We start from the raw sequence: 72,089 nt of genomic DNA on the forward strand, positions 1-72,089 counted from the left end.
GCTCGTGGAGCACCTGGGAGGGTTTTCAAATTGCTCTGGCAAATATGAGAGAAAGTACAAAGCCCTCTCTTGCACTGAACTTGAGTAACAGGCAGGAGAAAACTGGACAAGTCCTGTGAGAGCAAAGTCATGCACCCAGCCATTAACAGAGGCACAGTGACAGTGATCTTATTAGCTACCGACCTTTTGGAGCAGAGCATTCCCTGGAGATGCAAAGCAGGCAGTCTCTGCCCTTTGCTCCTCTAACAAGGCCCGGCTGTGCCCAGGGAGGGCAGTGCAAGTGCCGGTCAGCAGCGGCAGTCGCTGTGTGGTCCTCCCCAGGTCTCACCTCTACCTCTTCGAAGCCCTTGCTCCAGGGGCCAGTGACAGTCCCAGCCATTAATTCTGGAGCATGGCAGATTTCAGAGCAGGATGTTGTGATGGTATTTCTGCTGCTTTCCAAATATCCAATTCACTCTGAGCTTTTACAGTCTAAAGTGCAGTAATTGCCTCAGGTTAAGATGCTCACAGCTAATTGCCCCTGAGCCATGCACCTTTTCCATACTCTTTTTATAGGCAAGAACTTCCTACACCCTCCTTTTCTGCCAGTGAGACCAAGAATATATTCCTCAAAGAGGAACCAATACAGAGGTGCTGGTCCTGTTACAGTCATAATGATTATAAGTTATGTTACGGGGGGGGGGGGGGGGGGAAGAGGTCCATTAATTATCCATATCTGAAAATACACACAGGCAAATAGGTCACACATTGATTTCAGTTATTTGATTAGGAATCAAATTAATTCATGAATTCCTGTTAATCTAAAGAAATATTTTAAATGTGTTTCAATCAATGACTTGTGGACAGTTTACACAGAAACTGCTGACACTAGATGATTCTGCCACCTGGAAGAAAGGACAGAGACAGTGACCTTTACCTAATTATTTAAATTACTTTGAAGTATGTGAAAGTAAATGGTAAGAAATTCTATTATAATCAAAAGTGTTCTGCTTCCCTCTATTCATTCAATATTCAACTTCAGCACCAAACAATTAATATTCTCCTTCTGAATTAGAGGCTTTTTAATAATGCATGAAATTATTCCTTGGGGTTCACTGAAAACTCATCGCATGTACAATGGTTTTCTTCAACACTCGTTTACACAAAGCAGCACGTTGACTACCCAGGCAGCACCTGGCCAACACCCTTTACATCATTACAAATGAAAATCTCTCACTTAATGGCCAATAGTTACAGCGTGATCTTAATTCAGTGGTCAGTGCATATCAGTCTGGAGCCTCTTCATTCAGTGAAATCAAGATGGCTCTTACAAGCATTGGATACATGTTTGGAAAATTAATTCCTTATTGCAAATAATATGTCCACTTAAAATGCTCCCTCTTTCCTTTTATAAAGGAATGAGGTGTGATGGGATAGGTGACCGCGTGGTGCAATCATGCATATGCACCAAGTGCCCCTGGGTTGCACTGTTACCCTGTTGTCTGACCCCAGCTCCATACACAGAAACCTCTTCTCAAGCTATACAAAAATTATTGTTGAATAACATAAAGCCTCTTCAAGTGCCTATGACATTACTGCAGTTAAGAAAACTCCTGTGAATACATATAAAGCATTAAAAATGATTTTATTTTCCACAATTATGCTTAAGACTAAAGTTTCAACTGGTTATGAACCCTGGATAAGTGGGCTCCTGGCAGAATATCCCTGAATCATTTTTGCTGTATCTCAGCATTTTTGACACACACTAATACTGTTAGCAAGTGAATTTTTCAATTTTTGGACATGATTGTCATTCCTGTCTCAGGCCTGGAGGTGGCCGTGACAAAACGCTGTGAGATACTTTAGCTAATTGTTTCCTCTTGCCAGTGAATATGGAAATGTTGGTCCCACAATTATTATTAAAGGAGATCATCAAGCCAAGACAACACGTGTCTGCTTGTGTTTTTTTTTTTTCCCTTGTCCTATTTTCAGGAGGAAACCTGACTATATAATTTATTTTTGCCTCCTCTAGATTACACAGTAACAAAACATCCTCTGCTATTTTCTGAATGGGACTTTCTATTCAGGAAATAAAGCCTTTGCAAAGACAGAACAGATAAATAATACTCAGACTCTTGAATTCTGCTGTATGAAGCCAGAAGTGATTTGCGACCTTTCTATTCAGCTCAGAGATGGCACTGTTACAGCAGCACAATGCAATCAGCAGGGAGCCCAGGGCTAGAAGACTGCAACAGTTAAACTGCAACAGTTCGGAGACACTGATTTCTGCAGCACAGACGAACTCTGGAGCTTCCTTTGGTGCAGGTCCCTGAGACAGGGACAAGGATCAGCTGTAAAGGTTTGTCACCTGCCAGTGCTCTCCAAAGCTGTCTGGGAGGAGCTGCTTGGGAGATGGGGAGCTGTGTGATAGGGGAACTTCCTAGTTATTGAAGGAGCCATAGTGCCTTGAGAGATGCAGGACTGGCAGCCTGCAAGTACTGTCCTTGTGTGCATATAGGGGTCTCAGGACCTAACATATGCGTGACAGCCTAGGAGCCTACAGTTCTACTTTGTTTCTGAAATATTTTAGCTGGAAGTGTTACATAGAAATATTGCCATCTTTGCGGATGCACTAGAGTTGGCAATAAGGGAAAGTTATAGCTGCACCTTTCCTTGGATTTCTCGAAAGGCAGACAGCAAAGCTATTTATATCCCAGCTCTAAGCCTGCCTATACACATTTTCAGAATCTTTCAAATTTCATTCCAGCTTTGAGCTACCCTTTAATTTCTTTTCGTTCTTTTATCCTCATGGGATTTCTCAGATTTACTGGATTGCCATGGATATTTGCTTTTGCTCAGTTGTAATTACAGCCTTTCCTATATTTTTAGTATAGGTGGCTCTCTACTGTATGTCAGCCAAGATAAAAAGGAGCAACTAAATTGTTTATAAGCCACATTGTGGCGATGTGAAGTTAGGGTGAATTTTAGGTTTAACAGCAGTGCCAGACCAAAATATTAACCTTATAACCTAATATTAGCTGTACCACCTTGCACTGAAGATCTGGGAAAGATGAGCAATTCTTAGTTCCGAAGGAATATTCTCTATTAAAGTGAAAACATATGGAAACTTACATAGAAGAGATTAAGGTTTTAAATGTATAATCTTCAACTAGCCTTTTCTTGGGTTTCAGAAAGTTACACACAAGCTTCTGGACAGACATTACCATACTTGTTATAATACCATTACTTTACAGTAAGAATATTAAATCAGAAACCTTTCCATTTTTACATTTGTTGTTTACTTCTTGATGAGCTTTTGATTCTTCTCCAGGATTCCCAAGGCTCAGGCACACTTTGAATACCAAAATCTTTTCAGAAACACCATGTGATGTTTCACTTTTCTTGGTAAGTTTTGAGGACAAGGCTGGCTGCATGTTGTGAAATAGGAAGGTTAAAGCTGCCCAGGTTTGGAGGAACAGGGTATTTAAGGGAGAGGAGGACCAAGAAAAACGTGAAAAATTGAGTCACTTATTTTTTCTCATTCTCCTCTAAGAAAAATGAGACCTAGAGACTACAATTAATCTTTAAGTCTACCCTGATTTCTCTGCCTATCATTTATTGAAAAGAGAACCTTGTCTTCTATTAATAAAAGTGAAGGACTATATTCTTAGAAAACTAGTCTATAATTTGTGTCACTGTGATACTTGGACCGATTTTTGTTGTTGATAGCATTCATTAGTTGGGAATATGTATGAGCATTTGTTTAAAACAAACACACACCTGTCTTATCACAAAATGAAATCATGCCCACAGTTCACTTTTTTTATGCCTTGTAGCTTTTATGCTTTGCTTTCTTCTCCCTCAAATGAATCATGTGTGACAAAGATGTTACTATCCCAGAGATAACAAGTTTCTGCAAGTTTTGTGAAAATGGACAGCCAAGAAGAGAAGAGACTTGTTAACGCCTCCACTAGGGAAAGAGTACAGCAGAAACAGTGCTTCTTGGGGATCAGAAAGCCCAAATGAGAGGCTTTCAAACACCCAAATGCGGAGACAAACAGCATTCACTATTGGAGTGAATATTGACCAGCAGTCACTATTGGAGTTTATATTAGAGAACTCACTCCTCAGGCATGGGTGGGTTTTTTTTGCTGGATAGTGTCTCTGATGTCTAAGGAGGCGATGAAATCATGCTAAAGCTTTGGTTAAATTCTGCTAAGAGGAAAATACTTGCTCTGCCTGGGTCAGCCTGGCCTGGAGCCTTCCCTGTACAGCAATCAATAGCTCACTTGATGGAAAGTTCCTTAACACTGACTTTCCTCACATTCCTATTGCCCAGGGCTGTCTTGTTAGCATAACTATAACATCCATCACCATTAGAGAGAGGGAGCATCCACTTCTGAACTTCAGAAAAGAAATTACAAGTTTTCAAAATGGAGCAATCTGTCCAGGGCTCCCCTCTGCCCCTCACTGCTGCCTGGAAAGGCTGCTCGAAACTCTGCCCATCTGCACAGCCAAGAGCCCAGCTGATGCATTTTCAGAACGTACCTGAGCAGATAGCATTGAGTTGCAATCAAAAATGTTCCCCTTTATAGGGTGTTTCACTGCTAGCAGTCACAGGAAGTTATTCCACGTACCTCAGGTTTAAATTCCATAAGCAGTGTAAGAGACAAGTGTCTGCAAAGACAAAGGACTGGGAGGAGCTCAGTCTCCAACTGATTTGCAGAGGGATAGGATAACCTTCGAGTCCTGTTCTTGTCTCTGGTGGTGCTTCTCCTTTGGGAGGAGAGTATTGCAGGGCATTTCTCCATTACACTACCTGCAAATGACTTACAAGGGCTGCCCCTTCCTCAATGTAAACAGGGAAGGGCATGTTTCTGCTTCTCTGGACACCCTGGGTTATTCCTCACACTCATATCTGGCAAGGAAGACGGCCTGGGGTAAAATGTCAGAAACAGAGGATCAGAGGCCAAAAAGTGAAAGAATTTGATACACTTGCCCTAGGGAGCAAGTGCACTTGACTTTTTAATTTCTACCTTATATCAATCTTAGTGCAAAAAGAGCTTGCAAACCAGTTTTAGCTTTTATTAGGTTTGACAGCATTAGGCAGTCAAGTTTCATAGCTGATTTCAGATTCCAAGGGATGTTTTAATTCCTGAGAAACAAAGGCACATCACCTATCATGAGGAGCAGGGGACATGTCAAATAGCCCAATTTTCCTCGGTACCAGAAAGTCATAGTAATATCCAGGACTTTTCTCCTGTGGCAGGCTCAGAGGTGTCTGAAGAGATACTTACTGCCCTTTGTTCTTTAGCTACTCTTACACTCAGAAGCTTTGAATAGCATCTGCTTTCTCTGACAGGATACTGTTTACTCATTACCCAAAACAGAGACACAGTTGCATGTTGCTCACGTGAGGTTAAGTAAGCAAAGAACAAGGAAGCAAAGATCAGTAACCTTGCCAATGCTCGTAACACATCCCTGCTCTTTCATAAAATTTCTACTCTGGAGAACTGCCAGAGTATTGAAAGGAAACCAGTAGACATGCAAAGAGCGAGAGGAAAAAAGGCAATTAACACAAAGCTCATTAATTATATTGGCTTTCTATGAGGAGAATCACTCTCTGCCTCAGCAGACATACTGGCAGAATACGTACCAAGAAAAACAGCAAATTTGACCTCACGTTTCAACCCCACCCCAGGATATGGATGACTGTCTCCAGCAGAATGAAGTAGCTGGTTTTCCTTTAAAAAGCCAAGTTCCTCATAAAATCCCAGAAAATAAGGGGTGGAAGTGACCTCAGAAATATCTCGTCCAACCCCTCACTGCAGGGCAGGGTCAGCTCTCCGGCACCACGCCTGGGAGAAGTTCAGGAAGACCCCAGTGATGAAGGAGGGTCTGCAGTCCCCCAGGCAGAGGATCTCAGCACTTAGCTCTGCTCAGCCATGAAATTCTTGCCATAACAGAATTGCACTTTGCAGTACCTCAAACTCCTTATTTCAATATCTGGGAATTTCATGCCTCAGCAGAAGCTTCTATAAGCTAGAACCGACTTGTGGCTATAACTGCTTACAACCAGACATCTGCTGAAGCACCATACTGAGTCTGGGTTCAAATGAATTCCTACATCTCCACTCTTCAGTCTCTACTCACTGCCAACAGTGACCTCGAAGTACACACTGTAGTGTATGACATTTTGATGGAATATAAAGCCTACTGGTCAAGTAGCACAAATTAAATTCATTTAATTCATGGATTTTAATTTACTTCCTACAGAGTGATTTTTTGCATCCCAGCAAGTTAATGCCAAAGTCAATAATGACTGTCATCATCATTTCAACCTTTCGGTTCAGTTTCCTGAATCCCATCTGTAAATCAAATCGGTTTTTGCCATAAAATGCATGTGCTGGTTATTTGATTAGCTCCCTATAAAGGCACTGTTATTCCCTGCCACAAAAGTAATTGCAACTATAACTTGTTAAACCAAAGCTTGACTTTATGAGCCCCTGTGCTAGAGGCTGCGCAACTTTCTGCTGCCTTCCTACCCATCACTGCGGCTTAGCTCCAACCTGGAAGTTGTGCCTCAGTACATCAGGCCAGCAGGTCATTACAGTGCTCTTGACCAAGCACCTGAGGACATCCATCCCCCATGGTCATCACTGTTTAGGGCTACTCCTTGTTGGTTTATGAGCTACTGTAACTTGTAAGCTCTGCACATTTCTACTAGAAAGCAGATCTTCAGGCGCAAGGTTGTGGGTGCTGAACACACCCTTCAGAGAGAGCGCATGCCAGGGAGGGAGCCGAGGTGTTCTAGCAGCACCTTTGTCCTCTCAGCCTGGTTTTCTTTGCTCTCTCCATGATGAGTGCCACCCAGCCAGGCCCCAAATGCAAAGCTGCACCCACATGCGGTTCACCCCAGTCCTGGCTGGGTTCCAGCATGGGCTCAAGCCAAGGAGCAGTCTTGTTGACATAAATGATGATCTAGAAAAAATGAAGGGTATTCAAAGGAATTATGGTTTTCAAATGATAAGTAAAGCTAACAAAGACATTGCTGGTGATTTTCCTGCAAATGATAAGTACAGCTGTCAGTCAGTGAAATAAAACCCGATTTTATTCCTTTTTTGAAGTGTTCAACATGTCTTCCCCATTGAGACATTCTGGCTAAAGAAGCACAGTAGGAATCCTTCATTTTGAGTCGTCCTGACTGAGTTCAGTCTTCTGATATCTCTAGGTCTCGTAGCAAATATAAATTATATTCAAAGTCTGTACACTTTGTTCTCTGGTACAGTCAAAGACACATTTGCTGGCATGGAAACCTCTTCTCTCTTCCTCTGCATTCTTTACCAGGCAGCACACCACTACTGTGTATCAATTCACAAAATGTTTCAGCACTTAAAATTGATTTCTGTTCAAGTTTCCTTAAAACCCAAGAAAGTACATTGCCAGGTTGTAATGGAGACATTTCAGATTTCCAGCTCTGGCTGCCAGTTGGTTTACAAGCCTTTGGAGCAGTTTAAATAGGATAGCAGCAAAGGAAATGTTCCTGTGTACCAAACCAGGATGATTTGCATGAAAAAGTGTGTATTAAAGGTTAATCAAGGCATCACTACAGCGATTTAATTTGTGGTTTAGTAATAATGTCTGTTGCTCTGTAAAATGTAACCTGCATTTTCTTATGGTAGATCCTTCTATTGATACAATACAGTAAATAAACAACATAACAGTCCCTTTTTTCCTATGTGGTAGAAAGTAGAAAAAGCAGCCATGAAACATTGGAGCACATTTATGTTACAGGGTAAGATCCTAGGTTCCTTGCCTTTGAACATCAGAATGGCTAATATTATATTCTTGAATTGCAAATAGGTAATAAGTTCATTAGTTTAGGAGCGTTGCACCTTTTCTGCTTTCCGATATAATACAAAGTACACAGCATACTTAAAAGCGCTACAATTGTAATTCAAAAGATGATAAATATCCTTTCCATGATTTTTTTTTTAATCTTATAAGGAATGTCTACAAATTGCAGCCCTTCGAATGCTGCTTCTTTTAGCATGCATTCACCTTGGTGAACCTTGCAGCTACATCTACAAAGATGAGAAACAGAACATCATAGTTTTTCACATTTCTTTTTGGCAGGTACAATGTTCTGCTTTAGGGAGATTCTTAAATAACTTCATCGCGTTGCTCATTTTCTGAGCTAGATGCATAAAAGCACAAACCACAAAACTCAGCTGCATTTAGCTAAAATGTTTTCTAAGGCTCTTGAACTTTTCAAGTAATCCAGGCCTGATTTACAGTTTCCTGTAAAAGTCAAGCAGCATTTCAAGGTTTCATGTGCATGTGTCACCAGTGAAATGATTCCATTTTGACTGCAGTTTGCTTCCTCTTTGTCACCTTTGAACTCTGATTATAAAAACATCCATTTGCGTTAACTAGTCCTATGTGATGAGAATCAAATGGAACATTCATCCAAATCTCTCTGCAGCTTTGTGTCTTTCGTTTTCAGATACCTTTTAATGTTCCTTAACTTATGGCATATGTATCACAATGCCCTTCTTCTGTGACCTCTCGATGTAAGACAGACAAGGCACCCACTCCATTAGTGAAAACCCTGAGCTCTTCTCACCCTTTCCCCAGGGGGCCAGATTTCCCCAGCATTTATTCAAACCAGGTTAACACTGCTGACTCCATTGGAACTGCTTCCAGATTGCACTGATCTTGTTTCCGATTCTGATCTTTGCAACATTTATTTGTAGATTTATGGGCTAATGTTTAAAGGAACAAAAAACAAAAAAAAAAAAAAAAAACAAAAAAAAAAACATTTTACCAAACTGCTGATGACAATTACATACCTCAAAATAGTGAGATTAATAATTGATTGATATCTCCCCATTTATCTCTCCCAATTGCATCCTAAACTTTATATCCCCTTCACAACATACCTAGCATCCTTCAAAACTGATCAGTGGAGGCTCTCGTTTTCCTTCACTTCGGTCCCAGTAGATGGCATAATAGATGTCTAGCTACCAAAATATTAACCTATTGTAATATAATACAAATCTGGATCAAGCTCATGGTCTTGTAAAGAATTGAAATGGTGTGGAAAAAAATCTTCCCAAAATATTTCTCCCTGAGAACTTCTGCCGACATTAGTATGGTTTTGTGATTTTTTTTTTAAATCAAAACTATTTTTTACAGTGAAACATCTCTAACAAACTCCAATTGTGAGCTGTTCTGCATTATAAACTGTGTTCTCTGCATCTGAATTCTGATATAAAATAGCTCCAGGTACAGTATTAAATTAAAAAAATAAATCATACTAATAAAGCTCTTAGTTCTAATGTTTTTTCCTAGCTTTGATACCTCCTAATACAGCATTCTGTAGCAAAACTATGTCCTGAAAGAAAATAAAATGTGTAATATACAGAAATCCCAATCTGCCTTATCACACACTTTCTTCTTCTTAATATAGAAGAAAATTACGGCTGTGTGACATATGCAAGGGGTTAAGGAACATAAACCAAGCAAAGCAATGTTTACGATAGGAAGCAAATAATGCAGGCTGCAGGCTACTCTATTTCTGCATTCATCTGAGCATCCCAATCACTTTAAGTAATAATTAATTACTTGTATTAGAAAATTACTTTTTTAAAATTGATAACTGGATGCTGAATAAATGGAGTGCATGTTAAGCATGCAATTATTTTACTTAGCTAGTTCCATTAAGTGGAAATAACTGTGTACATGTGTCCTCTTAGTGTGACATCTTCAGAATTCACTTGCTAAAATACTTGGTTTAAACAATCTATCCTTAGTTTTAAACACTCCTGGTGCCCTATTCAAAGCATTATCTTAGGATCCCAGTGTAAGAATTGGGAGTATTTCTTCTGGTGCCGCTCCAGCAGAAAGAGCTGGTTGGAGGAGAGGCACCGGCTGCCTGCTCTGCTCATCGACACCTAACCCAAGCTCAGGTGCTGGTAGAGTCTTCTGGCCAATTCATATTGCTCAAGGCCATCTGATGTCCTCATTTAAGCACATTTATATCATAAAACAGTATACTTTACCAACTGGTGTTTGACCAAGTAACTTGAGTTTTCACTAAAACACAGATTTCAGAGAGACTCCTAATCTTGATGACAAGACCCTGATTAAAAAAAAAAAAAAAAAAAAAAAAAAGTATTACTATCCTCAGCATGTCATTCCAGTAGCTAATCATGCACATGGATTAAAACATCCATCACATTTCTAAATGTTTGTTTGGGTTTGTTTGGTTTCAGGTTCCAGTCACTGGCTCTTCTCATCCCTTTCTCCTAGATTAAAGAGTGATGGTGGAGAAATAACTTTGGTAATAATATCCTGTCTCATCTTGCTGTATTAAATGGAAAGAGCCTTTGTAGAGGTATTTGTCCAACATCAAACTGATCCTGCAGTTCTTTCCTGTAACTGCTTCAGGTTTTGAACATCCTATTTACAACATGGACAACAGTATTGCAATGTGCAGCAGTCAAAATCTGCCTTTATTAGTACAGTTTTCACACTATAAGTCTCAATTTTCATTTATATCTAAATGTTTTGCCCTAATCTAATGCATCTATGATTTTCCACAGTGCCTTAGAAATCAATATTTGTGAAACCCTGAAAGTGCATACAACTATTAAGACTTGTCTTAATTTTTCCCCTCTTGATTGTAAACATACATTTCTATGTTATCATTTTTACCACCAATTTCCTCTCCTGGGGACAGTTCATCTTTGCTTATCCTAACAAAGAAGTCTAAAATTTTCCTTCTGCTGTTTCTTTACCACATTAGAAAATGCTCAGATTTTGCATTTAGAATAGAGATACCATTAATCATATTTTCTTAGTGAATGCAGATGATTCTCACGATATCGCACGGGAACTGAAATCCCTCCCAGTAAGTGTGTGTTTCCACACTGGAAGTACAGAACCTGGAATATTTTTCCCTGGCTGTTATGCAGGGACTACCTGCGCTACGGTTGCAAATGCTGAGCAACCATTAACGTCCAATTGTTTTATGACGTATAAATTGAGAAGCTTTAATAGACTCCTTAGAAAATTTGCAGTGAAAATTAATGTTTGGAAGCTTCTTACAGAGACTATCAGCAGTGTGTATGGGTTAATTAGTGAAGAGTCTGGCTGAGAGACACAGATGTCCCATCCCCAGTAGTTTTATTCCTCAGTGCAGGTTCAGTTACCTGCTGTACTAAAATCACACTAGTTATAAGCTTTCAGTTGGCATTCTCCACAACCACTGTGTACAAATTTGGCACCCTTTCAGTACGAAAAGCAGGGAGAGAAGAGGAACGAACACAGACAAGTGATTGCTGGAGTCAGCCTGGCTCTGCACTGGATTTTCCTAACAGCTCCAGGAATTCAAACACAGAGCAGGGAGCAACCAGACCCTCTTTGTTATCTGCAAATGCAATGAACCAAATTCTGTGGAAGGTCAGAGACACCTTAAAAATATCCTACAGAGTGTAATTAAAATTATTCTCTGGCTTTTACCCCGATATATCTAATCATCAGACCCCAAAGTTCAAAACAAACTATCCAAATCACGAAGACACGTTCTTAGTAAGTATATTAGCAGGAGCACATAATAGCTAGAGGGTAAATTTTGATGCAAGAGAGGAAGAAATTGTAAATGATGTTTTGGTAAGATCTTTTAAATCTTTCCTTCTTTTCAAAAAGTCCTTCCAGAGAGGCAGAAAATTGATTCTTGACACTAACTGGAAGCTGTCCTGGCATGTTACAGGAACTGTACAAATAGCTGCTGTATAAATATTCAACATATGCTTAAGAACAACAAGTAAGACTGCCAAAAGTATTAACAAATCTTGAGTGCAACAGTACACTGTGTGGTAAGATTAATGACCTGGGACACAATAATATCTTCCTGAGGAAGTGAAGAAGCACTGAAGTATGAATGCAAAGAATCGTAGCATTTGTATAAACCCTGCTCAGGTGTTAAATCATCCTGGGTCAAGGTTTCAGTAGTTTGCAAGCACCTACAGATGCAGATCCTCTATTTATTCCTCCTCCTTTCATCTTGGCAAGGTCAGACTTCAGTGAGCACTTCATTTAATATTTGCTGAACCATTCTTGAAATGATGGCAAAATACACAAACAAGCTCAACAGAAAATGCCCATCCAGAAGAAATTGTTGTAACTACTGTTTAGAACTTTATTCTAGTCTCCATAATATAATCCTTACATTCATGTTTTTCTAGATGAGAATGTTAAAACCACAAGCATATATACTGAATTTAGCTGTAAGTGTTTTTTAGTAAAGTTATTGTAACATTTATGCTAGGAGATGGCAACTCAGCAGCCATCTGTGAATGGCTAGAAGTAACTGTAGATCCAAATGTTTATGGCTCACACTATGTCTAATAATAATACGCACAAGCCCTTGTCATATCATACTTTACGACAAAGCAGCTGGACTCAGCAGCAAAACTCAAAAAATGGAATGATGTAACCAAAACCAAAGCAAGAGATGGGAACCTGGGCATTTTCAGTCCCAGCAGGTTGCTCTGTGAAACATGCCATACAAGATTCAAATGATGTATAGGAACCACATGCATCACAAATTATTCAGGGCATGCAGTAATTTAGTGTTGCTTATAACACATGGATTATTAATTCTTCTATAACACCACTTTTACAGTGGTCACAGCTTGATGCTCCCAAGCAATAACAACCAACATCAGGCAGATCCCATTGTAGACACAGTCTGTCCATACCAGCAGCCCAGGTAGAATACCGCTGCCAGCAGAACACTAACTCTTTAAAAAAAAAAAAAAGCTAAAACAAATCACTAAGTTACAAAATCATGAGAGACAGTGGTGCACATAACTAGATATAGCATATATCTATGTCTTTACTGATAGAAGAGAACCAGAAAGAATATAAATCCCTTCCCCAAAATTACCCAGAGGTCAGGATGAATGAAAGAGTTTTCTTATGTGCTTTACCCTGGAGCTATTTCTGTTCATCATCTTCAGCTGAAGTCACTCTGCATCTCTTAACTCCTTGGCCTTTCAACTTTTTGTGGAGAGGCTTGGGCCTATAAATAGTTACAGCCAAGTTAATAGTGTGGTTTTTCAGTGGCAGAAGGATCCCTTTGAAGGGCTGGTCCTGAAAACTGCCTTGTTCTAAATACTATCTCAATGAAGCCACACAACTAGGGACAGGTGAAATTAGAGCACTGATTTGTCCCCAGACACCTCAGTTCAGAGAAAAACTGATTTTACCACTCCCTAGCTAGCTCAACACTGAATAGTGAGCTGGTCAGTTGAAGACACATCCCATTATGAGATAACTGGTATAACAGGGAAGGTTGTACCTGGTGTTTTTATTGGCACAGGTTTAAGTAGGCAGCAGATACCCCTTGTATGTCAAGCCCTGGCTGTGCTGGCACAGCTGCTACCCAAAGCAGCTCGGCATTTCCAGCCTGGCATCCCCGGGTCCCCCCCAGCCAGGCCCACATCCCCCTCCAGGCTCTACTGCACATGAGATGTCCAGAGCAGCCTGAGCACATCCATTTGTGGGGAGGGAAATGTGGATTTAACAGGTATGTTACTACTTAAAAGGCATCAGAAGACAACTCCTGGGCTTCTCCAGCTGCCCATCCTAGTTATCTGCAGTGATTATGGCAGAGAGAAAGGCAGTCACCAAAAGCAATCAGGGTCCAACTCATTATGAGGCACCCATGCTGTAGGGACTACATGGAAAAATTTCCCCTTTATTTTCTGGCATATGCTCATGCTGTTCCTGTCAGCCTGTTTCTTTGGATTGAGATCTCTGTTTTCGTTCCATCACTGCTAGTGAAAATGGACGTGGAATAAAACCAGTAATCCAAATATTTCCCCAAATATCAAGAAAATTCAAATCTGGATTGAAACTTGCTACCTCAGGCCCTTTATTAAATGCAAATTATTCTCTTTAAAAGTAGTATACTGAAGACTGATCTCCAGACATACTACTGACTTCATCAAGCCTCCTGCTGAACAAAGCTATAAATATTACTATAAATATTCATGAAGTTCATGTAAATAACATCTCCCACAGTGCCGCTGCTGCTACACAGGTAGAGTGTGTAAGAAATTTATTTATTTATTTATTTTCTTAGGGAGGTGGTCCACTTCTCTATTACAGGGAAAGAAGAGAGCCATGAAGAAATACAAGGAGTACCTAAGAGTGAGGGAGAGGCTGAGTCACCAAGCAAGGCCAAAACCCTGGTGTGGTGAGAGCAACTTGGTCCTGTACAGCTTATATGGCTTAGTTTCCAGAAGCAAAAGATTGCCACCCTGCCCATAGCAGAAGCCTGGTTTGAATGCTCGTTCACATGACTAATATAACACCAGAAACCCCCTTGCAAGCAGTGAATGATTTATTTTGCAGTGGTACCTGTGCAGTATTACAAATTAGAAGATCTCCCCATGCAGGATGGTGCTGTCTCAGCAGAGGAAGGCTGTAGCCAAGCCAGCTGGGCCTGGCAGACTGCAGCATCAAATGAGCTGGTGTTCAATCCATGCAGTGCCATGCTGCCAGGGGGAGAGGATGAGGTGGCTCTTAGCTACTGCCTCAGCTCTGCCTAGAAATAGGTGAGACACCCTTGTCTCTTTGCCTCCCTACCAAAAACACCCCCACACACACACACGCCCCTTGAAAATAATTTTTGGTGCAAACAGATACAAAGTAGGGTAGATGGTCAAGAATTCCTTGCCCTTTCCAATCCAGCCAGTCCATCTTGTGTTGCCTATGAAAATGCCAAGGTCAGAGAGAGCAACAAATTTCTGCCCCAAGGTGTATTACCTCAGCTGCTCCATGCCAGGATGGTAATAGTGGGCAGCTGGCAGAGTCCCAGGGTTATCACATGAAATCGTACTGCGACTGCGGATCAAGGAAGTCATATAACTTAGTGACAAGAAACTTAATGCAGAGTCAAGGGTTGCCTGGAGGTTTTCCAGAACACTGAATTCAGCACAATTAAGACCTCTAAAAGGGAAGATACAGGCCAGACAGCTCTTACTCCATCTCCTATTCCTTGAGCAGACAACTGCTGCTGGGAAGTTTTTCATATCATCTTTCTGATCTGCTCCATAACAAAGGAACAAACTCCCACATGCCTCCAACCCAGATACAGCTCAAGAGGTCACTGAAGTCACACTGCACCTGCCAGAAGGAGTTTTGCCACATGGCTGAGGTAGTACCTGGTTTATTAATACTGTGATGTTTTGGTTTTTTTTTTTAATTATACGCTGTCCTCTTTTATAGGGCTCAGGATGAGAGAAAAAGCTCTCTCCAGGAAAGAAGAGGGAATTTGAGGAGAAAGCCTCATTAATAGCTCATGCTGATAAAACTGCTGAACCGCTCTCCCCAAGGGAGGGTAATGGCTACAAAAACTTCACTCTTCCTTGTTTTATTTTTCTATCAGAAAAGTTTGAAACTAAAAAGAAACCTTAACAGTAGGGGGAAGAATGTTTGGGGTGTTTTTTTTGTATAATGAGAAGTTTTGCTTTTTTTGTTCAGGCATAAATAAAAAAAAAGATGATTAAAAGTTGCCTTTCTTATTTACATTCCAGTTTTGCTCTGCAGGGCAGTGAGTCTTTAAATCCAGAGGTCTTCTGATCCTCCCCACACATATCAAGTTTCCTTAGAGATCAACAGGCAGAATGTACATCCATGACTTCCAAACATTGAACTATAACTCATTAGTGAGCCGCACTTTTTTTTTTTTTCCAATTTTCAAATTACCTTCTAAATATTCAGGAGCCTGACGTAGAATAGAACTTACCTACATGCCTCCTATTCAGAACACTGAGGTGTCTTATTTTGGGACTTTGGAAACACGTATATACACAGAAAAGAAATGAATAATTAGTATGATGATTGCCAAGAAATAAGAAGCTAGGCTCACGAATGATAGCTGAGATACACAATGAGCTGAAGTGTCAGCACAAGGCATAGAGAATGAGCAGCAGCAATCACAGTTCATTTGTATGGGCTCAGCTTTCCATAGCCTCTTGGTCAGGATTCTCCCACCGCAAGATGGACTGAGAAAACAGAGTCTGTCCAACTAGAAAATCTTTGGGTCCCATTTTTTTCACACAAGGAGAGGGGAAAAATTGCTTGACCCAGAACTGAGTTGTTACTCCTTGCATGGTGGAGATGCAGCTTGCAAGGAGAGTGCTCTGGTACAGTCACACTTGGCATGAGCTCCTAATCCCTGCAGGAATGTCACCTGCAGACAACTCTGCAGCTTCCTCTGTGTTCCTCCCCTTGCCCCTTTGGCTGTGGGGATCCTCAGCAAGAGGATAAACCTCTCTGCTCACAGCTCTTGTACAGGGGACTGGCACAGGATCAGAGGAGCTTGCGTTTTGTATGGCTTTTCTTCCACATTTTTTAATTTGTGGAGATGCTGCTTTTATTCTTGTCCTTGCTGTGAACAGGGGCATGGTTTCTCCTACCCCCTATGCTATGGTATGGTGTCATGACAGACTCTGCTCTTGCTATCTATTAGCAGAGTTTGAATTCATCTCTTTCCTGGAATTTAGAGAGAGTAAATGTAGGTGGCAGACAGGACTGATTTTTGAAACATCCATTTCTTCCTCTTAATCAGAGCTGCAAATGTAGCTGTGCTTGATTACAACTCAGACACCTTCGTGTCTGAGCAGCTGGAGCAGCAGTCAGTCTGGTGAATGCAATTTCTCCCCTCCTCTCTTCTGCTCAGCTCTATCTCCCGACAACCCTGTCAGACGAACCTGTCCTCACACTTTTGCAACAGCATGGGGGTACTTAGCTGGATGCTCTTGAGACCTCTTGCCAAAAGCTGCCAAACCCATTTTCTATCTCCCTAGGTGGATCCTGTGAGTGAAAAGTAGGCATTTCTTTCAGGGAGAGAGGCTCTGCGTTGTGTGAAAGATTGATGCTGTACCAGTATAGAAATGAAGATAAGTGATTCAAAGGAGAAGTAAAAAGATTTGAAAAAGCTAGAGTGAATCTGACTGCTAAATCATAACTAGCTGAAGTACAGGTATTTAAAGTGGCTTTAATTCAGAAAGCAAATTAAAGAAAAAAAATCTAGAAAGAGCACTAAAACACTATTGTAGGAGAATTACCTGAAAGTACTGATCACATTCATCCCAAGTTATAACAATTATAGATAGGAATAAAAGGAAATCAGACTCTTCAAGATATGTTGATCTGGTATAACCCTGAAAGAAAAGCATCAGGACAGAAATACGGCAGTGACAGAAAACTGCAGTGGTGTTAGTTCTGCACAGCTCTGTAGTTGGTAATTTATTCTAGTATAACATATATAAAATGGACTATGTAAAGGCTAAAAATATTGACTATAGGCATAATGCACCTATAACAAAATGACAATCAAATAACTGCATCAAAGAGAGCGTGAATAATTGCAGATTTAGATGGCAATACCTGACTAAAAGAATATACGTGTTTAGCACAATGGCATGACATAACACATCTGTAGGCACCCTACCCATGCTGTCCTCAGCTACAGATTTGCAACATAAACCAGAAAATATTTTGGTCCAGCTTCTCTTCTTACAATGCTTCCCTAACTTTCTTCGCATATCAAAGAATATGCCACATTTGATAACTGTTACTGGAATAGAATTGAGTATTTTTTAGCATAAAGCCACCAGTAACTGAGTGACTTGCTGGAGGCTTTCTTGGTTTTAGGGTTGTTGTGTTTTTTTTTTTTTTTTTTGTAACAAATATCTGTTCTGAAAAATAATTACTCCATGCCTATCTTTCATTGAAAATATCTAAACAGATAGTAGTGGTCTTGGCGTTCTAATAAGCATGTGACATTTCGCAGCTTAACAGTTATTCTTCCAAGGGAAGATGGTGAATTCAATTCATTTTTTACTGACCCATGAAGAGCCTCGCTAAAAAGGCAGTGTTGTCTTAAATTCATGGAATCATGAAAGATGGGGCAAGAAAGGATTTTAAGAGGATGTCTAGTCCATTCCTCTATCCCAAGACACAGTCAAGTCTACTACGTTATTTCTTGAAAGTCTTTCTTTAACATTCAGGTTAAGTGAGAAAAAGAAGAGTGAAAAAATTACCCAGGGAAAAATTAGAGACAAGACGACAGCAGTGAACACACAGGCTGTCAAAGAAAGAAGGGGAGACATACAGACAAGTAAATAATCCAAGGCCAAGTCTCACCAGTAGTAAATCAACCTTGAGACCATTGCCTCTACAAGGCTGTGGTATAGAAACCATGCAGTCCCCCTCATGGCTGATGCTTTTCTTGCCACCGTAAATACTAAGTCTACCAAAACTAAGTTGCTTTTGCTAAGAAGTTTGCAGCATGGCCAATATGCCAGGCAGTAGCGTGGCTGTTACTGGTACTATGTTAACAAGGGAGATTAAGTTTTGGAGGCATAACAACTTTTCTTTAAAAATCTTAAGTTGCATAGAATCATAGAATGGTTTGGATTAGGAAAGGACCTTCAAAGATCGTCTAGTCCAACCCTCCCACCATGGGCAGGGACATCATTCACTAGATCAGGTTGCTCAAAGCCCCGTCCAACCTGACTTTGAGCTGTTTCAGTGATGGGGCATCCACAATTTCTTTAGGCAACTTGTTTCATCTCAAAGTTCAGTTTAAGATATTAGCAAGGTTGTTTGCAGGGAGGAACCTCTAGTGGCAGAAAGATAGTAAAAATGCAGCCATGAACGAAACCCAGGTAAGAAGCTGAATAGACAGGGCTGTATTGCTTTATTAGGATTTAGCCAGTTGTGTGTACCTGCTGGTTCATCTGGCCCTCAGTGCTAAAGTTAAATCTCAGTGCAGTTCAGCACTTAAATACACAATTAGCTTTAAACATGTAACACTTCAAACATATTCACAAAAATCACACCTAGTTCCTGAACAAATCAGTCAAATGTACTATTCCTTTTAAATTTTCTATGTACAAAGAAATTGTAGCTATTAGCCCAGAGGGAATAATCCCAGTAAATCCATCAATCTGAATGTAAGAAAGAAGGATAAAACACCTTATATGAAAGGCACATCAGCAATATCACTCCTGAGTTGGACTGAAGAGCTTTCTCACTAATGTCAGTCCAAGACACTACTTCACACAATAGTCAGAGCCAGCATCCTTTTCAAGCGTTACTCAGTAAAAAAGTCAAAGAGCACAAAATAGCTAGGTGTAATGATGTCACCTTTACATGGGGGAAAGCATGGAGGCCTTCCCTTCTGAATGACTAGTATCCCTAAGCAGAAACTAAGGCATAAAGAAGAAACTCAGCAGTGAATTACATTTTAAGAACAGTTACGCAGGGTGCATATGAGCCTTCCAAGACAACAGGCTAACATGGGATGGCAAGCGATCAAACTGGCCTGTGTTCTGCTGAATTGCTTCTCCCTTTGCTGAACAGTGTGGGTAAGGCTTAAAATTGAATCATGAGGGTTTTCTGTTTATTATTGTCTTCATTGTTTTGGTTTGGTGGCTTTTGTTTTAGTTTTTTGGGGGGGCGGGAGGGGGAGGATGGTGGTGGTTGTTTAAGTGCTCAACATAGCATACACTTGTCTTTCTGTACTCAAGCAGAGAGTAATTTCTCTCCATGGCTCTACTGTGCTGTTCTTTAAAAGGCAGTTCCTTCCAACTTCTTTAAGCATTGGGCTCATTTCTTTCCTCTGCTTTCTGATGCAGGAAAATTTGTATTGGACAACATGTTCTTCCACCCAGGCAAATTCTCCTGGCTGTACCACTCTTTTGGCACCATTTTTTTTTAGGCCAGCAGAAGCCCAGAAGGACTCATTAGACAGATCCCCAGTGGTGCTCTTTGCTGTGTGCCCTGGTCCTCACGTGCACATCCTGCTTATGTGAGAGAGAGGATCCCTTCTTTGCTGGCAGGGAGCTTGTGGCAACATACTTCACTAAGTCCTGGGATTTACATCAAGGTGTGCTTATCTTGAGGCTGGTAATCACCTAAGGAACCAGCCAGCAAAGCACACATACCTCTCAGTGCAGGCATTATCACCGCAAAGTGCAGAACCTTCTTTCACATTGATCATTGGTTATATACAGGGTCCCACAGAAATCAGTAAGTACTCAGCAGTGTACCGACATAGAGTACGCACTCTGGGCTGTGCCTTTAGGTGTCTTGTTTTTATCTCATTCCACCAAAAAAAGCCAACCCAATTCATTCTTACCACCAGCAAGAGACTACATATTTGCAGTCTGTGATATTTTGCATGTTCAGTGCTAAAAATCTCCTGCTAGAGAAGAGAAAATACATAATAGGATTTAAGTGGTTTAATCTGTTTCAGAGAAGCTTTTATCTTTTATGGCTATGGAGACTGTCAGCAGGAGAAAACCAAGCTGGGAGGAGGCTTATAAATCAGTATATAAGCTCATGCAAGGAAGAGGAAGATACTTTGAAATGAAATAACAGGACATACTTCCTCATTCTCCTTCACACCCCAAAGGGGGTGCAAATGCAAAGCTATCTGCTTCATAATACCCACCTCTTCAGGGCGAGGTAGGCATTGCTGGTTACAACTGTCCCTGTGAAAGAGCCGCTAATGAAGCCTCCAAACACAGCACTGACTTTGCATCGTCACTAGGATGAAGACTTGCATCATTCCTTCAACAGAGTCTCTGCTTTCCTGAAACTGTGAATATATTATTTCAGGGGAGTAACATGGTCAGTTAGCTGTGAAGGGGAAGAATAAAGCTAAAGGAGCATTGCTGAGCATTTTGTGAAATACTCTGAACAGAACAGCTCATGCAATGTTTATGCAGCCAACACCAATTGGTTCAAAACTGATTTCTGACCAAAGTAGGTGTCAAACCTACACAATAAGGTGCCTGCAAACTTTATGATATCTCCTTTCCCCACCTCATTTAACCTTTTTTCTCTGCATCTTATCATGGAAAGAATAAAAAAGAGTAAGAAAGGCAAACTTTTCTGTCCCAGCCAGGTTCTTATTTTGTAAGGTTGGCAGGGGTGATACAGGTCAGAAAAACATAGCAATTCCCTTGGCAAAAAACGTTTGCACCAAATCTGATAAAGATATTGTTGGTATGAGAAGTCCAGCTTTCCAATCTGTACATTAACAGTCATCTTCTGGAAGTGTAGAGGACTTGCAGCTTTCACGGCTTTTACAAGAGACTGAGGGAGTTCAACAAATCACATTCACATCCTTGTCTTCAGGATTGGGGCTAAAATGATGTTACAACACAATTAATCTGATTGAAATTAATTATTACATCTGCCTGATAATGGTAGTGTTATTTTCCTAGCAAGTAGCAAGATCTTCTAGTCTGACTACTGTCCTCATTCATTCTTTAGTGTCATATACATCAGCAAATGGGACTTTTACCCAGAAAAACATACACCCGTGGAGGTGTATCAAACTCTACATGAATATTTTATTACAAATATACAAAGTAGTTCAAGGCAGGGTTTATAGTCCCAACTTGGTGCTTGAACTTTATGCCCCATTCTCCCCATGTACATATAAAAGTGTTTTCTTTTGTTAATTGTTTTAAGACATGTCTGAAAATAAAAATATATTACATAGTAAATACAGTTTCTGAATATAGGACATCTGCAACAGTACTTCCCTGCTCTTCCCTGACACATCATCTATTGCGTTGCCTTTCTGTGGAAAATCCACTTTTTCTTTCTCCAGGCTTTAGTTCTAGAATACATTGCTTCAGTGACTCATTTGTTGTTAACACTAAGTTTTATATGCTGCTAAGACAAAATTGTCAGTGTTAATACTGCACAGAAAAGAAGCTGTCATATCTTTCAAATGTCTGTACTAATTGTTTGCACACTTTAGTTCAAAGTACTAAGTCCACACTCTATATTTAGCTGAAAGATGTTGTATCATTTACTTTTCCTTATCTTGTCTTCTACTTCCTTTTCCCAGTACAAATTGCTAGGAGTAATGGTTCATTAGCATCATGTTAGTTAAAATTAAAGCTTGATCACCTGGATGTGCTCCTTTCTACAGAAACATACAGAGCTCAGCCTCTTACAAGACCAGAAAGAACACAATTTTAACACTGCAGAGAGAAATGGCAAATCTATTAATCTGTGATTTTGGAATGGTTATTTTTGAAATTTTGTACTGATTTCCATACATAAAATAATACACAGGACTGAAGGACATTCATCTTGGAGCAAAATTCTTCTTAGGTGACAGGTGGATTGCGAGTTTGGACTGCCAGTAATCCAATAATATTTGGAACTTAAAGGGATTTTATTCCTTTCAGGGTGATAGATTACAACAGACGGATGTACAGACACCAAAAATTAATTTTGCCAATGAAAACCTTGTTCCGCAAAGGGTCATTCCAGTACAGCACCCAGCAATTGGGGCTGGCCCATGATGTAAGGATGGATACATGGGAGCAATCCTTCCTTGTGGGTAGCAAAAGCAGCGCATTACTGTAGCCTCATATCTCTGCAGCATTTAACACCCGTTTTGGATAGATTAAAGGGTCCTGCTCCTTTCCTAATCCACCCGTGCTCTCTTATTTTCCTCCCTAAAAAGCTGCAAGCTCCAGGACAGAATCCAGTCCAGAATTTGGCTATTCTGTTGTTTCAAGCTATCCCCAGATCCTTAGGGTTCACGCGTGACCTGCCTGCATAACAAAGATTTCCTGATACCAGTGATCACCAGGCAACACTTCTTTCTATCCTACTATTGCACTGGCAGTCCTGGCCCTACACTTGAAGTGGAAATCCAGCCCACCTTCGCATACCCTGGAGGAACATACTGGGGAGCAGGGTACTTCTGAGCCCACCCGGCATTGTGGTTACCAGACTGCTGTCTCTTGGGCCATGGAATGTCTTGACATTAAGCAATTCCCCTGAATGCCAAATTAAAAGAAAAGCAAATGAAAAGTATTTATATGCAACACCCAAAAGTTTATGGAGATGAAGAGGACAAGTGAAACAAAACCACATCAGTCTCCTGTCCCAAAGGGTTTCATTTCCCACTCTATAACCAGTAAATAAGCTTCCCCAGTGAACATCTTTCTGGTGTTCAGCTGGGATATACATTTCTGTATACTCTGACTTCCATCAGTGTGAAACACCATGCCACAGGTAACTCACTCTCCTTTCATACTCTTTATTCAGTGTTTACAGAGGTTCTTGCTCCACTTCTGTACATACCCACTGTTCATCATGCCAAGCAGGAAGGGGAGGCTCGTCCCTCCTCACTCCTTTCTCCTTTGGAGATGTTGGTGCCTCTTAAGCTTGGTTCATACAGATGCTATTGCAATGAGAAGTGTAATGCTTGTCTGCACCCCAAATATACATTTAAGTCCTTGTGAAGCATGACTACCCTTCCCACCAAGTTGACAGTGTACCCAAGCAGTTTTTGGTTGACAAACACATATGCAGTTCATACAACCACACAAGTACATCCATGGAAATAGCACCAGGGGAAGCCGAGGGGTGAGTAGGTGCTGACGCCAGTTTAAGCATCACAGACACCGGCTGTGAAAGCACAACACTGAAATGAAGCCTCCTTGCATATCAAACCTTTATACTTCTTGTAGAAAAGAAGTTATCAAATACACTTTGCATGCATATATAGATGTAATTAATGCATGCAGCTCACTGTAGACCTTTGATTAAGAGCAGGCAAAACAGCAACCAATTAATTTGGATCAGAATGAGTGAACTAGCATTCCAATCTTGTTTTGAAGGGATACCTTGACACCAGTTTAATGGGACATTAATGAATTTCTTGTAGTCTTTACAGAGCAAAACTCCCAATGGTGTCTGTGGGAGCTGAGCTAAGCTGATTACTAGAGCAACCTTTCTCCTAAATGGGAAATCCATTACTATACAAGGGAAAGTACACAGCACAAAATCACAAGTCCAGTTGATTAACTTTTCAATTTATGCTAAATAAATTTCTTATCCATGATGTGTAAGATATTCTGCAAGGTGCTGAGAGGGCACCACTAAATTTCAAACTTGAATTCACCCATCTGACATAAGGAGATCATCTCATTTGACACTGATTAGTATGTAAAAGACTCCACAGTGCTGAGAATCAGACTATTGGAGAGTTCTACAATCTCAGCTTACTGTGCATTTTTCTTACAATTCAGGCCCGAGTCATTCTCTACAGATGACTTACCCTGCTTTGATCCACAGCTCACTGGTCTGGGGGAAATCTGCAAAGCCAGGGTGGTTGGCTGGGGCATAGAAGCAATGTCAAGGCAAACCATGCAGCCTTTTGTCAGCAAAAACTCACAAGAGCGTCAGAGCACTGAGTGGCCATAACAAGGTCACAAGACAGTGGCAAAGACGTAAGAGGAAATATTATCCTTCCAGTGCTGTTATTATCATTACCTTTTACTTTTTACAAGAAAATAGAACTCTGGCTCCTGTATTATACTTGCGAACACACAATGACACAGTGAGGAAAATCACTGCCCCAAAGATCTCCTAGTTTAAAATAAGGAAAGGGGAAGAAGGACACAAGTTCTCCAAAAAAGAACGTTGGGATCATTGGTAAGAGCAAGAGGTGGTTTCAGCACATGTACTGCTATGGAATTTATTTATACATATATATACACACTGAGCTTAAGCACAGTAATTATATGAATTACTATTCCTTCACATTTTCCTATTAAAATGAAATATGGAACTGAGATTGCTTTCAAGATGCCCTAGGTTGCTCCTTCTATGGCTAGAAACAGTGCAGTGGGAGAAAAGAGAAAGGTGCCTGACAGAAGGAGAAAAAGAAAGTGGGCACATGAAAATAAGTCCTTGTAGTAGGCTATAAGCCGCCTGCCCACACAATTTCCCAAACCAATCACACTCTTAAAACCCTGTTCTGTGCTCCTGGGGTTGAGATATTTAACCCCAACCTTTGGGTTTGGGTCAGAGTTTTGCTTCGGTTTATCATTTTGAGGTGGAAAATACCAGTAACTCAGCCAAATAAAAACTCTTGGTGTTCTTCCCTCTGGTGGGAATTGTGGTAATAAACAAAGATCATATTAATTGTTTTGGTATTTCTCTGCAATAGGTTTCTGCAAATTGACTTTTTTCTTCAGAAGAAAGCATCTCTTGCCCAGGTTATCACAAGACACAAATTTTGCTCTCGTGTTCTAATATGCCTAGGCACAGTCTGAATCACTGAGAATGTATTTTTACCACTGAAAATCTTTAGCAACTGTCAAAGCTTGTTTCAGTAAAATGTACTCACAAGGAGCTCAAACATTCAGCCTGTGAAACAAGCCTGAACTAATACAATATGTGTTGTATTTGTAAGGGTAAGAGGAACACAAACTGCGACAGTTTACTTCACAGTTTAGAAAATTAGGTTCTGTTTTATTCCATGGAGTAGCTGTTGCAGAAGCGGACGTATTTTAACTAGTGGAATAACCCAGTCTGAGGACGCGGCTCAGTTCCACGTTAGGAGCAGAGTTACGATCACCGACCTGCCTTTGCCTCAAACACATTATTACCTACACTAAAACAAGGCAGCACAAGCGAGACCCCAACCTTTGATAGCTGCCAGGCACTCCACACGCTGCACACCTCACCTTGCACCTCCTGAACAGGGAGGCCAAATTCTTTAAAGCTTCAATTCCACCCTATGCAGGCCCAGGGAATAATTGATTTTTTTTACTTTCAAGTGAAGGAACCAACTAGCTATGGCATAGAGATGCTAGATTGCTGGCTGGGGGACCACCACACAATAAGAAGAAAAATCAAGTTGCATGCTGTCACAGAGAAGCAAGCAGTGACTTATGGGCACAGATTTGCTATTAGGAAGTGAAGTCATCATGAATAGTTAAAAGTCCATGATAGTTATGATGCTTTGAATACAGTTTAAATAGCATTCTTCAACTCCTACATCTTAACCTGTCCTTTGTTTAACCAGCTAGAACACCACTGCAAATGCTTCGTTCTGCTACAGTGGTTTATGTTGTATAATTTGTTATCACTGTAAATGATTGCTCGGTTAGCATGTTACAACTGATAGCATAACGCTAAAGGAAGATTCTGAAGTCCTGCTAGATTATTGGTCTAGTGAGAAACGTTTACAAAACTGCAACTCATACATGTAAATTGGTATCATTATCTCTTTGCTGGGTAGATGCAAAATTTAATAATATCTCTATAATAGCTCTCTCAGATCTTGCTTATCACCACAGACAATTAAACACAAATATTCTATTATATTAAGGGATAAATGCCAGCAAGATATTCTGACAAAAAGTTTGTCTTTAGCTGATGAAATCTATTGTGTCCTTAGATTATTCTTATTATTCAGTTCATTGTATTTTCTTTTTTTTTTTACATGCATTTTTTTACTGCTTTTCATTGGCTCCCTCATAAATCAACATGGTTATATTGAATGATTTTGTACAGAGATAATAGAACAACTAATCCACTGAAAATATTCTGAAGCATTATCCTAAAAATGAATGCCTCACTTCGCATTACAAACTGCACCTCTCTCTTCCTCCAATTTTAGCCAAGATGTCAAAGCAACCTGCTAGGACAGATAAGAATTTGATAGCCCTGAATGCTGGCAGGAGGGAGCTGGAGGTGACAGCCTCCACTGCAGCACAGGTGAGGAGGACAAGCACATCCAGGGCATTTTTACGTCCACAGGACATATGGATATTTGTCACATATGTCTCCGGGCTGCAGGCAGCTAACACAGAGAGCCTTCAAGACAGGGAGCAGCTTTGCTCTCCAGGATGGGAGAAAACCAAAAATAATTCTTGAAGTCATCTTAGCCAACCCCTCCTGAGCTGCTCCAAGCACTAAGTGCCTTGTCTTCAGGAAGATGTATTGTAGGGTTAAAAACCAGAAGGGAAGACCTCCCATTTCTCATTCTCCTAGAATTATGAACATTAACTCTGAAATTACTTTTACTATGACGATGTGATGGGAGAGGAGGGACTGTATTATAAAAATATAAAATAGACTATGTCTATTACAGACAATTAATAATGTATACAGTGCTTGCAACGTTCATATAACTATAGATTTATAATTCTGCTTCAAAATGAGGAACAAGGATAACTTTAATTTTTATTACTAAGTGAAGAGAAATAAATTGGAGAGTTTTTCTCCAATATTCTTTTGGCTTGCTGAAATTTGAATTACACCAAAAGGGCAAATTTAAATAAAAATGCTTCTTGGGAATGAGGTATTTCAAAGTCCTGGATTTTTTTCTAGCCAGAGAGCAAAGATTATACATCCTTTCTGAGTTTTTCTTAGAGCTGTGTTGCCTGTCATTTGTAATGACTGGAAACTGCTGTGAACGACCTCTGGGGCAGCAGCAGCATGTATTTCCCAGGAATAGGTGGTAGCTGAAATAAGCTTATTTCCCCCCCAAAGAAGTATACATGCACTTTTCATGAGTGGGAACAGGAGCTGAGGTGTTATAGGACACTTTTTTCCTAAGAGTTTGTCCTGGTCCTTCTGAATTCCCTTTTGGCTGATCAATCTGTATTTTTTATAAAGAATATAAATGAAAGGTTAAAGCCTTAGAAGACACCCAGCTTTTCTCTAGCTAACTACAGCCATTTGGGGAGGTGGCCACACAGGTATGTGTTGCAATCCATTCAAAATTTGCACTAGAGAAGACAGGACTAAGCTGGGACAGAACAAAATCAGGGAAAAACAACTCATGCTCTGCCAGTCCTTCCTCCTCCACCTTCCCCTTCATCCATCTTTCTTTCTTCCTGCACCACCTCCTGCTTCATTAATCATTATTCCGCAAAGGAGATTCTCCTGCTCAGTGTGTCCAGAGCAAGCAGGATGAGAAATCTCTGTGACAGGCAGAGGTAGCAAGGTCACCTCCCTGCCTTCCAGCCCATCTGCCTCCGACAGCCCTGGCTACACTGAGGCATCACTGGTGCCAGTATAAGGTGAAAACACAACACCAGCAGGGACAATTTCAGGCCACTGAGCTAAGTTTTAATCATGTATCTCCCACTAATGTCAGAAGAAATTACATGGCTAAATCCCTGCAAGCTGTTTTGAATATCTGAAAGTTAATATTACAGTTATTGCTGGGGCAAAGAAATAGGACTGCCCACTGGCATACACAGTGACTAACAGAGACTGGCAGGACAGAAAAAAGGTTAGTGGCTGAAAAAACACATCCCACTCTGTTATTCCCCCCCTTGAAAGATAACGATGCTTTTGGCATGTGATACTTTACTGTCACCCCCAGTATGTAGGGGCCTGCATGCTGCACGTTGCTCCAGCCCTACTCCCCTCTAGGGAAGGACATGGATGCAGGATCGTTGCAAGGATTTCTGTACACAAGTACTTCATTGTCTCTGAAACATTTGGGCAGTGTGCTGCCAGGCTGAGTAACTGCCTTTAACAGCAGCCTTTGACTGGCTGAGCTAATTGCCAGTGACAGAAGCATTACCACATCTCTTAGTATTCACAGGAAGGGCTCAATACAGCATCCTTGTTCCCTCCATCACCCAAAATAGCTCCACTGGCTGGGTGAATTTCTAATGCACTTTTTGTCTGGGGCACTGGGCACCCCTCCATTTCTGGAGAGAGCAAGGAATGGAAGTGCTCCCACAGGCCCTGGCAGGTACAGCTGGCAGGCACTTACAGAGGTGGAATAGGAGGTGCCAGACTATCTTACAATTACCAATATTTTTCTTTCACTCCCAGATAGCAGTTCTAGGGTTGCTTTTGTGTTGTTGGGTTTGTTTGTTTGTTTGTTTGGGTTTTTTTGGTTTTGTTTTTTTTCCCCCTCTTCCACTACACTTTAGGAATCTGTGCCCTTCCACTTCTGAAACTGTCTGAGGTCAGTGCTGTGCTCCCATCACTGTCACTGCTGGGAGAGGCTCTAACATCCAGGAAACTTTGGAAAAGGAGACAGAGAGCAGACAGATGACTAGAAACTGCAGAGAGATGGCTTTCAAAGGCTTTGGATTTCAAAATGACCAAATGTCACTGGATCAAAATAAAGGAAGGTTTGCCTACCGAAGTATAATATATTACCAAAATTAATGAAGTGCCATATAGTTCCCAGAAGCACTGAGCATCTCACCCTCACACTTCACCTTCTGCGTGCTTCGTTCAACAGTTGCAGGTTTAATGTCACCATAGTTGGGGAAGTGCTTAACATGCGACCATCAGTAGAAAACCAGGTCACTCAGAGCCTCCCAGGAGGGTATTTTTGACCATTCAAGAGAAAAAGTTCCATGGGATAATACTACTTTTCATCTCTATAATAAACATTACCTTCATACAACGGTTTCTTTTAGCAACTGTGAGGCAGCTGAGACTATGCCAGTCAGACCACATCTGACAAAACTAGACACCGAGTATTTGGAAAACTTCAAGATTATTGTGGAATGAATTCATAGTGGCAGTCAACTGTTTTTGTATTAGCTCAGGATAGACTGGGAAAAAGGCAAGTAGAGAATTGGCAGGTATTAAAAGAGAAAGAAATCTAGATTCAAGATACATAATAAACAACTGAAACATCTTTGGTCAGTACGTTAGTATGTTTTCAAAAATTCTGTACTACTTATTACTAAATTAGAAGCCTCTGTAACATGAAAGCGAAGTGAACCATCTCTTCCATTTATAACAGAATTTATTGCATTTACTGAGAATGCCTACAATTCCATCACCCTCAGCATTTTAGCACTGAGCGTGATGATACTGGAGTCACTGCTTGAAATTCAGGTCTTGACACATTTTTATTTCTGACCACTATAAATCTGTGCTGGATCTTTCTGATATAACATGGAACTTTTATACCAGATACTACAATTTTCTTTACCTAGAAAGAAATTATGACTGTCCCTGAAAATATTACCACCATAGTGTGGCATATATTGACATAGAACTAGATAACAAGGACATGCTATCTTTTTCAGGAACCATGTTTATAAATCCAACCTGTAACGGGCTTCATCAATATGAAAGTTACACTTAGCTGCTGCCTCTGTATTTCAAAAGCAGCTTGCAAACAGAGACCTGTTTGCTATTGACTCTTAACTAAAACTACAGCAGACTCACCTAGAAGGGAACCGAATTCCTTTCCACTTAAAAGAAAAAAAACATTATTCAAAAAGCATTTAAATATGAAAATACATTGCCTTAAGGAAATTCAGACACAAAGATGATGATGTGCAGAGGAAGGGAAAAAAATAAGCTTAGAAAATCCAAGTAACTAATATTAATGGGCAGGAAAATGACATAAAAGTCTTGGAAGTACCTTCAATGAATTAGCTTTCATTTGCAAGTGATATACTTAACAAAACACTAGTAAACTGCAGAAACAGTGTAACATCTACTACATGGCTACCTCTAGGAAGAAACTACTTCTGGTCTCTGAGAAATGAGAAATCTAAGGAAGATATTAAATTGTTAATTATCCTCTGTGAGCAGGCAAGGAAGCCTAATGCTTCCAGGCTTCAGCTTCCACACATTTCTCATACTTATGGAAAACATTACCTTACTTTGCAAAGCCTATACTGCAGAAGAAAGTGGTTTAATACTGATATGATTTTTTTTGTTAAAGTCCCAGTTCTGCAATGGCTTAAGAATGAGCATAATTTTATGCCATGTAAGTGGACAACACATGCATCTTTATATATCATTGATATGAAAGTATTTGCAGGATCAAATCACAAGATAAAAATTAAACAAGCTGAACGTTTGTTTTCCTGCTCACAAGAACCAATGGACAAATCCACTAAAAGCAGGAACTCTCTCACTCGTTCCTTCACATCAATGCTAGCAATGATGTAAGTGGTTTTGCACATATGACAGAAGTGAGTTTGGCTCTAGATATGAATTTTAAAGTCTTCCTCAGGAAAATCAGTGATGGAGAAAACTGGAGCAGAGCTTTTCACACATTTTTAAATTGAGATAGAGGTGGTGAAGTTAACAATATTTACTTTATTGCTCTTTGTGCTGATTAGACCAAACAGAGAACAAGAACAAATCCATCACAGATAATGTTTTTCAACACTCACCACTGAAACCATTTAATTAATTGTTCTTTTGGGGTCAATATCAGGATATGTTAATAAGCATTTGAGTTCATCCAGAACTGATCCGCTTGTTTGATTTGGCATTTTTATCTTGTAAACTTGGCTCTTGCTGTAGGCTCTCAGAGAACCCAGTAATTTCATTTTTTTATGTTTATAGAAGAATTGCATCCATGGCAGTTGAAAACTACCATTTATCTTCTTTTAAACAGTGTTGGAGCTCCCTTTTAGGAAAAAAATCTGGTGAATAAAAAAGCATCTGAGAAGTATTAATGGCTTTTTTCTAGCTGAAGCAAGGATAATCCACGAGACTTTGTCTTCCTCTTTACAAAGAGATGTTCTGAAAGGAGATTTTTTCCCTCCTTTTAGAGGTATAAATACCTTCAAGAAAAGGAAAACTGAGATCACCAAAACTGAGACCTCTTTATAAATTATAAGAAAATAGAAGTGGTTGATTATCCGTCATTAGGCCTAGATAAGAAAAACTGAATTAAAACATAAGATTTTGGCATTTGAGACACCACATTCAGGAATGAGCCCTCCTATTTCTTCTGGTGCCAGTTTCTTCCTCAGATAGCAGCCAACATTGCATCTGATAAACATACGTCATATTATTTTCTGGTAAGGCAGTGTGCAGTCAGGCTTGGCTTAGCGCTAATGTAAATTGGCCACATGAAATGTCATTTCAGTGTGGAACTAATCCAATGAGCTGGAAGTTATAAGAAATCCTTTCATAGGAGGGATTATTTCCTGTTCTTATTCATAGAGATTGGGCCACACAGTGGGAACTGGACAGTCTTCAGTTACACCAATTAGCTCCCGGTTGCTACCGCTTTGGTGTTCTTGTGTTCCCTAGCAAATAAGCAACACAGGAGCATAAAGTATGAAGGTCTGGCGGGCACTAGAATAGCTTTTAGTGCCAGAAGTAGAGTGAAGAGCACAACAATTAGCTGTTTCAAATACTTTGAATACCAAACCTGCTCTCTGGTGTCATCAGATAATTTCTCCAGTGTGTCTACTGTGGTGGAGCTGGATGCATAATTTGAGATCTCAGGAACTAGGAAAAGATGGATGAATACACTAGATAACATGAAAGCATCCCGGGAAGCAAAAGGTTATAGGTGCGCACAGATATGAGGTGAGAAAGCTACCACAAGTTGTCTGCGCTGACTTTTACTTAAAAATCACCATTGTAAGCAAGAATGAATATTTTTGGGATAAGTGAACTTCTCCCATGATAGCTCTTTCCTACTATTTATGGCCTATTATAATTTTGGTATAGAATATGCTTTTTCAAGTTAAGGATAACAAGATCACTTGCCTTTAACAAGTGGGCTGAGTCCTCCCAAGAGAGGTACATGCCTTAAATTCCCCAGCCATTCCCACCAAGGTGGGTGTCACTAGCATGGAATATATTGCACAGTTGACAGAATCTGTCAGCTGAACTTTCCAGATATCCTGGTATTCTTTCAGCATGAGTAAAGATCTTTTTAATGAGAGAAGGCAGGTGCCAAAATCAGGTGATTACTATTAAAATCTAACAAATTCCAGGCTAATAAAACTATTAGCCTGGAAAAGTGTCCAGCCTTTGTGTAGCTTGTTGTTAAATGACCCACTTGGATTACATCGTTCATCATCGTACAGAAACAGTCTTTGTTGCTTGAAACAAAGCTTAGACTTTTAGTATTCATCAAGGATGAAACCATCCTATAAAAGTAAGCATTTTAATTTGAGGCACTTGATTACATGGCTTTTGCTTTTCAGGCATGTCACAATGTGCTGGAAAACCCTGTATCTGGGGGCGTTTTTCTATTAACATACAATAACCTCTTAATAAGGGGGGAGATGGATCTCTCTCCTCTGATATATTAACATCTCACTATATTGGACTGAGAAGACCTATAGGACACCGACCCTCTGCCAATACCATGAATTATTTAGCTGCTGGGGCATAACAGATTTATTAGATTGTAATTGGTTTGCTTTTGCCCAGGGGAAGCTGTTTGTCATTACCACCTCTGCATCAGCATGAAGTTTACAGCACTGGAGTGTTTTAAAGAAAACTACACCTGTTTTGAACTGCTGCTCTTCTGCTTTGATCTAATGGTTCTTGAAGCAGTAAGAACTGGATAGTCCCGTCAACTGCTAGTATCTACTGAAATAATTAATACTGAGTTGAATTCTGTTAAAGAGTACTAAATATTCACTGTGACAATAGAACTACTGTGCAGCATCCAGACAAATTTACACTCCCAATATGGAAAGCAAAGTTAACAACAGTCAATCAGGCAATTTTCTGTTGAAAATTCACTGCTGGGCCAAAGTAAATGGATTCAGCTACAAATCAGATTACTAATGAGCTCTGAGCACTTACTGAGGATCACAAGAGCAGAAAGTTCATACTACGTGAGACTGAAAATAACTGATACTCAGGAAGTCCACTGGAGAAAGGAGTCCTTTTCCTTAAGTATCCTCTTAGCTACATAGCTTATAGAGCAAGCAGGAAAATTGCTATTTTGTCTTCATTTTTATGGTGAGGTATATACAGTCATGTATTGAATACACGCCGGAACTTTGAGGATTAGAAAATAGATACAAAAGCTGTGCAGAAACCTCAATTTTATTTTTCTACTGCACTATTTTAAACTGTAAAGTGACTAGACAATTCAGACAATTACAGTGTGTTTCTTTTTCATATTCCAGAATGTTCATTCTCTTTTCACATTTAAATATACTGAAATATATGCACAATCACGCCGAGCAGGGTAATTGAAAATTAAACAGACAGAATTACTCACAACAGCAATATTTTAAATTCAAATAAGTTTCATAACATATGGCATTTATGACCCAGTCTAACAAAACATTTTGTAGTTGCTTGGATGAAGCAGGTGCTTTTATTTCTGTACTGCTGGATCTGCACCTGTATTGTCTGAGGTACAACTCAAGCCTGCTCCTACATCAGGGACAGAGCTGGCCAAACTGAGATTTTTATATCAAAATGCTTCATCAATAGCCTTACCCCCTTGATAGACTCCCCAATGCGTCTTAGATGCTGAGAAATTTTAAACTGCCCTTTTTACAGGAAAGCTGACATCTCCAAAGCAAATTGTTCTCTGGATTTATAGAACAGCAGCAGACAAGTTCTTTATACATGCTTCTATTTAGGCATTAGGTTAAGAAGGAGGAAGGCTGGTACACCTCAAGAAGTGGTGCGAGTGACACCGTCAGACCAAATTTCCTTTTTTCTTGCAGGGTGCAATACTTCTTGGGCATTTCTGAGTACAAGAACTGTTATCAGACAGCTCAAGTGTCATCTCTAAATATTGAGCGAAGTACTACCACAGCCTAACGTTAAATGTCTAACATATGTGCTGAAGTTTGGAGCAGTGGGTTCTTCTACACTGCACAGATTTTCTGGAGGTGATTCAGAAGATCAACCCTTTCTGGCTCCTGATGCAGGGACCCAGCCTGGCTAATGCAAACATCTTGCTCACAGACACTATTAAGGAAAGGGGGCTGGGACATCTCAGTCTCCTCCAGTGACTACAAAACTGATTTCTCAGATCTGAGATAGGATGGAAGTTTCCCCTGCAGAGTGACCCAGAACAAGGAGTTGCTCTTGTTATGGGCTATAACTTCACCAAACGAGACACTCAAAGAAACAAATCTTAGACAGCTCCTTATTTTGTGACTTTTCCTGCAATATTAGGAGTATTAATATCAGAATCAGGAGTTAACACCAGCTAAGGTTTTTTTTAAGTAATAATTTAATCTTTCCTTGTTTGTATCTTTCAATATATACCTCCTATAAATTTGCTCATTTTAGAGATTATTCAAACAGGATGCTTGTAATTAAGATGCTATGCACATACGTATATATATACCTTATATATTTTAAAGAAGATATTAGTAAAAGAAATACCCACTTTTACATTTACTTACAAATGTGTTGGAGTAGACAGTAGAGCTGTCTATTGTATTGTGAAAGGCTTTGGGGTGTTAGAGACTGTATTGAGTTACCAAATTATTTACTGTATCGCCCAGTGTTTGGGTACACTGCTGTCTGATCACTAATTTCACTCTGCATACACAGTAACACAACTGGGATTGCTGGGGGAAAAGCCATGATTTTAGGTTCCTGGATTTCATGGGCATGTGGGAATCAAACTAAAGAGTGTTCATTACTTTCCCCTTTAATGACAGGTAGCATTCCTCTGTCAGTTGGCACTCTCTTTTTCCAATGCCATTTGATCTATTTGTGGGAAATTCTGTAACAGTAATGCTCCTTGGCTGGGAAACAATGAGATGTAGAGTAGAAAACTGATGCTCTTCATTACAGTAATTTTCAACCTGTCTGACAGCAGTAGAAATTCAATTACAGTACTCCAGTGGCAATAAGCTCCGTGCACTAGATCTTAATTGTTCAACCATTAGTTTGCAATTTGCATTTGTACTGTAGTGACAGCTGACTGTTTCCATCAGTACTAGACATTTATATTCACGAAAAAACAAATATATTGGTACGTCTGGCTCAGCAAGGAAACTTTCTATAATGATAAAACCAGCTTATTTACTTAAAATTATTGCAATAGTTTGCAGCTCTGTAGTCTGACACACAGTTTTTCTGTGCTATTGCAAACCACAGGCACAACTGCACATTCTGAGAGGTAGTTATATTTAGTATCCGAGTTACTCACATTTTGATTCCCTCCTCCCTTAAAAAAATCAAGTGAAATGTAATAGGAAAAGGTTTCCAGTATAAATGAATATAATCCAAACACCACACTTTTGAAGCATGCATGTTATAAGTTTACACATATATAAACACAGATAAGTGTATATTTGTGAGAGTGCAAAGAAACCCTTTATCTTTTGTATGTGCACAAGGATAGCCCACATATGAATGTCAGATAGGCACAGGTATGTGTAAATTTTCACCTAACACAAAGCCTTTCTTAGGCAACTGAGGTCAGCCTCTTTCTGTACACACTTGCAGATTCACAAGTCTGGTTTTGTAAGTGTGATATTCCTCTGCAGCAGTAAAGAGTCAATGCATTGCTTCAGAAAAAACCAAAACCTAAACCAGCAGTGAAGGCAGGTAGAGGCAACATTGCTGCAGCCTTGTCAGAGGGAACCAGCATGGGGAATGTCTGCAGTAAAGACAAGGGTCTCTTTCTGCTGGTGCATCTACTTGCAGGCCCTTTCTGGCAGGTGCAGCACATCTTCCCACTGGTGTAGTCACACCAGCTCTCATAGTAGCATCAGCTATGCTATAAAAAGCACTCCTCAGAAAAAGCCACTACACAAAGTTTTACCTGCACAGTGACGTTAGTATGGGGTAAGAAATTCCCTCCAAGCATCTTACAGAAACAGCTCAGTAGACCATTTTTGGAGCATCCAAGAGGGCTTGTCAAATCCTAATAGGTGCAGCACTGCTGATATGCCACCTACTTGGTAACTACCCATTACTGACCACAGCCAGGGTGAGGCAGGTCTTTGCTGATGGCTGAGCCTACTGATGGCTGCAGTCAGAAACTCCTCCTGTCTCAAGAGAAGTTTGACAAAGCCTTGACAATAAAGTATTAACTCAATAGTTCACAGCCTTCACACCCCCAGGTATTTGTTAACACCAATTTACAATCATTGCCAAAAAAATGAGGTGAGAAATCATGATTGTGTTACTAGGGCATGCAAAGCAGACATCAGTCCAGCACAGGTATGAGCTGACAGTATCAAAGAACTACGTGACTGCAGTAAGGGAAATTCAAGACCAGAAAAGCAAAAGGTCAGGACTGAAATTCAGTAACTGAACAACATGGGGGAATTAGGCAAAATACCTGCTCATACATCACCTTGATTTGGCAACTTGCATCAATCTTCACCACTTTTTTTAAAACATGTTATTAAGAGGCGAGGAAAACAATGACAATTTGATGTTGTGTCCTGCAGGCAGTTGCCTTGCCCTGATGAATTACTGCTGCCTCTCACTCCACAAATCACTTCAAGGCACGGTGAACCATTTTTGTGGGAGGAAATATTAGAGATTTCTGTCCAGGGATAAAAATCCTTTTCCTTCTATGCAAATAACATAGCCCAAGACCAGCAATCTTGGGACGTTATCCAGCACAAGTCTCTCAGCCTAAAGCTGCAACATGCTTTACTAGTCTCTAAGGAATAATTCTGGCGGTGTCCATATTTATGTGTTCAGGATTCAGCCTGCTCATGACAGCCCTTCGGAAGAAAGTTTCCAATTCATTAGAATTCTCCCTGTTGTGGACACTGTTTATGTTCTTTGTATGTGTGTCAGATATGTGCTCTGGCATCCTAAATTTAAATAGTAACTGACAGTTTTTATTTTATGGCAAATGCTGTAATTGCAATGGTAGGGAAAAGAGCACCAGAAAAAATTTACTTTTTTTTTTTTTTTTTTTTTACTTTTCCCCTCTTAGAAAACCTAAAAACCCCACTATTTTCATTCAGGGCAGTCTAAAACAACCTGGTTTAGTTGTTTAAGCTGAATCACACCAGCTGAGCCTTGATCAGTACAAATAGGACTTGTGACCGTGTTTCAGAAGTGTTAGACTTAAGATATTTCATGTGCCTGTTTTCTTTCAAAGACTAGACAACCCGCAGCCCTAGGCCAGTGCTGATTCCTAAGGCCCAAACCCTGTTTTGCTTTATGGGATTATCCCTATCTTAACCTAAATTTTATTTTTAATTAGGTTACAAGAATTCCATTAAATCAGCAAACTGGAGAACTGAACTGAGGTAGTAGCTGTATTTTCAGGGAAATCTTTTTCTTACAGAAAAGAGGAGGTTCAGCTTATAAATGCTGAGTAGATCATAGTCCAGACCCTGTTGCTGTAGAGAAATAAGTCAATCACTAGTACGCTGTTCAGAAGGGGAAAAAAAAAACCCCACCACACCAGTATTTACCTGGGTGCAGGATAAAGAAACATCCAGGTAACTGTTTAAGGTTGCAAACTATACTAGTAAAATATTCTTGACAGTACTAATTATATTATCAACCTCCCCATAGTTTCTTCCTTACAAAAGCAGCACAGATGTGAATGTTTATGACTGAAACAAGCAGTCTTTCAGATGAGCAATAAGATACTGTATAAACATTACATGAGAGCACTGCAAGAGGATGCAAAAAGGTAAACGTGCTGTTTTGATCTAAATAATCACTTTGAAAAGGGTAAATCTCTATCAACCTGAGGTATGCAATATGTCAGATGTTATTGTCAGCTCTCAGCTGCCTGCTCTGAGCCTGATAATAGCAAGGAGTTGTAATGAGTGTGCTGGCAGAAATATTACAAGCAATAAGCTCTGAAAAATCAATGGAGCATGTACCCTTCAAGCCAGTCTGGTGAAGTAACATAAAGTGTTATTTCAGGTGTTATTACAGCTTTGTATGCAACATTTATTCAGGCTGATTTTGTAAGACAAGCTTTTTAAGCACTTTTCCCAACCCCAAAATTACAGTGTTATTGTTGAACATAAACACAAAACCTGTTTGGATTTGCTTTGTGTTCCTTAAAAATCATAACTCTTATCTCCCTCCTGCTATAAAAAAAAGAAAAACCAAAAAATGTCTAAATTCAGGGTTACCATTTAAGACAGAAAGACTTGTATCTGTATTTTCTCCTTTGCATAAACATAACTCTGCTTGACTATGCATGAAACATTTATCCCAGTGAGCTTTGACTGCAGAAGACACTATCATGATTCATCATGCATGTATGTTTACTAAATTTTATAAATAGTGGAAAATAGGCCATAAATGCAGCTTTATGTTTTAAAATCACTGTTTTGTCTAGCCAAAAATGTCTCTAGAGTAGCAGTGCTAGAAATTCAGATGATGAAAATTAAATAGGCATGTGCTTTCCGTTTATACAGCAAACTTACATTGATGGGACACTAAATCTCTCAAGAGATATGGGTACAACAAAGAATAAGATGACCCAAACTGCAGGAAAAGAGCCAGATTTCAGAGTCTTTATCCTGAGCCGAGGTCTGCTATGCAGAGCAGCACTCAAAGGCACTTGATCTGCCTTTCCCAGACTAGCAGGAACAAGAAAAGATCAGCTAGACTTTGTCTTATTTAAATGAACTATCATTCAACAGCAAAATATTTTTAAACATGAATTCTGCTTCAGCTGCTGCATTGCAATGCCAAAGTGAGGCATTGCTTGCTGCAGCAGCTGAAGTTTTGCTCCAGGCATGGCCCCTGCCCAGCATGGAGGCTGCAGAAGGATCGACAGGCAGCTGCCTGCTTCTTCCAGGCAGCTCGCCAATCCATCAGGGCTATGCTAATGCAGGAGCAGACAGCACCAGCATGCGAGAAGATGCTCATGTTGGATTTTTTTTCCCCTCCTCTTTATAAATATACGTATGGACAAATCCCCAAACCTTCAGTGTCAACTTGGGGAGTTCAGAGGGGGATTCAGGAATTTTCAAGATCCAGGTAGTTTTATTTTTTGTTTTTTTCTGTGCACATGTGGATTGCAGAGCACTTCTGTCCGCCCCCGTGTCAGGGTGCTGTTGGCATGCTGGTGAGACACCTGGAGAGAGTAGCAGCTGATGGACCCACCACAATTTAGGCACTCAGCATGTGCCATGACAGTGAACTCCATGGCCGCAAGCCAAACATGTGCCTGAGGACTGAATTATCAGAGCACAATAGAGGTGTTTCAGTTAAATGCCACCAAACAAGAACAGGTTAAGGCTCATTGAACTTTTAAATGTAATCATGTCCTACCCTTCATAGCTGACTCCAATGCCTTCAAGGAAAAGGCCAAATCCAAATGCTCATCAGGAGTTTCCTCTCAACGATTTAACTAAATCCCCACAGTTTGGCTGCACCCATTTTACTGAGGTCCTCTTCTGTTCCCCTGCTTCAGTCTGGAAGGGAAACTGAGGTGTTTTCATCAGATTCCTCCACTTGAGAAAGTTAGTGAGGTTTGTCTCCATGAAGGAAGGGAATTCCTTCCTGAGACCAGATCATCTACAAGCCAAGAGGATCTGAGTGAAAGCCTCCAGGTTGGCTTTTGGGCCTGGAAACCACATCTGTGCTCTTTGCCTGCCTGCCTTAGAGCACATTTCACATGAGGACTGTGTGGAGAAGAAAGATTTTCCATGATAGGCACTGGTATTTAAGCTGTGAAGTGGGGAGAGCTTTACTGATAGTGTTAGGAACATGTCTGCTAGAAGACAGGAGATATCCCACACTACAGGTTCTACCTCTCCTTTGCAGCAAGGACATAATATACTCTAGGTGTTTGACTCGGGACTGTGCATGGAGCATACATCATGGTCCTTTATATATTGAACCAGTCAAACTTGTTATTGTAAGCCACAATATTCATGGCTCTCCCAGGTTAGATGCTAACTTTTAACCAAGTCAAGAATTCCCAAGCTGAATTATTATAACACTTAATTTCGGATTAAATCTTGATACTGGTTTTAAAAGCCTGTAAAATCTAGACGTGTATTAATATCCTAGAAAAAGATGATGTAATTGCAATATAATTTACAGTACTTTACATCTAAATATTAAAAAATAATGCAACAAAAGCCACACTCCTTTTCCTAGATCTCAGGGCTTTGCTGTCAGTGTGCACATTTAAATCGCTGAGCAACAGGCAGAAATTCCTGTCTGACTGGACAAGATGTTAAAATAAATAGACAGGCTAGATAAGCTTAGGATTTCTTGAGAGAAAAAGAGGAAACTTGAATCGCCTTTGACTGTCGCTTACTTCCATGAAAACATTAACTAAGACCCCAGAACTGCAAAGTTTCATATTTCTTTGTATCTTTTTCCAACAGCAAACTTCAGAATAAAGACATGCGTTTGAATGCAAATTCCCATACACTGATACAGAAAGTACAAATGCTCATTGCATGCCTAGTCTTCAGTAACCAAGTAGCAAAGACACAGGAGATAGGGTGGAGGAGGATAAAAATCAACAAATGCTTAATGGATGCAAGACTCATGAGGAAACATGGGGAAAGCTGAATGATGCCAAGATTGCCTTTCTCTCATGATAGCTTAAAATTGATGACTGCTGTTCGGTTATGAAGACAAAGAACTAACAGAGATGATTCTGTTACAGATGGTTCCTTTATATTCTGTGCAGCCTCCAGCAGTTTTAATTAGTACTCTTTTGCAGCTTATCGGTTTCTAATGTCATAGATTATTTCTGCATGCAATGCTTCTTCCTTATTCAAATGAAATCACTTGTGTCTTCAAAAAATATGTTATGGAAAATACAATGGAACTAATATATACAACAGAAAGAAGGCAACTTTAACAAACTCCTGAATATTGCTGGTAAGTAGTCTACCAAAGTCCAAATGTCAGACCAGCAAGGAAGTAGCTTTAAGTAGTATAACTAAAGTTTTTCCAGCAGCAAATAGAAAACCACCCCTCTTCTCTGGGACAATTTTCCTAGAGAAGGAAAGGAAATACAGTATTTCTGTAAGCACAGGCACAACCAAAGATGATCTCAGCACCAAGGTATGTAACAATCTGGCTTTCCTTCATGGCTGGCTTTCCATTAAATTATCAAGTTAAATTTAATATCTCAATCATTTGCTTGCAGGTGACTCTAGGACCTGGGTCTAGAGTACATAAAAAAAGACTGCCTAATGCTCCAAGAGAGACCTGCTTGCCAGTCACAGCACAATTTCAGCCATAAAAGCAAATTGCATCTCTGAAGAGCAAAGTTTTCTCAGGAATGGTTCACAGGCAGCAGAGTGAGTCGCAAAGGGCTACTAGACATCCCCACCATCTCCTTCGCTAATGCAGCAGAACCAACTTGCCTGCAAAAAACATGGAGCGGGCTGATCATTTCAAGAGTATATAGCACTCTGCTGCATATCAAATTCCTCCTTGTGGGAACAGACTGTGAGAGAGTGACCCATACCCGCACATTCAAGCTGGACACTTGGAGGAGGGCATAACTCTGCAATGAAGAGCATATAGAAAAAGGGCAGGGGAGGAGAGGGAGCCAGAGGTGAAATGGGGAAACAACTCACAGCTGAGGGAAGGGAAATCCAGTGGGTGTTGCCAAGTTCAGCTTAGGAAAAGGACCAACAAGGAAAGTCTGTCATGAATAATCAGTTCTCCTGTATCAGACTTATAGCAGCTAATATATTTTGCTGTCTACGAGCTCCTCCACTGGTATACTCTTCCCAATCCTTTTCTATTCCTAGCACGGCGCATGTCATGAAGGATCACGTCAGCAGTCAGGGAGGAATTAGCCTCATTCCCAAGAGCTTTGGTGGTAGTTCACCTCATTAGCAGGAGATGGACAAACTGGATGTAGCCCAGAGAGCAACAAAAATTGAGGCAGATGGAGGGGGACTGGCTTATTAGAGAAGATTAAAAGAGCTAAATCTGCGTAGCTTGGTTCAGTGACAGTGTCAAGGGAGAACATGCACTAACTATAAAGATTTTTAGGGCATAAAAATGAAAAATGGACTTTAGATTGGAAGAAGGATGTGTGGAACTAGACCAAGTGAAAGAGAAAAATAAAGAGACTCAAGAAATTGCTCTATCAGTTCAGAGTTAGTTTGTACAAAACAAGGTTTGCATATGCTGCAGATATATTTACCAATTACAGCACAGTGCATTGATGAATTTGGCCTTCAGAAAAGCTGTCACAAAGAATAATTTTAACATTGCATAAAAGGCATGTTTTTATGTTACCTGGTAAAACAGTACCTGAACATGAAAATACAGATCTCTCTTACATGTAAAGAAAACTGTACAGTATATGTGTCATTGGGCACCCTCTCTAAAGCAATTTCTGGTTTCCTGACAGACCCAACATTTTACTTCTCACCTGAGGTTTGGCTTAGTGCCTTCTTGTCTACTTCTTTTTATGTCAGTTGTTTCAGCTGACCATCAAAAAAAAAAAAAATCATAACTGGCTCCATTCCAAGTGTTTCTTGTACAATTTACAGAGGTTTGGATCAAAGCCCTTTTAAACAAAAGGAAAAGCTTGCGTCACTTAGTGAGTTTGAGTTAGGCTATAAGGCCATTTCTTACAAGCTAATCTAACAATCTGGAGGTGACTGCCAGAGTCATTTACCTGTTTTATTTTTTTTCCTGGAAGTCAGGGCTACTCCACTTTTAATATTAAAATCTTAGACAAATGATTCTGAAATGCTTACAAGAAGCCAGCCTTCAGAAAATATCTCAAATTCATGACAAGCCTGCATAATAAAGTATTCATTTTTAGTGCATCTGTTATATTTAAGAACAATACCACTATCAGTTTATTGGTCTTGTCCACAGAAAGATTGCCTGCTTTGCTTTTCCATTTATAAATTGAGACCATTTATTGAGCTTTTAGCAGACTTCTGGCATTAAAATACCGCAGCATATATCATATATCATAAAATGTGTGATCAAAGGAGACTAGCTCCTACTAAAGTTTCTTTTCTTCTAATCTTCCCTCCTCAGGCAAAAACCTGCATGAATAGATAAGTCAGTCCCATGAGATGGATGAAACTTTGATAACAAAGCTTATGCTACTTACACTGATACTCAGGTTTTCTAAAATCCATTTATATAATGTGATTAAAGAAATACAGGACTTTACTTTCTTCCAACATTCAAATATATTTTGCTCACAAAATAAAGGCAAGATAATATCCTTTTTTTTTTTTTTTTTTGAAATATGGGAAAAACATCAATACTAACTCCTGTAATAGTTTACAGGGTAAAAATGTAGAGGTAGGAAAAAGTCTTGTTTCAGACAGTGTACAAAGATAAGCCACTAAAATACAGCAAGGCGGTCCAGGATAGTAATTTTAATATATTTGAATACATAGCTAAAAATCAATGAAAATGTGTTCACAAAGAACATCTGATGTACTTGAATAGCACATCTACCAAGATGGCCTTGTTGCAGTTTCCCAAGTAATAGGAGGATGAACGTTTTAGGTACCTCTGCATCCTTATGATCTTAAGAGACCTAAAAACTAGTCTAGAAACTGTTATGACTTATTTTTGAGAAACAGCTAGAAGATTTAATGCTCTTTTAAAGATGGAGGCACAAGGGACAAAAACATTGAACTTAAAATCCCTGCTAGCAGTTTTAATGAATAAATAAATATGTGCCTTTTTGCTGTTACCATACCAACCTGAGCCAAGGGTGGTATCCTTTTATTCTACATACAGACATGCAGAAAACCCCCACTTGCTGAAAATAATGAAATTAGCTTTCTACTCACTAGGTGAAAATACCCAAAAATTGTCTCAGAAGTTGTACAAAGTTTTGCTTGAGGAAGAAAGCCGTGAAGTGGTTTTTAGTGGTGGTGGTGGGTTTTTTTTGGTTTTTTTTTTTTTTGGTGGTTTGTTTGTTTTTTTTTTTTTTTTTTTTTTTTTTTTTTTTTTTTTTTTGGTTTTTTTGCTTGTTTGTTTTAAAGGAAATCGTCTAAAGAAGCAAAATGGAGAAGGCTAGGAAGATTTTTGGTCAGCCTTTGTTTTCGGACACTGGAGCACTTGAGAGGCCAGGAATGAGCCTCATGTCCTGCACAGCGGCTCTTCCCTGGCTCATGCCCAGCCTCCAGACTGCAACCACCACCCAAAGCAAAATAAACTGCTAAACCAGAAGGTAAAATAACTTCTGTATGTGACAAAACACCCAATTACACCTTTGGCATAGGAACAGTTCAAAGAGCCCACCCCACTAATTTAAATATTCTCAGGCCTGGTAGACTTACAGCAACCCGGAGGTGTATTCAACTACCAGGAAGTGTATTCAAGGAACGCATTTCATTCATTGTGATGAAAAGAAAAAAAATCTGTAAGCATATGTATAAAGGTAACTGTATATGTATATACACATGCATATATATTAACTGGATTACCTAAGCATCTCCTTGAACAAAACAGCCTCTGTTTGTCTCCCTGCATACTACAAGCCCCACAAGTGCACTGTGACCCATTGGGAGAGAGTAGATTTCTGCCGATGTTTTCAATAGCTTTCTGGCTCAGCAGGTTTATTCTTTGAAGTCTCATCTATATTATTTCAATATTCTCTGCTGTACATCACCACGCAGGTAGAGACATCTTTTGCTAGTGTGAAAGATTTGGCCTTAGCACAGATCCTGCAAATTCGTGCTTTTTACAGTGGTAGACCTGACTCTTGACACAAGCTGCAGAAAAGCCAGGTCTAGTCAAGTATTTCAAACCCTGGTCAGGCGATAAAGTAAAATAGTTCCTATGAGGAGAAAAAAAAAGAAAAAGGAAGAGAAGTGCAGCCCTAGGGATATACCTTGAAGGCTGTTAGTCAACTGCCAGATACTATCAGCTTCAGTTGAACCTGAATCCAGCAGTTTCTTCATCCTGCGTGTAGTGTCTTGGGAAAACAAAAAGAAAATTGTTTCTTCCAGGCTCAGATTATCTGGTTGCAAGGAAAACTGCCATTGTAAGAGGATTTGCACTAATTACATAAAGTATCATATAAAACTGTGTTCAGAAAATAATAGATTTGAAAGCCAGAAGGTTAACATGCACCCTGATTCTGAACCTCTCACCATTCTGAATTGCCATGCAGAAAAATGCAGTCAGGATGCCTAGTAAAGACACAAACCACAATTACTTTATGGAAATGACTACTTGGCAATGAAATACTTAAGAGTTCCCTTCCATACTCATTTAAATGACTAGTGAAGTAAATAGCAAAATCAATAACCACGAACCTCGGTCTTGTTTTCGTAATTAAGAAAACTGAGACAGAATCCATCCATAATTTGTTCCCAGCAATCACACGGGTGATTGCAGTCTGCCTGCTTTATTGGGCCAACCAGCTCATTCCTATGCAGCTGGTGTAAAGGAACATTTCCTACATACATTCACTTTAAACTGCTGTAGTCGGTACTCTGCAAACGCCTAATATTCATATACAGAGTTTATAGACCTGTGTATTTTTCAGCTCAGTGAATGCACATTAACTACTGAAATTGGAAATATGCTTGGATTAAGCAAAGAATACAATTTAGTAGAAATCTGACTTTGCGAGATTCACATAGGTGCATCCCACAGTGGAAACACGCATTGCTCTGGTGGCAGAGTTTGGCAATATGTGATTTTATAGCTCTGTGTAACAGAGACATCAATGAGAAGAAACTGCATCCCTGTGGGAACGTGCAGGGTCAAAAGGAGATGTGATAAAAGCCTGGTCCTTTTACAGCAGGCTGAGAAAAGCCATTTTAGCCCCTGCATCAAAGGAAAAAAAATATGCTCCCTTTTCCAGCAGGGGCTCGGGATGTAAGTACACAGAGATAGGCTTGACTGCCCCAAATCCACAGGTCTCCCCCTCAGTCCCAGGAGCAAAATGAGCAGAATTAGTTTAAATGACCCATGCAAGGGAGTCTCAGATTTTTTTTGAAATGCACCCAAATACTGAAATAGCAGCGAGAAATCAAAATCTCCAATTTTCAGCAACATAAAACTTACTGAACTACTATAAAGTGTTAAAATAATACAGCTTCAGATTTGCTTAGCTTGTGCTCTTACACATGTTGAAAAATATTAGAAATTACCTGTTTTGATAAAGTCAAATTAAAACATGCAATAAAAATCAGAAAATTTCTGCAAAACCTCCTGATTTCAGCAAGACTGTACTTTTGGAAATAAGAAGATTCTCATCAGAAATTTTAAATCAATTTGACTAGTATCACCTATACTGTGTGTATATATGTCCTTGGATGACCATCCTGCTTCGCTCACACAGGAGTATTTTCCCTCTCTTCTCAATCTATGGAGAAGCAGGACCAATTATTGAAATATTGATCCTACTGAAAACAAAGAGTTTTGCCATCTGACCCTGCTGCAGTCGCTTTTTTCCTTGCTTCGAAATTTACTAGAATTACACAGAGCTGGTTTTCTTAATGGGTCCTTCCCACAGGCAAAATTTGCAGAATAACACTTATGTTGCAGGGATCCACTCCATTAACAACATCAAGGAAAAACAAGGTGACTCGCGGACATGTACATTATTCCACTGAGGCACAGATGAACACCTATGTAGTCTGGGGAGGCATTGAGGAAGTTTTTCCACTTCTTCCCCTTTCTTACTTCGTATCCAAGTCATATATGAGTAATTACATAGTGCCCACAGGAACAAAAGCTCCTTGGAGAATGTTCGTTAACAATTGAGAAAGGGGGGTGGGAAAGGAATGTGAGTACAAAAGGCGCTCAGCTGCTTTCCCCATATGGCTGTTATCGCAGGTTTATTGCTTAAAGTATAAACAAAAGGTACAGTTGAAAACATGTTGTATTATGACAAAAGAAACTGCATCCCACCTTCAGTTCTGCATTGACTCATGTTACTCTGAGGCCACATAATCTCAGACTAAAGGGATCTCCTACTGCCAGACTGTGTCTACATGAAGAATTCTTATGCCCAGACTGGATCTAAAACCCAAGGAAGCACACAAATCAAAGCAGAGACGGTGTCCTTGAGGAATAGTGAAAACCAAGTGTTTTTAGGATGGAGTCCAAAATGTACTGCCATTTTAATCTTGTTTTGAAACACGTTCCATGCCATACAATTTAAACCAAGCTGGAAAGACATCATGCAACTGTAAAACTAACCATGAAGGCAGAGGAGCAGGACTAACAAGACAGATGCTTTATGAAGTTGGCCTGTCCTACCTTTGCAGCTAAAATCCACCAGATGGCTCCGTGAAGAGAATCTCTGCCAGGGAATGCTGATTTCAGACTTGCAGGGCATAACATTTATTCCACAGGAAGATAAGAAACAAAAGGCACGTGAAAAACCGTAGCCCTTCTTCACCAAAGCCCAAACATACCTGCTTGCCATGGTCACTCTACTAAGAGCATGTAACAATATGTAGTTTTACAAATCTGTCCTTGATACCACAAACTCCCATTTTGAAGCTATTTACTCAGAACCTCCATCCTTGATAAAGAGCCCATTTCAGGAAGTATTCAGAGCGCGATTTACCCTTGTAGTTTACTAAGAATTAGGGTTTGAACAACTGGCAAGGAAACTTCCATAATTTAGGTGTGGGAACTTTCCCTCAACGTCAGGAAAACTTCATGGGAAGATCAGCATGTCCCACAGGCAAGCAATGAAATGCACTTTGCTTACAGATACTTAAGAATATTATTTTATAGTGGTTATCAGCAGTTTGGAGAGCGTGGTTTTGAATCTCAGAGCCAATAACAAAGCCAACAGTGTGAAAGGAAAACAGAATCTGTCTTATCTCCAAGAAAAACACAGGACAGACAGAATGAAGGATAGGTGCACAGAAGGGATTAGTTTGCTGATAGCTTTTGAATAACAAGTAACCTGCCTCACTTGGCTGCAAGGAATAAAACAGTTAGAATATAAATACTAAGTGAGAAAGACTACAAGATGGTATTTAAGAGTTATGGTACAGCCTGCATGGACTTGCATCCATTGAACTTGATGGACACGTAAGAAGTCAAATTCTTCTTTGATAGGACAGCTGTAGGGAAACTTATATTACCCACATGGAGAAAGAGACTGCTTAGGGGGTCCTAAAAGTGGTACTGAATGTAGAATCAGAAAAATATGCAAAAGATAAGGAGGAAAATCATTGTACCAGTGTACACTTTATAATGCCAGCCTGTCCAATTGGTAAATAGGTGGCAGCTGTGGCCCTTAAGGCTGTTTTGCATAAAACAAGAAAACAAAACATAAAAATACCCAGCACCAGTAGCTGAAAAGAGGCATTCCTCAACCAACAAATCCTATAACCATCCCTACTTATTTTTCTTGTCCTGGCTACAAAAGATTTACAATGTGTTTCTGGAAAATATATATCAACGATTGCATTAAAAGCTTATACTTAACTGTAAGAGTCCTGTTAACATCACAAAAGCAAGTTTTGCTCATATTTTCTCTTTTCTAGACACAGACAAGCCCCTGCACTTAGAATGAATGAGTGTTTTTGTTCAAAGTGTGCTTTATTGATTAGCCACTTTATTCAAGAGCATCATCAGAAACTCATCTACTTATTAATTTCAGCTTTATAAGTTATCTTAACACTCTGCCCGAGACACTAGTTCTTCCTCAGGCATATCTGTCATTTCTGTCAAGAGTACTTTCAATTAATTGGCAAAAGAACCTAGGAAGCACCGACTTTGTGAAAAAGTGACATTGGCATGGATTTATGAATTGCAGTAGAGATATATAAAATAATGAACAGCAAAACAGAGGTAAATTGGTGCTCCTTGCACCGGGCTGTGTCAGCATGGACACAGTCTATGAGAAATTAAATGCAACACTGAAAGAAAACATTGAAAAGAAGCAGTACATTACATAATGCAAAATTAGACTGAAGGACTCACACACACATGACAGTGAGGGCAGAAGTTTAGAAAGATTACAAGCATTAGGCAGCATCAGCTAAGCAGAGAAAAAGCACCCGGGTTTATCTGTTTTGGGAACAGACACAGTATATTTTGTTTCATCTGTTTTATACAGTTGCAAAGAGCAGAATGAACAGCTTACTAACCACTGTATTATAAAATACATGCAAGGCCACACAGATTTGTTCAAATACCATTCCCAGCTGAACCACATGCACTGAACATGCAGCCAGGTCTATACTATTACATTAAGTAGTATTTACTGTAGTCCTTAAGACTGAAGTCAAGTTTAAGACCTGACCACAAGCCAAAGTTCAATGCTTATCTCAGTATATCGGCTCCTGTGGACATAAGGTGGAGCCCCATAAGACAAAGACTGGGTAGAACCCCTGAGCATGCTGACATGCACAACATCATCTCAACAAGCCAGGGAACAGCCTCCCGCTCTTCTCCTTTGCGCCTAACAGTCCCAATAAACCCCACAGTGGCAGAGACCCAGCAAATCACAGAAAAGCAACAGCGGAAAGGCTAGGACTGCAGTGGCAATAGCTTTTAACAGTGGCTTGCATTGCACACTTATTTTCAGTCCAACTCAGGCTGCTGCAGCTAATTCATGTTTGAAAATGCCACTCAGACTTATGGTAATAGATTGAAAATGCTGGAACAGAGATCAGCCCTGCTCCCGCTGCCTCAGCTCTGCTCCATCACTCTGCTTGGAAAGGGGCAGAGAGCAACTCAGCACAACTTTACAGACAAGGCAACATCCTGCTTTTGATACTAATTTTTGTCTTAAAACATGAATGCAAGTTACCAGTACTTAATGAATATTTACTATCAAGGAATTCAGCAAGTTCACTGAATATTTGGCAGGTCTCAGTCAGTACACACATTAAAACATCCAAATACTTAAATACAGCTAAAAACACTTGCAAGAGTCATTGAAAACTGGCTTGGGACTATATTCACTGATTCCTACTGAAGCATTTGCAGATTGACTAAACATCACAAGCTATGAGAGATAAAACAAGCTTTTCAAGTCTTTACAGTGGGATCTGTTCAGATTTCTAGATTTGTGTTTAACCATAAAAGTACTATTTTAATGAAAGTAGATATTTACACTTAAAAGTATGCCTTTCAGAGATAAGCTTTGAGAAAAGAAAACATTAAAACTTTTTAATAACAGCAACACTAGAAAAAACCTGCATGCTTCATACATCTGTTTTCTTACTCTTAACTATGAATAATCTACTACTGACTATTGGAATAGCTGGAAAGGATGGAGCAACGATTTTATCTGCAGAGCTATTGCTGCACATGCACTCATGATTTATTGCAAGAACTGTGATGAAAACCATAAAAGCAAAAGCAAGGAATAAGAAGCAAAAAAAGAATGGTAGACATTGACTACTCAGGGGAACTTTTAAGCCAGGAAATGCTCCTCTATATGCATCTGTGTATTTTGAATAGAAAGATCTATTGAATTTTTCAATTTTCAAGATCACACTGGGGGGGATCAAGACTTTTTTTGGCATACAGATAGTTTATATTTGCATAAAATGGACCTAGGATGTCACAGCTATGAGGCCTAAATTATGGCAGCGTAGGAAGGTGGCCCTCTAAAACACTTGATGGATGAAAACACATAAGACAGTTGACAGCTGGATAACAATCTTTTTCTTGTGCAGCATCATCGTATCATCACCAGCTGCTTTGTGAAGTAGCTTTTAGAACTGGCTATGCATTGCAAATGTTGTAACACTTCTCAGGCTGTTAACCCTCTGATTTACTTGCTCATCTGAGCATCATCAATGAATGCTGGAACCTATTGCTTTGAGAATTTAATAAGTTAATCTATGATTATAAATAATTCCCCCACTAAATCCAGAAAGTTAGTAAAAAAGAAAGCAAAAAATGCCTTTTGTCACACTTATTTTACAGAAGCCTTTTCACATGGGCAAATATAGGAACGTTATTCTAGTTAATTTTATCCCTATTTTATGCTGGCTCCAGCAGCTCTCATATACTCCCTACACCTGAGAAAAGCAATGTGGGAACATAGGACTGAGAGGTACCTCCTGGGTCATGGCCTCTGTGGGCAACTTGTGTTACTACTTCTATAAATTAAGCTTACATTAAAATTCCTGTCAGGGAGCCTTATTCCAGAACCCCATTCCTCAAAACCTATTTATTCTTTCAGAAACCTAAAGTCACATTTAGCTGATCGATAAGATGTGTGGCTACAACAGCTTTATGGTGAATCCTGTGATCACCCAGAGGGGCAAGACAACATCCTGCACCCCACACCAGCCCTTGTCTTCATGTCAAAGGTAGTTTTGTATTTGACCCATCAAACCTCTACTTGCTCAGCAGCAACTTCCAGCTGCTTTAGGAAAGAAGTAGCAGGTGTACAGATGCCTTTGCTGCCATTGTCTTCCCCAACACAACTCTTTCTTTACTTCTTTAAAGTTGCATTATTAGTAAAGACAGCACAATGAAAGTTTGAAATTAAGCCAGCTTCCAGTTCCTTCATTCGCTCCTTTGAGAAACCCAAATGTTCATACAGACTAAATCTAACAAGCAAGCACCTGATAAACCCTCTTCTTTGTCACTAATGAACACTACTTCTTACCGTTAAACACATGCTACCACCTTGGAAATACACAAGTAGTTGTTAACAATTTTCAGCAATACTGGCATTTCCAAACACCAAGAAAAAGAGTTAAAGCATCTCTTTCTTTTTGTGAAAAACATTGTTGTGCTTCTATTGGCACTTGCGATAATTCAGGAATATTTAAGGTCTACAACATACAATACATTAACACCCATGTGAACCTGCAGAGCTAAGAAACTTTTGCATCTAGTTTGAAAATTTGTCAAAGTACAGTATCTCATTACTTACTGTCCGCCCACATTTTAAATCAAGTCTAGTAAGGCTTTTGTTTAAAAGAAACACTCAGCCATTGCTTCCTAATAGGAGAGGATCCTAGGCCAGCACTTGGAAAGAGGCATGCCTTTCTCTACAGCAAGCTCCCTGCAAAGATCAAAATATCTTCAGACTAAACTGAGGCTTTATTAGAATACAAATGAGGATAATTCTTTTTTTTTAAGTAGAGAACATCAAGAGCATCTAGATCAGAAGAAAAATAGTTCCCAACCAAAACCAGCATACTCCCCTGGTCCATGGAAGAAGGTCTGTGTCTCCAGGCTCGGTGAGACATGCTGAGCATCAAAGCAAGCACTGCGCCCAGATCTATCCTGCACCACCTAAAAGCAGGCTCTTCCCCCAAAAGGCCCTTTTGAAGCAACATCACACATCTAGTAACACTTAGAAAAAAATACCCACAAGCCCTCTGCAGAACAGCTGCCTTGCTAAAATTAGTCACAGGTGTCTTCTCCACAGCTAAAGGACACTTTATGGGCTTTTTTTGTGTGTGTGTGTTTTTTTTTTTTCCCTCTACAAAATCTCTGATTCAGAATATCAAAAAGAATATTTCAATATTTTGCTTTCTGCAATAAATATATGGTTTTGGTTTTTTTTCCTGTGGATGACTGGGGTTTTGCAGATTGTTTCTTGCTAGATGAGGCTAATGGAAATTCTTAAAAGCTGTGTGTCCTTCTAAGCGTAATGTGCTCAAAGAAGTGTTGAAAAGTATCTTGGGAACTGTTATTGAAACACCATCTTGGCAGTACCTATGCTGTATGTAAAGTATATAGCTGTGCTTCTTAGTCTACTCATGCTGAGGCTTCAAAAGGCTCGTCAAGCACAACGATAGGGCAATGTAGTTATTTTGTAAAAGAAATGTGCTTTGTCAAAGGAAAAATAAACCCCCAAACCATTGAGCATTGGATAGTTTAGTCCTTCCATTCCTGAGTACTGAAGCTGCAATGTGGTTAAGGAACACAAGACCATCTGTGGTACAGCTTTGAGAGCTTCTTTAGAAATGCGCTAATCTGCAAGATTGCTGGTACTTTGAAGGAAACTTTACAATAAATGCTACAGCATGTAAGTTTATAACAAAAATTGCACAATTTAACTTTGAAAACTCCAAGGCACAACATTCAACGGAGCAGCGTGCTACAATATCGCAAATGGCTACTCCAAAACTTAAATGCTAGATGTTATTCCTACAGTTCCTTAAGGCTGATAAAAAAAAAAAAAAATCTAATGGTAAGCCCCTGTAATTTTACATTTATTAGAGGGAAGAGGACCTTGGAGCAGGAAAAGCTATTTGGAGGCTGGCATATGAGTTGAAGGCATTTTCTAAGCTGCGACAGCCTGTTTAGTAGCTGCAGCTGGCAGGTAATCAAGTCCTGACGTGCTTTAAGTAACTAAAGTAGAAGCTTGGCTGGAGACTGCTGATGTAGCTGTAGAAAAGAAAATGATAGCTGAAAATTAGACTGGAAAGTGACATTCTGCTTTATGGCCTAATTCAACAAAGTATTTAAAGATATATTTAATTCCTAATATTTAATCTTTTAATTAAGCATGTACTTATGTATTCTGTTGTCTAATCTGCACCACCTGACTCTAGCCTTTATAATTTAATATCAGCTCTAAAAGGGGGGTGTGATGTGAAGAATTTTGATGGTTGTTTTTTCTTCTAGGGCAGAGGGAATTTTGGTGGAGAGAATAGGAGGAGTATGATAAGCTGCAATAAAAGCATATAAATGAATAATTGAATTAAGCTTTCCGTACCTCAGGGGAAATCATCAGAAAGGTTTTCCCACTGAGTTTATGGCATGTTCAGAGACTGTAATACTGCCTTCCCTTTCCTTACCTATTGAAGCAAACCAGGATATTCAGTATTGGGCTTTTTCACATTGTGTCTTTCCAGTATTGCTAATGCAGTAAAGCTCAATGGCACATGGAGTACACAAAGCGCAAGCCCACTCTGTCTCTGGCTGACTGGCAGGCGCAGGGAACCTGTAGGGTAGGTATTTTCCTGATGTACAATTAGAGCCAGCAGGCTGGAAACAGATGGTTATGCCATGGTAAAATTACTAGAATAAGATGTAAACAAATTTCATCCAAGCTATGTTTTGCTTCTCCGTGTAGAGGCAAAAGAAAAAACTGGAACATGGCCTGAATCAGGCTTGTTTACAGCATTTTCAAGGATTTTCTTCACTGCTATTGCACCCAGGCTATTGTCCTGTGCAGATCTTGGCAGGAGGGAAAGTGCGGTATTTACCCAGAGTCAACTACGAGTAATAAAACCAGTCCTGGTTCTGGGCAGGGTAGTAAGCCTTGCTCCTAAATTAGAAACTATTCAAAGCTGAGAGTGCAGTTAGCTTTGCTTTTCTCACATTACCTTTATGATGAACTCAACCAGATTTAAGGTTTTAGTAACAAAACTGTCAAGTTATTACCAAGAAATGTAGAAGGTGGAGAAATGTGATTCTAATTTATTCTCTTGACCCAAATTCACTTTGACAATACATTTGTCTAACTTGTAATGGAGTATAAAGTAAATTACACTAACATGTAAGCTTAAATACTGTTCCCTGACAGATCAAACAGGAGCTACAGCAAGAAAGAAAATGTATTAAATACCCCAGCATACAGGAATGTCACCTATCACAAACATGACTGTTTGCATTTTGAAAAGCTTTCAACTTGGTCAACTTCTGATTGCTGCTTCTTTAATTGCCTTAATTGGGCTCTTTCCTCTGGTGTATATTGGTGTCTTTCCTAGCTGCCAAGGAAAGTAAAGCTTGTCATCTTCCTATGAACAAATGTTTATCTTGTGCTGCCCCAGAGCACATCGGTTTTGTCTAGTTTTCATTTTCTTTTTTTTTTTTCCTTGTGATGATTAGTCTCTGTGTGCTTGATTATTTTATGCTTTCAATTTCTACATGAGGTACGGTGGATGGTAACATGCCAGTATTTTAGGTCTTAATAATACAAATATGGAAGAAAATCCACTGTAATTGAAGGAAAAGGTCCAAAATGCCCTTCAGGCAAACAACTTTTTGTTTTTATTTTTTCTTTTAGTAAAGACAGGTCTTGAATATAAGAGGAAACTAGCATGGTAGTTGTTACAGTTAAGAAAATTTAAAATTAAGTATTAAATACTGTGTTTTTTATATGTAATCAGTTGGGTTTTAGCTATAGAAAATATATAATTTGCAGTGTAAAAAAAATACATTAATCTCTTTAAAGCCTTCATTATAATAGAATTGTTGCTTAACTCTTTGAAAAAAAATTCTTTGAAAACAGTAATAGAATTGACTGCCTAGACCTGATCTACAGATTAATTCTGCTGCTTTCTGTCCAGCTTCACTCGTCTGGTGGGTGAAAAGATAAAGAGCAGAGCTGGGACAGACAGCAGGTGTAGTTACACCACTCACCTTTTCTCTGAAAGCTGAACTGAAAAGAAAACATTTTTAAAAGACCAGTTCCTAATGGAATGGCATGGGGAGAATGCAGCAGTCAGGTGCAGGCCTGCAGTTCCCAGAGAATTAAAACTTCATAGATTTTGCACACTCATTCTAATGGATTCCACTGAAATGCAAGGGGCCCTACCTGGAAAATGCAACTTTGGAGGTTTGAAAGTATAGTGGTGTGCCTGTAAGCCACGATGTCCGCCTTCCTCCTTTCTATGCTGTTTATAAAGGTATAGTACCAAAAAGTAATGTAATGTTTTACTTGCCTAGGATCTTGGTAATCTTATTAGTTTACAGGAGCTGTTTCATTGTTTCACAATGGGAGGGGTAGATAAATAAATAAATAAATGGTCTTTTCTACTCTGACCTATTATACTTTGCTGAAGTCTGCCAGAGGCTTCCAATCCCTAGAAACTCTTTTCTGGGACATGTCCAAATCTATAAGCATGTGGAGACACTAATTAATGTAAAAGCTTTACTTGCAAAAGCAGGGATACTAAAAATCTATAACAATATTTTAGGGTTTTTTTTAGGTCTTTCAACATTATTCAGTTATAGAGCTTTTATTTTATTAGGTACTGAGAGATTTGGTTCCATTTCAAGCAGCAAAAGAAAAGCTAAAAGGCAATTTTCAATAAAATAACATTTATTAAGTACGGTTTATTTCTTAGTTGTGTTTTATGAAAATCCTGCAATAATCTCTAGACTTCATGTATGTAACGATGTTTAGGTATTTCAAAAATGTCATGTTAAAAACTTCAGCCCTAATCATTATTAAGAATAAATATTCAGAAAGGCTCAGACAAACAAAAATAAAGGCTCAGACAAACAAATAATGTCATTTCTCCACGCCATTAAAAATGAACCTGTAGGACTGGAAAGGTCTCAGTCCATTGAAAACTAATGTCTGACTTCATGGTTTTTTTGCCTAAAATTAGTCAAGTACTTTTCCCATCTGCATATTTTGCCACCTTTTCCTATTATATAACATTTTTTTTTCCTGGATAAAATTCTTCCTCATCTAGTCTGAACAAATTCAAAGGAAGGCCTGTGCTCTACACTGGGAGCTGTTGATCCTCACGAGACAGACTATATTGCTGTGCAATATATGGCAATGTGTTGGCAGTTACAAATGTTGCCATCTCCTTGGGAGCAGAGAGCCTGAAGAAAAGTTAAAAATGCAGTGCTTTCAAGAAGTGAGCGGGATGTCTCGTCGCAGCAAGCCCAGCAGATCTGCACAGGTCTTGAGCCCGCCAGTCCTCTTACCTCCACCCACCCCACGTCAGACTCACCCACTGCACCTTGTGCTGACTCCTGTTCTCACCCTGATCCATTGCTAGTGACAGTTCCTGGCAAACCTGAGCCACCAAAGGATCCCATGACTGAAACCAAATTCCAGCATTTGGTTACAGACAGAAACGGGCAGGTGGGGACTCTGGACCTTTCACCTATCCCTTGCATCTCCAGCAAATTTCTCAGCAACCCAGGCCCTTGACTTGGTATCACCTCTTGCAGGAAAGATCTCTTTTAAGTAGTCATTTCTTTTTCTGCCCTCTCAAAAGTAAACCTGCTTTTCCAGAAAGAGAACATTCTCCTCCATAGACCTTTTTTTTTTCTTTTTTTTGTGTGACTTTGAGACCAATCTTTACAGTTTTTCTCAGTTTCATCAACACTGCTTAATCAGCTGCACTGGATTTGAAACAGTCAGCTGTTACTCAACATTGTGCTTTTTCTCATTTTTCAGAAGCTGTTAGAAGACTATTTTTACATAAGTATTTATTGTGTTTAGTGGTGGTTTAAAACAGAAAAGGATGCTTGCCGAATACTTCTATTTTTTTATTCCTGCTTTTGTCTAATGCTTACCCAACCAAGCCTTCCACAAAGCAGAGCCCTGGGAATCAGTCACTGTGATGAATCACCCTGTCTTACAATGCTTGAAAGTCCTTCTATACCATTAAATCAGGCTGATGATCCAGATTTTCTGATATATGGTTCCGTGCTTCAGCTGAAAATAGGTGAAGTCAATAAAGTTATCGTCATTCTACAGCATAAGCAAAGGTGACGTGCTGGAGTTGAAACCAAGGTGCTTGACAGTGTGCTCTTCCGGCATCTGGGGTACAACAAGTTTTCTTCTGTTGTGCTTATTCTACAGAGGGAAAATAAAAGTATAAAGAATGTACCTGAGGAATTAGGAATTACAGTAATACCAAATATCCGTGTTGTCTGTTACAGAAAAGAGAGCACTTGGGGGATGGAGATGAAATTGCTCACACTTGTGGACCTGCAGTACAAATTTGAAGGGTTTCTAATTTTTATCTTACAACATGTGTCAGTGTGCATGATACCAGACGACCTCAACAGGCTGCTTTCAGAGTGGCAGTGCTTGTAGCCACTTTGGTGTCTGGGTTCGTTCTCGTGCCTCAAATTGCAGAAGAATAGTAAACAGACTTGTTTGGGTTCAGTGATACTGAATGGAATGGAATCACTGCTGAGAAAAAAACCCAAACTTCTGTATGAAGGAGAAAATGAAATATGTATTTTTAAACAGAACAGAGACTCTTGAAGTTCACATAAAAATAATCATTGAGCAGCAGCAGGCCAGGCAGCATATGGTGCAGAAACAAGAAATCAGTTGATTTTCAATTTTAAGTCTTCCAATAAAATAACCTATACAGCAGTTTAAAAGAGGAATATGCATTTTGCTCTAAGTAATTTCTTTTTTCTTCTACCTACAGTTCCCATATTTTCAAAGAGTGTGTGTTTACTTGAACACCGTGTGTTTGTTAGTGTGTAAGAAGTGGTTGGAGCTGTTCTGCTTGTAGATTTGAAGGCACGCTGTGAAGAGTGGTCGTGAGATCTTCAGTACTGAACTGGAACGATTATACGAAATAAAATATTAATATTGTTCTAACTTAATTTTCTCAGGTTTCTTAGATGATAACTTAAAATGACAGGTTTACACCTGTGAAATAACACAGAGCTCTAGTGAGCATACAGGCATTTTTATGCTCCTGGAAAGGTCACAAGCTATTTGCAAGGAGACAGCAAGGTTTCCTCATGGGGCCTGGTGAGGAGGGAGGAGAGATGCTTGTCTGCAGCGCTCAGAGGAGAGAGAGCAATTAGTGATACAAAACAGAGTGGGCTGCAACGACCGTCAGTCTGCGGTGGAAGCTGCCCCTCAAAAGCAGAAGGCTTTGCTGGGGTACCTGGTGCCTTTTACTGCTTCTCAAGCTATGCAAGGCCGTGTTGCAGGGAAATATTGCCTCTACTCTTTTCTGTTTGCATTAAATTAAATAAAATTAGACATAACAAGTAGCTGGGACTTATTCTTTATTCACTTTAAAATTAATCTCTGAGCTGGTCAGTTTTATTATTTCTGTTATGATACATTTTTAGATGTCATTATGCAAAACACATCGCTGCTGGAACTACTGAGAGGATTGTTTTTAATAGTTAAGAAAGATGGGTAGGTGAAGGAATTAGCTGTTAAAAGATGGGTCCTGAAGAGGAATGTACTAATTAAAAATCTGAGGAATTACTTCAGTTGAAGTGGTTTTCTTTCCAGAGAAGCAAGTATTCTCTTAAGAAAACTGATGAAGAGCTGTTAAAAAGAAATACAGCTCATCTTGTTTTGTGATGTTTTTATTTCTATTATGGTCCCCTTCCAAGAAATTTTCAGAAGCTTTTACATTTTATGGAACAAAGATATAATTTTGAAATGGGCAGAAGTATCAGAAATGGCAAAATGACTAGGATGGTGTTACATTATGATTTTGATATATACATGAAATGCAAACAATAAATACCCTGCATTTCTGAGAAGGCTGTGTTCTTCAAGAGGGCATGCCATCCTGCTAATTTGTATACTCTTCCCTCACTGACAGGAATTTGTGCTCACAGTATGTGACTAAAATAAATGACATCAAATCGATAGAGTTTCCAACTTTTTGCTATTTAAGCAACTGAACTTCATCAAGTCCCACTTTACACGCATGGGGAAATGAATGGCAAAGAAGTCCAGAGGAGGAAAGGAGTGATCCAAAGTAGACAGAAACGTCAGGAGCAAGTTCCCTTCATATCCACTGTGGAAGCACTCGAGGTGGGAGGGATGCGCTGGAGCTGTACCCGCACCCGCTCCCTTCAACGTTGGGCTGAACATCATGAGAAATGTAGTTTCTATGAGCTTCCATTTCACTCCGTGGGGCTGAAGATCCAGCAACACTGCCTCTCGGGAACAGCACATATTTAAGCTGTAAACCAGAAAAAAAAGACAGAAAGGAAAAATAAGTGCTGAGTCTGCTCTGCTTGTGGGCAGTGTCTGTGGTGGTTATGGAGAGCTGACATGCAGGGCTGCCCGGGGGTGATCCATATCTGAATCCGTACACATGGGAGGGTGCTGATATTGCAGCTCATGGGCTAAAATAGCCCACACACGTACTGGGGAATGACTGGTGAATGGAGTCAAATCCATTTAGAGGCCGGTCACAAATGGTGTTCCCCAGGGCTCAGTACTGGGGCCAGTCCTGTTCAATATCTTTATCAATGATCTGGATGAGGGGACTGAGTGCACCCTCAGTAAGTTTGCAGATGACACGAGGTTGGGTGGAAATGTTGATCTGCTGGAGGGTAGGAAGGCCCTACGGAGGGACCCGGACAGGCTGGAGCATTGAGCCAGGGCCAACTGTGTGACGTTCAACAAGGCTCAGTGCTGGGTCCTGCACTTGGGTTACAACAGCCCCATGCAACGCTACAGGCTTGGGGAGGAGTGGCTAGAGAGCTGCCTGTAGGAAAAGGACCTGCAACTGTTGGTTGACAGCCGCCTGAACATGAGCCAGCAGTGTGCTCAGGTGGCCAAGAGGGCCAATGGCATCCTGGCTTGTATCAGGAATAGTGTGGCCAGCAGGACCAGGGAGGTGATAGTGCCCCTGTACTGGGCACTGGTGAGGCCGCACCTCGAGTACTGTGTTCAGTTTTGGGCCCCTCACTACAAGAAGGACATTGAGGTACTAGAGCATGTCCAAAGAAGGGCAATGAAGTTGCAACACCTTACTGCTCTCTACAACTACCTGAAAGGAGGTTGTAGTGAGGTGGGAGTTGGTCTCTTCTCCCAAGTAACAAGCGTTAGGATGAGGGGAAACGGCCTCAAGCTGTGCCAGGGGAAGTTTAGGTTGGCTGTTACGAAAAACTTCTTCACAGAAAGGGTAGTCAGGCATTGGAACAGGCTGCCCAGGGAAGTGGTTGAGTCCCCATCCCTGGAGGTATTTAAAAGACTGGTAGACGTGGTGCTTGAGGGCATGGTTTAGTGGTGGACTTGGCAGTGCTAGGTTAACAGTTGGACTCGATGATCTTAAGGGTCTTTTCCAACCTTAACAATTCTATGATTCTATAATTCTATGACTACAAGAGTACTAACATTATGGGTCTTTGTAGATGCCATTTCTTCCCTCACTAGTTCCCACTGTGGTCCTCCAGTAAATCCTATGGGGTGACATGAGCCTTCCTTGAGCTATCTTAAAGTGGACAATTTTCTGGATGGTTTACTACATCTAAAAAAGAGAACTTGACCCTTAAATGCCTATAACAGAGTGTCTTTCAAAAATCATATTAATGATGCTCTGAATTTCAGGAGAGAATGTCTTTATCTAGGGCAGAAGAAGTCTCACAGGAAGATGATGCTGAATATGAACAGTTTCTTCTGGAAGAACATCCTGCGCTGCACAAAAGGCCAAACAGCAGCGAAGGAATGAAAATATTCTTCTTTTCTCTGATCATATTTCATCTACTTGTAAGGGACAGGCACTGCATATAGCCTCTTTGATCATCTACCTTGGTAGTTTCAAACTGGTAGGGTCAAAAAAAGTCTGATGCAGAAAGACTTGATCCTGAGAAATTAATTGAGGCTTTGTCTTATCTGCAGCTGTTGAATCTTGGTGAGGTTTAACAGACTTTTCTTTATATGACACAATTGTAGATGAAATAATGTGCTTTCTCCTTTCACACTGAAAGAAAAATACAGCTTCTGACATACTTTTGCAGGAGCCTGAGACCAGCTGATTGACAGGACTAGTCACTGGAAACAGAAATTATAAACTGCAAATGAGGTTTTTGCCCAGCTTTGCATACCACTAGGGCAGCTATTAACTGAATTAAAAGAAAAAAACTCATATTGTATGGGTATTGAGACAAAGAAGAAATTGAAAATAAAAATTTTTGAAAAGCATAAGCAGAAAGACAAATAACCTTGAAAATGGATTGGTAAAATCCATTACACTTTTTTTCCAGCTGAGTTCTGTATAACTTCCTTAGAGTAATAACAGATACACAAGCCAACACAACAACAACAAAAAGTAGCTACAATAACAATACTTCCCTATTGTACCTTAAATGAGGAAGTGTGGGTTTCTGAGAAAAACACAATAAAACAGAATTGCAATTATACTCCTTTTTTATGACTAAAAGTGGAGTAACAGGAAAAAATTACCACTATGTTCCTAACAAGAGATAAGGACAGAGAAGGGACTAAAAAAATCAAGCTTTGTTAGTGGATGAGCATGTGATTGGGAATAGGAACTGAAGGTCTCATACTGGTTCTGAGTTTCTGTTTGACATAGCGGGGATTCACAGGGGATTTTGCTGTTTCACAGCAAGTTATTCTTTTCAAAAGAATAAACAGAAAATTGTTAAAAAAAAAAGTATTACATAGCACTATTTCAGATTAATTTATAGCCTCTTTAGGGGATGAAAATAGTACTTGGTAAGGAAGGTCAGTGATGAGCTATATGCAATGTTTGGGTTGGCCATGGACATGCATGTATACAGTAACTTTCCAGTTTTCAAAGGAAAAGATATCAAGGTTATTTCTGCCACTTCTGAAAAATACTACTGGGGAAATAAATACTAGTAGGAAAAATAAAAATTTTAAAATTTATTTTCATTATTTATCTATTTACTTGTTTGTTTGTTTTGCTGAAGTACCACCATACAACCTATATAGGTAATAGGTTGTTTTGTGTGTGTATGGGTAGGTATGTTTTTTTACTTTTCTTGCTCTCTGTGTTAGAATGACTCTCAAAATGTGATTTCACTTTAACAGGTGCATGGTAAAATTTCTTTTTTTTTTTCCTAAGGTTTTTCCTTTGGTTTGCTGAGAATTTTAGAAACTATTAGTGAATGGCTAAAACATGTCCATGACAGGCATATTTGTCAGTAGAGGAGAACTACTGTGTGCTCTGGTTCTTAAACAGGAAAAAAAGTGTAAACAGATGCAAACATATCTGTCCTAGAGGTTATTTTTTAATCTTGCAGTCTTCTTGCATTTTATTTGTCAGGAATGGCTAAATTAATAGAAAAGATTACTCCTGGTAAACTGCAAATATATGGTCTCCAGCTATAGATATTGGAGTTCCTGTCTGATCTGTCTAAGACTTAGGGTAATTCAGTCTGGGACTTTTTGGAAGGCGTTGTTAGAAGCTGATCCCAATAGTGGGGAAGTCCCAGCTCACTTGGGCAGATCTTTAATCCGAGAACTGTGACTTAGTGTTTGAATGGCAGGTTTAAGTGACTGAATGAGACTCAGACTATGGCTCTACTGATACAGATTGGCTATGTGTTCATCAGTTCAGCTGAGGATAAAGATTGCCCCTTTAAACATATACTACTATTTTGTCAGTGAGGTACTACCTTGATCATCTCTGTTCTTTACCTGCATTAGAGAATTAACCAGAGGCCCTTCGTGCTCATGAATTAAGTTTATGTGAATCTCTTGTTCACTTTTCACTACCTTTCATTCATGTTCTTCCTCCTGTTGTACTCATCAGCTTGGTCACCTACTTGCCGTGCTCTCTGGGGCTTCTGGTCACAGTTTTCCATTTATCTCCCTTCTTTTCTTTCCACCACAGTCTTTATTCATTGTGTGGTGCTGACTGTACTTCATTAATAAATATTACACACAATGTCCTCCTTTCTAGTCTCTCCCCACATTATAAAATTACTATTAATCAGTCTGTCTGTGATATTCATTATGCATTAACGGATGCATGCCACAGTGCTGAAAACAGACCATCTATCTTACTTAAGACCATCCTAGATCTTAAATAAGAGAGCTAACAGTGCAACACAGTCAGGGCTTCGACAAACAAGGGAAAGAGAGGAAAAAAGATCATCACATGCACTGGGAATTTTCCATTCAGAAGCCTCATCCGAATGTTGGCTGTCAAGAACATGCAATGGTCAGATGATAGGAGAAAAAATACCCTATTTCTTTCTCTTGAAACGATCTCATGTTCCAATATTCAGGAATATTCAGTTTTGGTCTTTACTTTCCATGCCTTCAGCTGTCTTGAAGCACAGTGAAGACAAAACCTGTCACATTATTGTGCAGAATACGAAATAGTGGGAGTGGAAAGCAGAGGAAACTATTGTACCCACAGAAAATTAAAAGGAAACGAAAGCTGCTTATAGGCTTTGCACCACTAGCTTATTTTCTCCATCCTGCATTTGTTTTCTTAATCTAACTTTACTATATGTGTCCTCATGTAAATAAGTACGTAATTTATATGGACAAACTTTATATATCTCATTGTATAAAAGCTATGCTCCAGAATTGTTAATACTTGGGTTCCATAGAAGTAACTAGAAAAGACTTATTCACTCAGAAATGGACTTTCACAATCAGAAAGAGACAATTTCTTATGGGTAAATTACAAGTAAAGGTTTTCAGTATCAAGTTTTGGTATATGAATTTGGTTAATTTCCTTTTAACAAGGGTCTACCCCTAAATTTAGCACTGTTTCTCTTCAAGGACCTAGCAAAAGACCCCTAGGTTTTGGGTAAGCTCTTGTATTTTAAGGTTTCAAGTAGACCTGTGTTTCAACCATAAAACCTATTCTTAGTAAATGATCTCAAAATACAAATCTGAATCACTTGCCTCTGTAAGGTGTGTAGTAATTGGTAGCTTTGATGAACCAAGCCTTGATGAGCTTTGATCTTCCAAGCTCTCCAGCTGGTGGAGATGGGGGTCAAGGTTGTGTCTATTCCCCACTCCCTACAGTCTCCTTCTCTTTAGAGCCACCAAGTGGGGAGCTGCTGTGAGGTCATACTTTCTCAGGTAATGACCTGACCTGTAAATCTTTGCTTTTGTGTCTTATAGAAGGATTTGGCCTGTGTCTGAAGGGTGATAAAAGTATTGACTATTGAAGGGCAATATGTAGTATTTCAATAACAGTGTTGTTTGGTCTAATGTTGTTTATCATTAAATGTGAATGAAATCTGAGTTCTAGTAGCTGGATTAATTTTCTATTTCAAATGCATTTGTTTTATTTAGAAGAGGTAAGATATGTAAGGGTTCTTATTTTACTAAAGTGATAGATGAAAAGAGGAAAATCTTACAGTAGTGGATTAGTCTGAAGTTCTAATCTTTGCATATGTGCAGACACTAATTGAATAACTGGAGCAAAATTATGTTTAGCACACTGAGTTGCATGGTCATTTTAGTGGGGGAAAAAAGTGCTCGCGAATCATAGCGCTGAATAATCAATGCTGAAAATCGAAAAAACCTTATGACCAAATTAATCTACTTTATTACCTGTCTGTCTTTGCTTAGTTGTTGTAAAACAGTTCATTAAGAATCCTGCTTGACTGAAGTAATAACAAATAAAGGCAAGATACTGCTAGAAGACTCCAAAGGACTTAATATTATATGATTTACAGCCTTTGGTTATAAACTGTGACTTCACATGAAGCGTCATACTTAATATATTTAAAAAACTCTGACTTTTGCAGTGTCCTTACCACTCATCTTGTAAACAATGAGTATTCTTCATTCATTAGTTATGAACTCCGTGTGTCATTGTTCTGCTGGACAACCTGATGACTGGATTAATTTGTGATGGCTATTGTTTAATTATTCTGTCTCACAAATTCTTAACATCGTTGAATAAGGAACTATCCATTGCCATCCTTGGAGCAATTTGCTCTGATAAACTCAATAAGTTTTCAGAAATCACATTTGTGGTGAGCCATTTGTTGTAAAATGATCAGATGTTTTCATCTCCATTTCCTTGTTCCTCATCAATTTTCATTTGGATTTTCTTCACCTAAATCCATGCTACTGTTGCTATATTGCCCTCTTGCAGAAAAACTTCTCCAATGAATACAATAAAATCTCAGGGTCTGATGTAACCTTCATCCTTTTTGTGGCAACATATTTTTTTAAAAAGCTTCAAAAAATGAAAGCTAATTTTCTTTTCCCTGACAGTATGATATTTGGCTTTGTGATATTTGGCTTAATTCCTCTTTGTGTTAAAAAACGTACAGCGCAATTATACAGGTTGTCTTGATGGGTAAAGTTACATATTTGTTACTCTTCATGGCATGTTCTCCATATTTTCTGTTGAAATAAGCTATTGCAACATCTCTCTGTGACTTCCAATAATCTCTCCTCTCCAAAAGAAACTTGTTAGAATATATTTTCTAGGTATTGATTTATATTCCTAGCCTTATTTCTGCTACAAGATTGCATGTATCCATGGGATTAGAGAGTTTTCTCTTTTCCTTGTAAAAATAACTGTTACAGTTCCTTCTGTATCTAAAAATCAAAAGCAAAAATTAAGTTTTCAATACTAAATTTAATCAATGTTACTGGTCTCATTTTTTGATAATAGTTTATTTCTAAGAGCATGGCTCTATAACAAGTCACAGAACTTCTGTCCCTAGCAATTAGACACTAATTTCTTATCCTGCTTCAACCAGATTGTAGTTTTCAAAGTCAAAAAGGTGTGCTAGAAATACCTTTGATCTGCAGGGACAAGAAAAGGGAGACTCAATTTGATGGATCTCAGAGAGGATTTTCTGGGGCTTTTTTTTTGGTCCAGGAAATGATGGCAGCCAGACTCGGTGGTTTGACATAGCATTAACTATATATTTAACTAAAATTAAGAAGCATATAGTTAGTTCATCCAGTTTAGGACTTAATAAGAGGAGGGAAAAAAATAGAAAAAAAAAGAAAAATAATAAATAGGAATATTCCTCTGTACAAAACAGAGGAATTAGCTATATTTCATGCTGAAAATACGTTTTCTCAGTAATTCTCACACACGGATTACTAAGCATTGAACACACACTCTCTCTCTCTACATATATGTATATGTGTGTGTGTGTATATATATATATATATATTATTTGAAGAAAAGCAAGTAGGTTCAGGGAAAATGTCAAATTGTTCCCTTGAAGTATCTTCCAAGCTGTATTTGGTTCTGCACTGATGTCCTTAATGCTTCCCATGGAGTGTATTGCTAGGGAATTGAGAACCGCAGCAGTCTGTGTGAGCTGGCGGAGCAGTAACAAATGCTCTCCTTGTGCAATTCCAGAGCTAACCTGCTTAGCACGGAGAGCTGAAAACGAGTTGTGAACTGAGAGAACTTGATTGAAATGTCAAAGTACTCAGAGCCCCGTGGAGCTCCCGCAGAAGAGACTTTTGCAGCAGATGATTGCTTTGACAAAGGAGTCCTGCTGTGTGAAATTTGCAGCTATACCTTGTGATGAGTAACCACATATTAGATTCAGCAAAATTCATCTCACTGCTCAGATCGTGAGACATTAGCAAGAAATATTGCTCTAAAGCCAAACTGTTCTTCCTAACTACAAGTGTGTTCTTCAAATCAATATATTTATATGAAAGGATTGGCCTGTTTTATGAGCTTTGAAGTCCATTCAGGAGAGGGGCACGTTTCTGAACTTGAAATAAGAAATTCAAATGCAGAATGAAGTAGCACATACAGCAGAAGCCAGGGGCAGTATATGCAGCAGAAATAAAAACAAACTGAGCTAAGGTCTCTTTGGGATCTGTGGTGCAGCTAATAGAACTAAAGATCTGGTAATATTCTGGTCTGATTTCTAAAGAAGTTACTAAAACAGATGATACCCTGAATTTGCTGCGGTGACCCTGAATAGTGCAATCAATAGGGTGTTTGATCTTCTAGCTGAATTTACTCTTTGCGGTGAATTTTAAAAATGTGTTTTCTTAGTGTCTTTTGAAATAAAAAATGGAAGCAATCTTGATATTGATCAAATAAGAAATACAAACATGAATATGTATTTTCTTGCATGGTGGTTGATTGAGATTTGAGGCAGGAAATAGTTTGTTATATCTGCTATGAGAAGTTGGAAGCACACTTAGCATTCCTCTCTTTGATTTACAGAAAATGACGAACTCAGGACTTCATGGAGAGAAGGGTAGATGAATGCATTCAGTTTTTTTATTTGTTTGGGGCTTTTTGCCCCCTGTTTATTGAGGCACTAGCTATAGCAAGCAGTTCTGCTTCCACCAAGAACATGCAGAAAAATCTGTATTTGAAGTTGTATGCTTTCTGTTCAGAAAGAAGACAGCTTCCCTGAGAACAGAACACAGTCTTGGGGGTCAGAAAAGTAGGGCAGATATTTTATTGAGACATGAGGGGTATAGGGGATTTGAGGAGGAGCTGCAGGCTACACGTTCCTGCCAGCTCTCTGCAGGCCCCTGAGCCAGGCGGTAAGGCAAGCAGTAATATAAAGCTGTGGGTAGCTACTCTCCAGCAATGGCCCTCTGACCTTTTTGATGGACCGTGGTTATCAGGAGGTGCTGCTGAAAAGAGCGTTGTATATGTCTAACCATTCCACGAAGTGATCGGAATGTCCATGTCAGGCACATGTGCTGGTCCCTGATGTCTCATGGCTCTTTCCTGGCTGAGCTATGAAACAAGGGAAGCCCTAAATGAGGTATTTCAGCTTTCCAGACAGGCTCACTGTCTGCACCATGCAGGAGAGCTACATCAGAAACTTTGATTTTTCACAGAAAAATTCAGCTGTGCAGGAATAGGTGCTCAGCAGATTCTTGAAATTTTCCTTTTCACAGAAAGAGCAGCTGCAGCGTATCTGTTGTGTCAGAGCCCAAGTGCTTCTGCTGATCAACTGGTCATGGCAGCCAGCAAAAACTCTGTCAAACAGAAGGGATATTTATACGCTCTCCTCCAAATGCATTACTGCTATTTGGGGGTATTTCTAGCAGCATTGGCACTGGATTGCCGTGAGCCTTTTAAATGATTAAGTGCATGAAGAAGGTAAAAGCTTGGTCAGGAGATGTAAGTAAAGCGGGGTGTGTGCACAGCAGAAGAGTGTACGAAACGAGCACGCCTCTGTATTTGCCTCTGGCCGACAGAGATACAACTGGGGCTCTAAATTGCTCAGAGCAAAATGTGTGCATGCCTTTACAATAACTGAGTTAGGGTGAACGTTAAGTTTTCTATAAACTCATCTCTATCAGGCCAGGTTATGGGCTTCTCCAACGTCATTCCAACTGCAGGAAAATTCATTACTTACCTGACTGCTCAAGCTACAAGCTATCACCATAACAAATTTCTCTTAACTTGGCACCTCAGCTACAAGTGTTCAGGAGGAATGAACTATTAATTTTTTGTGGTTTCAATTTGGCACTGAAGGAAAATTTGAGAACAAGCTAATATCCAACTTGCTGAAGGAAAGGGTCTATCACAGGAATGAAAATGTGAATCACAGATGCAAAGCCTGATGTTCAGCTTTGCTCTCACTAGTATATGGGAGGAAAAGCCTATGCCACTGCAAATTATATTCGCATCTTGTCAGGAACTTATTGCTCATGCTTACCTTGGATAAAATGGGGAAAACAGCAATTGCTCTTCTTTTATATATAGAAACTTACCCTGTCCAGAGCAGAGATCCCAACACACAGTTCCCCATCTTTAAACCCTACCAAAATTCATTTCACCCAAATGAATGTTTTTGTGTGGCAGGAGAGCTGGATTTTAGTAAAGTTTGAAAACTTGAATCAGAAAACCATGGGTTGATTGTATGTTTCTGCATCTCTCTCTCTTTATTGTGTCTGCTCTGTCTGCCTTTAAATGCTTCCAGTAAACCTTAGGAAATATTTGCCCACACCTGCCTTCTCCAAATCACATCTTGTTGCAGGCAAACTTCTCCGGGGTTTGGGCTTAGCTTGACTATGAGATGTGCCCCAGTTTGGATGCTGTTCTGAAGTCGTCAAAACATCCTGGATCAGCCAAAATTTTCTTGAGAACTCTTGAAAACAGGCTGTCTCATGAGCTTTCTAATGTTTTTGGCTTCCAGTCAGACTGGAAATGCCATGGAAACAACATGTGGCAGTCCAGCTCCCGGCTGCTACCAGCACTCAGCATTTGTAAGGCAAGGAAAAATGGCAAATTAATTGAAAACAAACTAACTGTTCAAACCTCAGCAAAGGTTCAAGTATGGTTTTAGGCAAATTCTAGTAGTTCTACATTTAGTCAGACCTGATTTGCCTGTGTCTTTCTCATTTAGGAAGTGGTGCCCACACGGAGTTATTCTACTTCAGATTTGGATTTTCAAAAGTGTTGAGTGCTGGCCTAAATCTGTTTTCTTTAGAGCTAGTGGGTAGAGTTTGGATTTCAGTGGGAGTTGAATATTTTGAAAATCATGCTCTGACTACATTTTTGATCAAAGACGCTTCCACCTAGTGTTCCTAAAGCAATGTGCACAGATGATAATCAAGTTTCACTGCACTGCCTGTGAGATGGGCACATTACTGGGATATGCTCTTCAGAAATCAAGCAGTTATGACTACTTAAACCTGTTAAGGATTTTGCCTCCTATTGGCATCAAAGAGAGATGAAATCAAGGCATTGAGAATTCATGCGCTTGACAGTCAAAGCTCTTGAGAATCTGCAGCTTGAGCTCAAATTCATCAAACTGCAGGTTTCTTTCCCAGAACTTGAGAAAGAAATCAGGACACAAATAAATCTAGGTTGGGGAAGGTTAAAAAGACCTGAGTTTTCAAGGAAAAGCAAAGTGATGAGCAATCTATTTGATAACTATTGTGAGATTCATTAAATCAATATGAAAGTTGCTTATTTCTCCATTAGAGCTTTCTCCTTCCCACACGCCTTGCACTGCTGTTGGTAGCATGGGACTGGCCTAAACTTTAAGCACATCAGTGTATTTTGCACCTAGTTGAGAAATTTTTAATCTCTTCCGGCATGAGGAAGGTGGGATTTAAACAGGATCATTGTCTTTTCAAAAAAACAACAAAGAATACTTCAGACAAGGAGCAACACATAATTAGAAGCAGGGCAGCGCTCAGTGTAGGATCTCCTAGGTACCTCGACACCAGTCGAGGTAGCACGATGTCATGCATCTCCCCGACTTCAGTGGGATTGCTCTGGTTTGCAACAGCTGTGAACCTGTTAGACCAAAGGTGCCTTTTTCTTCCACAGAGAATGAACATATTATGCTTTCAGGCACTGTGACCTAGCAAAAAGTGCTTTATGACTGGAGGATATTTTTGTGGGGATACTGGGAAGCCGGCACTCGCATAAAGCAAATGCTTTGTAGTATGAATGACTCCAGTGGTGTTTGGGAAAGAGTTGGATGCTGTAAATGAGAGTCCTGACTGGGTTTGGTAGAAGCTGCACGCACAGTTGCTGCAGCTCTGCTGACCCAGGATGACTTGTTTGACTGATTGACCCTCCAAGCAGGAAGCCTGGATTAGACCCTACGGTGGTATCACTGTGCAGCTCCGTACCACTTGCTTTGCTGAGGCCTTTAGACAACTGCATGGTACATCATGACCCAAGCTGTAATTCTCCCTTTATACTGATTTGGCAAAACCTTTACTATTTCAACCTGAAAATTCAACACTCTGCTGGAAAAAACAGTTTGTAGCAATGACAGAAAAGCTTTTACAGCTGATTGAGGTTTACATGATTTAAATAGCTTAAACATAATATAAATAGGGGTTGAAAGAAAACACAAGAAGTTGAAGCAAAAAATGTTACATAATATTAAACACTACCTGACTTACCTAAAGCATTTAAGTTTTCTGAATAATAGACAAAACTGGGGCTGAACACCCTTTGCCTCACTTCTTTTCCACCATTTCTCTCTGAGGATAGATTTGTGTAATATTTGCTTGCTCATAGGATGTGCGGATTGGCTTAATTCAGAATTCAGGGTACCTTAATGGAGACTTTTGCTGTACACTGCATTTTTGTCTTTTGTCTTGTTGCTTATGTTGCCTGTATTCATGATATAGAACACCTGACTTTCAGCTAGGGTAAAGTATATAAATGAAAATTGCATTCCAAATGTAATTTTGATTATATAATTTTATCAGTGTTTTTTTTCCTTTCTTTGGGGTCATCTTTTCCAGAAAGGTTATATTTACCTGCAAAATGCTCAATTGAATAAAAAAACTTGGAAACATTTATATGTAAATTTCA

The sequence above is a fragment of the Platalea leucorodia genome, assembly GCF_965183815.1.
Source record: "Platalea leucorodia genome assembly, chromosome: 11".
Classification (NCBI taxonomy): Eukaryota; Metazoa; Chordata; class Aves; order Pelecaniformes; family Threskiornithidae; genus Platalea; species Platalea leucorodia.